This window comes from Malus sylvestris, chromosome 14, assembly GCF_916048215.2.
Source record: "Malus sylvestris chromosome 14, drMalSylv7.2, whole genome shotgun sequence".
Taxonomy (NCBI): domain Eukaryota; kingdom Viridiplantae; phylum Streptophyta; class Magnoliopsida; order Rosales; family Rosaceae; genus Malus; species Malus sylvestris.
This window is the reverse complement of record NC_062273.1, coordinates 1444028-1515644: the sequence shown is the minus strand read 5'-3', so window position 1 is coordinate 1515644 and position 71617 is coordinate 1444028. Positions and strand designations below refer to the sequence as shown.

The window sequence follows — 71617 nt, the reverse complement described above, 5'->3', positions numbered from 1 at the left end:
ATGTCACGCCCATCTTCTCTTTTGTATTTAAAAGTGCCAAATTATTTAAAAATAAAAGCATGCAAAAGAATATGGTATGACGAAATGTCTCATTAGGTTTGCACTTCGCCTCCTTATGAGACCTATGAACAAAATTCAGTTGACTCTTCTTCCATTTATTTTGACATAAGCGCAGTTATTCTTGGTTACTTCGAGCGTTCGACATGCTTTTGGAGTTGTACAACATGGTATCCATTTTACACAAATAAAAAATCCAAGTTCTAATATTCTCCCTTTCAACTTCTACGTACTTATTAGTTGATTTACTAAGTGCAAGGTGAGACTCTATCACGATTCACAGTAGTGTTATGTTTGCAATTTGATGTCGTACATCGATAGCCATCACTCTTTTGTATAAATTCTAATACAACTCATGTTTTATTTAAATTGATCTTAAATTGTAGAGAGAGAATTTCAACTAAGTACATTGAGGAGAGTACATAAACTCTAATTAGCCAATGTAACTACGTCAATGTCAACTTCCTTTTTTCAAAAGTAAATATTCAAATTATAATTTACGTCTACTTTTTTTTTTTTTTCAAAAGTTGATATTCAAATTATAATTCAGGTCGAGGTTGGAAACTTTTGTGAAAGAAGAAGAAAAAGAAGTGGTAGTTAGGATGTTGAACACTAAGTTATGGAGGCTTCACCTACCTCTCTTTTCATCTCTCATTCTCTTGTTTTCTGAAACCAATTAGCCAACTGGCCATGGCCAAGTAGGTCTTTGAAGAGGTTCCTGCAATGTCGGGTAATTTTAATTTGTTGAATAATATTTAATTAAGACAATGTTATCTACACATTCATTTTTACTTCTCACACATCTTTTTTAATTTTCGGCCGTAAAATTCAATAATTTAAGAAGATCAATAAACAAAAATTAACAAATATACGTAAAAGTAAAAAAAATGTGTATGAATAGACCTATCTTAGTATTTAAACTTCAAAAAAAAAGTTGTTGAAATATTTTAACCAGGAACATGGAATGCGTGGATCCGACGCAGATATTGGAGAACAAAATGACCGATGCTGCTTAGGCCTTGGAATATTCTTCACTTCGATCCTTCTTTATACACACACACACACACACATATATTATATTTTTCCATTAATTAATTCCCGATCTTTGATCCCATATGGCCGCTCTGCTGATAAGTGATAAGTGGTTTTTAATCTAAATTGACATGTGAGCATACCAGTATAGGTAAAAGCTTAGATGCAGACATGATTCCTAATACATTATTTATTTTCTGTTCTGCCTCCAAATATTATATTTGATATAAAAAAAGAAAATAAGAAAAAAGAAAGAGCATATTTTAAAACTTTTTTCTCAATGAAAATAATCGTTCTAATTTTGTCGGATGTCTCAGAGGGGACTAAAATAAGATGCGCAAAGAGCACAAGAGGAAACAGAGGCCTAGAAAAAGGATACCAGTCACTGCAACCTGTGACGATTGGCCTCCCAAATCGCCAAAATAGCATCAGAAAATAGCTATTGCTCACCTCTAAATCCTACACATACAACATCATAATAACAATTACAAGATTCAAAATTGGATAATTAATTAAAAGGGTAAATTTGTCCTTGAAGGGGTTTTGTGTAAGTGAACTAAAATCTCAGAGAATGTTAGCGTAATGTTTTAAACCTGAGGGGTTTTTGAGAAGGGGTGTGCTATCCACACATCTCTTTTTACTTCTCCCACACCCCTTGTTAATTTATGTCCTTTGATCTTCTTCAATTCATCCGATCCGACGGCCGAAAATTAAAAGGGTGTGAGAGAAGTAAAAATGGGTGTGTGGATATCACATCCCTTTGAGAAAACACGAAAACCTTAGGAGGTGTGTGTATTCAACCCCAAAACTTATGACTATATTGGGCCTAAAACAATTTACATGTTACAATTGTGAAAGCCCAATACAGTATTGGGCCTAAAACAATACTAACCCAATCGAAGATTTTGCTTACGCAACTAAATCAAAAGGGGTGTGATATCCACACACCCATTTTTACTTCTCTCACACCTTTTTAGTTTTCGGCCGTCGAATCGGATGAATTGAAGAAGATCAACGGACATAAATTAATAAGGGGTGTGTGAGAAGTAAAAGGGGATGTGTGGATAGCACACCCCAATCAAAAACTAAAGTTCAAATAAGTACATTCTCGATCAACCAGAATATAAACAAGAGGTTTAAATTTCTCCAAACCAAAACCAAGTTGATGAAACAAACAAAACTCTTCCATGCTTGCCATAGTTCCTCAAGCTTTTATCAAAACCTACTAGTATCCGGTAATAATCTCATCACGACCGAGATTATACGAATAAAGTTTCAACAAAAAAAAAGACCTAGACTACTGAAAGAATAAAGCAATCCAGAACGATCATCAATCAATACTTGTAGTCCTTGACGTGAAGGCTCTCCGCGGCACCTTCACCGAGCTTGGCATCACCCTTGTAGTTTCCCAATGTCGCTTCCGAGTTGGCCTTGGCCCTGGTTAGGAAAGCCTCCTGCGCCTTCTTCACGTTCCCTTCCTTTCCTGACCAAGCCTTGAGAGTGCTTTGCTGAAGGGCACGTCCGAAGGAGAAGGAAAGAGACCATGGCTTATTCGCCTTCAACTTGTTCATAGCGTTGAGGTTGATGGTAGCCTCCTCCTCGCTCTGCCCACCAGAGAGGAACACCACAGCAGGGACAGCTGCGGGCATGGTGCGCTGCAAGGCACGGACAGTGTACTCAGCAATCATCTCGGGTGGAACCTTTTTTGCATCAGATCCTGGAGTCACCATGTTAGGCTTCAATAGAGTTCCTTCAAGCAGGACATGGTGGTCGTTAAGGGCCTTGTAGCATGCTGCAAGAACACGTTCGGTCACATCAGCACACTTTTGAATGTCATGGGATCCATCAACCAGAATCTCTGGCTCAACAATGGGAACGAGGCCATTCTCCTGGCAGATGATAGCATATCGGGCCAACCCATTGGCGTTCTCGTTGATTGACAGCTGAGAAGGCTCGTTGGGGCCAATCTTCAGCACGGCACGCCATTTTGCAAATCGGGCACCAGCTTCGTAGTACTTCTTGCAACGTTCGCCAAGGCCATCAAGACCCTGAGTTGTGGTTTCACCATTGGTACCAGCAAGCTCGACAGTGCCCTTGTCAACCTTAATGCCAGGGAGGACACCACCTTCCTTCAAAACATCAACGAATGGCTTACCTGCATAGCATAAATCGAAACGTCGATATCATGGCATGGAATAATCATCCAAGTACCAAATGGAAACAGGACAAACACGTGAATATTAAAAACCATTCATCAATTTTGAATTAAACCCGCTTCTAAACATGAATTCCACAATGCAAACGGGAAAATACCAGCATCGGTCTTTTGGTAGAGGGTCTCCTCAAAGAGAATGACTCCGCTGAGGTATTGGACGGCACCGGGAGTGGTGAAGAGCAGCTCACGGAGAGCGCGCCTGTTTGTCTCAGTATTCTCAACGCCAATGCTGGAAAAACGCTTGCCAATCGTGCCAGTTGACTCATCGGCTGCAAGGATACCCTTTCCCGGGGTACCAATGTAGGTAGCATTAGCAATGAGCTCATCTGCAAGACAATGAGAATTCAATATATAACATTTCTTATAAAAATAAAAATGCAACCCCAAGCCAACAAGACTCTCGCTTTGCGAGAGTGAGGGGAACGTTTATCGTATGCACCTTTCTTATGGAAATAGAGGGAAACAAAAATCCAAAACTTAATTGTTTATAAAAAAAAAATATAGAGAAAGAATAACGAGAAACGGTCCCAATTTTCCCATTCTTCAAACTATGTGAAATTAATATTTTTTTCCATTAAAAATAAATTAAACGAATATGATCTCTTCTATGCATCCGAGTTCGAATGTCCCTCCCCACAATTTAGGTTAGGCATCAAACCACCCAGTAACACACTAATCATGCTGTAAATTTAACTAATCTTTGAATTAAATTTCAAAATTACGCACAAATCAACACATTGTATCATTTTAGCAAACAATAATTTACTTATGGCTAGTAAGAAATCACCGATACATAAATTGATCCAGATTCCATAATCCATGCTGTAAATTCAATCCATGCAAATACAGATCAAAGCAATCACTAAAAGTTTTATCGATCGGAATTTAAAAATCAAACCAAACAATAACAAAAAGGCCAGAGGATTTCAAACGAGAGAGAAAACAAAGTAACAGACTATGTAACGTCGTTAGGCGATAATTACCGTGATACTTTCCCTTGAAGGCCGACATTGTTGATCGTCAGAAGAGAGAACGGAAACTGAATGGTTTGTTTTGGATTTGAGAGATTGAGGAGGAAGATGGGAGAAAACGGTGGGAGGGAGTTATGTTTTATATCAGAGACCAAGGCCTTGCGGAACACGTTGCTCTCAGTCAGTGTATCTCGAGTGATCTTCGACTTTCTCGCCATTTTTTTGTTGGAATGTGCGAAAACCCCGAGAGCTCAGCTTACTACCACCACGTTTCTTGCATTTACCACTAATAGTGCAAATTATATAGTTTGTTCATTCAGTCTAAATTTCGATGGATTTTTTTTTTTTTAACAAATTATGATGGATTTTAAGATTAATCTAGGAAGGGAAGTATTCCAATTTCCAACCTTAAAAAACGCCAAGGCTACGTTACATGCGGGAAACAGGCTTGGATAGAATCACTTCCTTTCGCATGTTTGGTAAATCAGACTTGAAAAAACTAAGTGGAAAAACAAAACTCATGAGGAATGTATCGGAGAGTTTGCATTTTTTCCCTTCTTTTCATGCCATTTATTGCACACATTTTAACGTTACGTTCTTTTAGAACAATATTATTCTTATTAAATATTGTAAAATTAATTATGCCCATAATAATTATTGATACTCAAGTTTTAGTTTTCAATTTTACCTATGAATTTGTCTCTAAATTTCATATTTACTTGTCTATCTTTACCAAACATATTTTTCTTCAAATGTTATTTTTCATGAATTTCTTTCCACGTACCAAACGCACCCTAAAAGCAATAGCGCAAAGATTTTAAATAGATAGTTTTGTTTGTAAACTTTTTTAGTGAAAGTTTTGAAGTTATAAGCCATTTTTTATTCGAAAAATAAAATAAATTCACAAAGAAGAAACGTACTAGATCATTGTTTCAATAACTATGACTCTTCGCCCCTCCTCCTTGGTTCAAAAGATACAATATTATTGAGCCCAATTCATGTTCTAATTTTTTAAGTTAAGAGTTTGAACAACGAACAGACGTTACAGCCTTTAGGAGTCAAGCTTTTGGTCTCCTACTACAACATGAACTGTTTCCCAAAGTTATCACTAGCACAACGGTCACAATGCAGTAAAATGGTTTGTACAAAGATGAAAGGACAAATGAGATATCCGTTCTCCAAAATAATAAATATGATACATCTCACATGAGAAACCTGTAAACAAAGGCCTGAAACCGTTAAGATTTAATTTACACGCATAGCTCGATGATATTTAACTTTGTAAAAATCATGTTTAAATGATGATTAAGTAAATAAATAAAAAGCTCAAAAGAAAAGACCATTAACAAATGCCTTGAACCAGCTTTTCTCAGGTGATGGATTGATACGGTGATTAAGACTTTTCTCTTTAACCTGCGGCGTATCAGGTTCAAATTATCTCCCTTCTTTTAATGTAGATTAGTATAAAATATTGTTTGTAATAAAAAACTTCGTACAGAACATAGTAATGTAAGCACTCATCTAAGCTCAAGACCACTGCTTAGAGTTTGATTATGGCAGGCTACCGACATGAGCGTTAAGAGTGCCTTGGCCGAAACTAGACCTATGTTGTTTAGAAACTCTCTTAAGTTCAAGAAATTGTGTTCCGGTAAGTGGTTTCACCCTCAATACCCAACATTGTACAAACTACAAAAGTATAACTCACTAAATTTAATGTATATGTTAAAAAAAGAAACGAAACTTCCAAATTTTGTATAAGTTGAAAGTAAAAGATATATGAGTTCTATGTCTAGAATTGGATTGGATAACTGTTAGATTCTAGATATGTTAATTATGGAAAAAAAAAATTAAAAATTGTCTTTTCAATCTTATCTATTGATGGCGATTAAATTGAATAATTTTTTTTCATGACTAAGAATAATATTTTAAATTTAACGAATGATCTCATCCCATCCAATTCATTTCTAACATGGCCTAAATTTGATGAATGAAACAAACTCTTTGAAACTTTGACCAAAAAAAAAATATCTTAGGCAAGCTTTGGGCTATCTATTTAATTCTAACGTGGCCTAAATGAGAAATCGAATGAAACTTGTTTTCCATGAGATGGTGACTTAAATTTATTGTCACGTGTGAGGCTGGACCTAACCCACTTTGGTACTTGCAATGAAATTTAATCCGTGAAAATAATAGCTACTAGCTAACAGCTATATAGTCCTAGTCGTGGAAGTTATTCATGTACGATGTTGAACTCATATGCTCATATACATATATAATTCGATCTCAGAGAGTGAGTATCGTGTTTGAATTCTCTAGATTTAGGTGGTAATTTAAAACTCGTACAATATTATAGGGTTATGTTATAACTAACTACAGATATTGTGTTAAAATTTAACGTAACTAATATTCAACAAAGATTTAAAACGACATGACCTGAACACAAGCTAAGACAATTTGATATCACCTCTAGTTGGTGCCTGATACAAACCTAACTCAAAAGTATCAAGTGGCCCTTCAAAATATAGTCTCCTTCAATTTATTTTTTTGGCATAATAGTTTCTTTCAATTGAGTTCGAGGTACTATTTGTTACAATCAAAAGAATAAAACTGTTAGTCTGTCGTAATCCTAGCTCATTTGCTTCTCCTACCTCAAATGTTTTGAACACATATATTGTTGGTTCGAATGAGGTTGGCAAATATGCCAAAACAATAGTAGTACTAGTACCTAAAGCTTAAACCTAATCGATTGGGTAAACCCAATGCCAAGTAATAAAATTCAGCCGTTTTTTGCAAACTAATAATATCAAGTTTGTGGCTATAGGTATGCAACAAAACTTCCCAAAAGTTTCCTTGTAACTAACCTCAACAAAAAATGCATAAACAAATGTTATAATGGCAGACCAAAATATGTGCACGTTTCAATGGGTAAGTTAATTGCCAAAAAGGGCAATAGTTGCCCCTTGGTTGTAGAAAGCCAATCTATTTTGGCCATAAGACAAATATCACTAAACAAGAAACAAAAAGGAAGGCAAATTTGACCTTTTTTTTTTAACCTCAATGTGTAGCATACATCGTCTTTTAAACGAATCACATTAACTTGACGGATTTCACACTATATATCGTCTTTTAAATGAATTGCTTAACCTGATGGATTTCACAATGTCATAAATTGAAGTACTGTAGAATTTCGGAAAAAAAAAAAATATTCTCTTATAAATCTCGAAAGAAGGAAGACAAAATCGAGTATTATAGTATATAAAAATGTAGAATATACATTTGTCTGTTTAAGTGGATCACATTTATTCATTAATTTTTCTTAAATTATTGAAGCCACATTCAACCGTTAAATTCTATAATATGTGTCACGCATGAATATACTCAGCATAATAAAATTGGAATCTTTGGCTTGGAAGGGAACGAGAGAGGAAGTAGAGAGTAGACAAAGCCAGAGGACTTTTAATGCAAATATTTCTAGTATAATTGGAATCTGTACAATTTTCCTTACCATACCAATTAATAATTTCCTATCATCTTTTAAGTTTTAAAATAATAAAATAAATAAACAAAAGAATCAGTCAGAGCTCTTACATGCACAGATCAACAAAGAAAATTCATCACTATTTTCTTGCCCTTTCTTTTCCAAATTCTTGTCTTCCAACCAGAGCCTGGAATCCAATCCACTCCTTGTCCTGAACATAAACACAGCAATTCCAGATTTTGGATTGAACAACCAGTCATGAATATCCCACATAAAATCCACCAGTAAACCATCCAAAAAAATTGTTTGGTTCCCTCTGAAATTCCACCTCAACCTCTTCACCTGAAAAATCTTCTTCTTGTCAATGCAGACAGATAAAACCGGGGTTTTCGAGCCCAGTTCTTCGGGTTGATCACACTTGATCACAATGTCATGTGATACTCCAGTGTCACAGAATTGAGCTTTTGTTGCATACACAGCGTTGCCTGAGAAATGCTCACTCCTAGAAACCAATGTGAATATTTTTTGTGACATGATGGTTTTGTACTTCTCCAGGTCCAAAGCTTGTTCGACCTTGTCGCCGAGGAGGAGGCAGAGTTCCAAGTCAGCCAGAACCATGAGGAAAAACCCGGTTGCCGGTTCCGGTCCGGATTCATAATTGGCAGTGGACAAATCCCAGAAAACTTCAATCTTGGTATTGCAGGATTGGAATGCCAAGGTGCCCTTTTGGTTTTCCAACTTGTGGGTGCTGGTACTCGATTTGGACGGCTGAGATTTGTTGTCTCCAATGGTGATTGTGAGGCCTTGGAATGTGAATTTGTTGAACCAGGTGAGTGTGATCAAAATCCGGTTCTGGGTTGAGAGCTTGGCTCTGTATAAACATGTCACTTCACTTGGGATTGATGGGGTTAATTTTGGGGTCACATAAGCTTGGTTTGATGGGCCTGAGCAATATGAATCTGAGACCTTTATGGCATGCTCGCTGTAACAAGTTGCTATGCTTCTCATTGTCTATGAGAAATTCGAAGATTGATCTGTATCGTTCTAATTTTATCGGATGTCCCCCGAGGGGACGAAGACAAAGACAGGATGAGAAGAGATGGCGACTCAAAACTTGGAGAGGAAGAAGGGAGGGAGTTTGATATATATTGCCCTTGGATATGGAAGAAGGAGAAAAATATACTTGTCTTCTATATAGTTTTACCTCCATGTGGATGTCCTTTCTTATTCACAAAATTAAGTGTAAAATATAAAAAATAAAAAAATAAAAAAAAGATAATATGTGAAGAAAAATAAAGGGAAAGACAGTGAAATCCATGTGTTCTATGCCAGCCTAACCACATTTATCACGATTCCTTTAACCTTAACAATTCTTTAAAGAGAATATTGAAAGCGATTGTGCAATTGCATTCATAGAAAATGAATAAATTAGCATTACACTGATGTGTGCCTGTGTAGTTTATACCTGCAAATGCAATATTTAAAGCATAATCTCGGTTAGTTAGCCACTAACCTAACTAGACTGTGTTTTGAGTCAACCAAAGATTGACAACCGCAAAATGAGGGAAATTTTGTTAATGGCCTTCCAAAAGAATAGGTCTATAGATCTATCATGTTAGTATTTTTATTGGTTTACGTTGGAGAGAGTTTTAATAATGTTGTTTAAAGTCTTAAATGTCAAAATGGTCCATGCATTATAGCCATATGGTCAATTTAGTCTTCGTGTTTTCGATTTGGCTTGTGTTTATCTCTATTAGCCAATTAAGAAGATTTCATTCAATCTCTTTTAAAAAATTTATAAGAAAAACCATATGAGAAATAATTACCCTTTTCTCTTTACAGAAAAATGCAAATTGATGAGAAATAACACATATAAGAAATAAAACTTCCAATCTGAAAAATGATTAAGGCTGTGACATAGAAAATAGGGGATAATGTTAGGGAGGAGGTCGAAGAGTTGGGAGAAGAATAATTTTTCTTTTAATTTTTAATTTTATTTCATTTTAAATATTTTAAATCAAATAAATTATAATTTTATAAATAAGATTATAATAATATATATATATATATATATATATTTTACAAAAATTAGATGGAAATGTCCTTAATTGGCTAACGAAGATAAACACAGGGACCAGATTGGCCAAGTTGAAAACACAGGGACTAAATTGACCCAATTACTAAAACACATGGACCATTTTAACATTTAAGCCTTGTTTAAACATACAAAATCAACCCTATTTGATTATCTAATAGAGAGGATTCTACTATTATATTGGGGATCCTTCTATATTAGAAAGTGTATCAGCAAGTGCGTCAATTTTGTATATTTAAATAGCTTTACTCATTTTACGTCTACATTTGCCTTTAAATGTAGAGGATGACAAATTAATTTGGGAGCCCTCGCCTACTGGAACTTTTCCTTTTCTTCTGGTTATCATCTTATCAAAAGAAAACATAGTGATTGTGTTTAGGCTAAGGTTAGTTGGTGAAATTTTATTCTGCCACAACTATCTATTTTGGCTTGACCCTTTTTTTTCATGATAAACCTCCTACCAAGGGTGCACTACAATGACGTGGTATTTCTTTAGCATCCAATTGTTGTTTGTGTCATATTTTGAAGATTCTATTGCTCACCTTCTCTTCAGCGGTTGGATATTTGGGCAGCTTTGGCGGTGGTTAGTATGTTAGATTGGTACCTTTTGCCTATTTCATATTCTTTGGCTGCTTTTTTTGTTGTCTATGCATAAGCCATTTTCCTAACAGTTGCACAATCCTTGGGTTTTTGCGGGTCTTTTTACTATTTTAGCTATTTGGAAAGCTCAAAATAAGTTTAGTTTTTAGGGTCGACCAATTTTTTTCATCGTCTTTGCATGTCTATCTATTTTAGGATCATTCATGGTGGGAAGTTTGTTCCTAATTACTCTCATGGCTTCCTATCATTTCTTGTCTAGGGATCCCACATATCTATTGCAAAGCACCTACTATTCCCCATGTGCTTTGGTATTCTACTTGATTTCCTTGGATTAAACTTAATACATATAGTTTACCTAAAGGAAATCCTGGTTTTGCTGCTTGTGGAGGAGTTTTCAAGAATTGTCATGGTCGATTTTTTTATGGTTTTTGCAAATGGGTTCATCGCAACTTTTATTTTTATAGAATTATCAGCAACTATTATTGGTGTAGAGTTTGCATATCAATGGAGTTGACATTTTCTTTGGTTGGAAAGTGACTCTTCTAGTATTATTTATGCTCTCCAATCGACTGATTTTAATCTTCCTTTGCCTCTTTGTACATAATGGTTTATTTGTTTGGACCGCGTTCTTAAAATGACTTTCTACGCATCTGACATATATCGTGAAGAAAATTTTATTGTGGATAATTTTGCTAACATGAGCTTGTCTTCTCCAACTTTAACACGACATGTTTCCCCTCCAGCGGCAGCTAGTGCTTCGTTGTTTCGGAAGATATTGGCTTGCCTAGCTATCGCTTTGCAAATTAATGTGCATCTCGACATATAGGTTTGTCTCACTTTTTTTTCCCCCAACTGTATGGTGTTGTTGGACTTGTATTGCAGATTTAGACCTTCAGATTTGGTTTTAGAGGAGTTTGGTTTCATGACCCCCCTCTTTTCTTCATATCATTCTTGTTTTCGTTTCTAGAAGAGCAAGGTTTTCCCCCTGACAAGATGTAACTTCTTTTTTTTCATTATCAATCAAATTCATCTCGTACAATAAAAAAGAAAAAGCATTAATCATTTGCTTTTATTGGAGCATTACTCATATATCACAGAATATTACGTGTAATAATTGCAGTAACGTTTATTGTCAGACAGCGCATGTGTTTTGTCATAGTTGTCAGCGTAACGGAGAAAAACTTTAGTGTAGTTGTTCTTGCCATGTGAGGGAATGCAATGATGAGTGACAGTAAAAGCTAGATAAGTGACGTACCCGTGTTTAAGTGTTAAATTTAGTCGTCAAATTTGAATACATCTTTAACTGGGTTGTATTGTCATTCATCACTATCATATGGCAGAAACAACTCTACTACAGTTTGTTTTTTTGTTTGAATTATATATTGTTCACATCAAGATCAACTCAAATAATGATTTGAATCTAAAATCCAATTTTCTTGGCATCTAACACTATTTTATAGTGATATTCCTCTTCATTTTTACCAAAGAGATTCCAAGTTCTAATATTATAAATCGGGAATTCGAAAATCAATTATGGTTGATTCATTGTGTGATTTAATCCAAATCTTCCACCCCAATATTCTTTCCAAATAAAGTACGATGAGAACATTTTGAATGATAATTCAGAATTTAAGCTCAAAGAGAAATGGATAGCCAATGAAGATGGGGATTTTGATAAATACTTGATGGCACGTAGGTAGGGGGTAGTGAACTGACTTGCAGGATGTCATTGCCATCGGTTAACGTGGAGTTGTGCCTTTCTATGATGGTAATGAAATGGATGATGGTGATCATTTGGGTCCACGAAATAAAAGCAGCTATGAGGTTCCCCTACTCCCTACTCTAAAGGAAGACAACTTTGAAATTCATGAAATATTAGGGTCTGTCCGTAAATATTTTTTAAAACAGTTTTTCATTTTTTAGATGCAATGCGTGGTATATTGTTTTGTGAAAATAAACTCAGAAAATGAAAAACGCAAAAACCAATATTTAGCCTATGTAGAACAATAAATTGATGTTTTATCTCTTTTCCAAAAATAGTTTTCAACAAAATAAAAACAAAAGATACATTATAAAACAAAGTTAGAGTTTCATGTATCCCAACACTACCGTCACTACGCCACCGCCACTACAAACCACCACATTCTTCATCGTCTCACCATCATCGCCACCATGGCCCCCACCTTTGACACCACCACCTCCAATCATGGAAGAAAATGCCGATATTATCGGTTTTTCGGGGGATGGATATTTTAAGTGGTATCCGAATGGTTTTCGTCCAAATATCGCGATATTATTGATAATATCGATAATATCGCGATATTTTGGAAATATCGTGAAATTTTTTTGAACGGTGCAATCGAACTCCGAGCCGAACGTCGGAGAAGAACGCCGGAGATGGTGTGCCTATTCCTGAGCCGATTTCGTCCCAAAAACCTTGCAAAAACACGATTTTTAACATCAATTTCACATATAAACTTCAGATTTCACGCATGCAAGAGGTAATCAACATAGGGTTTAGTCGGATCTCACCTGAAAACTTGGGTGTGCCTGGGTGTGGGTGCGATCGGGGAAGCCGAGCTTCCTCTGCGCGTCGCCGTGCTTCCCAGAGACGAAGGAGAGGGAGGGAGAGTTCAGGAGGATGGTGGAGATGCTGCGCTGGCATCGTGGTGGACGGATTTGGGTGTGCCTGGGTGTGGGTGCGATCGGGGAAATGGAGTGAGAGAACGAGAGTTCGAGAGAGAGATAGAGTTGAGAACTCTGAGAGAGTGAAGGGTCCGAGAGGGACTCGGGAAAAGAGAGAGAGATAGGGTGAGGGTTAGTGGGCTGCCACGTGGCAGCGTGACAGAGAGTGAGAATCAAGATGGAGGGTCCAGATTAGATTAGGATAAAGGACTCAATTGCACAATTTATATAATTTCAGAAAAATAGTGAAAATATAAATTAATCTGGGGGTCTAGATTAGATTAGGATAAAGGACTCAATTTCAGGGAAAAAGTGAAAATATATAATTTCAGGGAAATAGTAGAAGTTGTATTTATTGGTTAGGCATATGGAAATGCAAAAAATTGTTTTTCTAATGATTCTAATCAATTTCAAGAAAAATAATGAATTTATAAGGGTAAGATGAGTCTATAAAAGTGATATAATGAGTCTACAAGAGTGTCGGTCAGTTAGACAATTTAGATTTTTTTAATCATTTTTGCCAATTGGCTTGTTATCGCCTTTTTTATTATCAAATTGGATTATTATTCATTAAATTGGATTATTATCAAATTGGATTATTCATTAAATTGGATTATTATTCATCACCATGTTTTATATTAGGATTATTTTTTTATGAAATTGGATTATTATTCATTAAATTGGATAACTACTCTTCACAATACACTCACTCTACACATAGAGATGATGAAGATAGTGAAAATTTTGAACCTCATAGGAACTCTATGTGGTACTAAGTCACTTATGTATCTTACCATGCAATGTATAAAGTGTAAAATATTGTACTAATTCATTATATATAAATGATTATGGTGTGTTTAGACTTCTTTCATTAATTACTACATATTTTCTACACTCACAATGTTTGTCAGCTCGCTATATAATCAACTTGATAATGTTAAATCCATCATGCAATGCATTTCTTTCCAATTTTTTGTGATAAACTAATAGATAATTGACTAAATAAACATCCTACAAAGTTTCAATAAAAATTTCTAAGTTTTTCTTACAATTTCCGTGGTTTCCATGTAATTTTTATCGATATCGATATTTTACCGATATTTCCATCGATATTTCCGTGTTTTCGGACTACCGATATTTCCGATATTACCGATATTTTCTTCCTTGCCTCCAACCACCATATCCTCCACCACCATCACCCTCACCACCATCTCCACCATCTTGCCATTACCACAACCAACATTACTGTCACCATCTCACCATGACCACCACCATTTTGCCTCCGCTGCCACCATTACCACCACCACTAACATCACCATCACCACCATATTATCCACTGTCATCCCCCTACCACCATGCCATCACCACCTCCATCGTCTCACTATTGTGACCACCATCAATGCCATCATCACCACCATCTTGCACCACAATTGTCACCACCACCACCACCATCAACACATTCTTCATCCCATTACCCTCACCATGGCCACCTCCACCATCTTCGCCACCATCATCCCCACCTCTCAACCATCATTTTCACAACTATCCCTTATAACCAATATTAACACAACCATTCTCTACCACTATTGCATTAACCACCACCACCACCACCACCACATCATTCCCTTCACCATTGCCCTCTACCTCGCTATTGCCACCACCTATATCCCACCACTACTAACACCTTTATTGTTACCACTACTATCACTACTCCAACCACTACCATTGCTACCAACACCACTCCTATCTCAACCACCATCCTTACCACCACCATCACCATCACTATGAAACACAAATTTATTTTTTTATCAAGTATTTGACATTTAGTATCAAATGCATTTTCAATGTTTTCATTCTCTAGATCATTCTCGAACTTCTCGGACTAAACTACCAGACGCATTCTAAAATCATAAAAATGCAAAATCTATTTGTCGTTCCGTTTTACAAAACAGTTTTTCTGAAATTCGTTTGTAAAACGCTACCTGACGGACCCTTATTATGCATGACATGTCTAAGGTTTGTTTCTCTCCTAACCTCTTAATTATTGTTAATGCATTTTTTTTTCTTTCAATTGTTAATGCAGTTTCAGTTACAAATGGTAAACCTTTACGTTTTAATCAGGAAACCCAAAAATAGGAAAGAACAAAAGATAGAACTGACAACAGTAATAATAGGGGAGCTCCTTGAATTTAATAAAACCATAGTAAATTAATAGAACAATTACACTTTGAAGAATATAATTTACTTTCTGCGACGAATTATTTTTTGTGTCCTTGTAAATATCGTTTCGTGTTTGTGTAGCGTCGAACTCTAAACCTAATAGTTTTAGGCCGTGTTCTAAAAACTGTCTAGGCGGCCGTCTAGGCGTTGGGCGGCAATGCTTCGCCGCGATTAACCCAAAATCGTTTCTAAGATCGGCAACGTTATTAGCTTACACCGGCTGGGCAGTCTGGGCGGACGCTAGGCGGTCTGGTTAGATGCTAGGTGGTTTGGCGGCCTGAGAAAGAACATCCGTCGCAAGACCCGATTTGTCTCCCTGAGTCTCGCCATCTCCCTCTCGATGTGCAAACAAAATCGATCTGCAATAGCGAACGAATATGTCGACAATGGTTGGAGAAATCTGAAGAGGAAGAAGAAGCGAGGAAGCCGCTGTGGGATTGGTTGGAGAAATCTGCAGAGGAAGAAGAGGGATGGAACTGGATCTACAATTGCAGAAACGGGAATGGTTGACGACGGCAATGGTTTAGACTTTTAGGACCTTTAGCAGCTTTAGACTTTAGTTACCTTTTTTATTAAGTATGTGCAAATCAACAAACACAAGGATTAAAGCCCAACCTTTCATTTTGTTAATGAGAATAAAAGGTCCAACAAAACTTATGGGCTTTAAAATATATAAATCTAACATAAATTGTTTAAAAGTTTACATATATACTTACCTATAGATATTCATTTTTAAAATAACATTTTATTCAAAGTTTATTTATATATTATAGAGTAAATTTAATTAATTTTACATGATATATAATAAATTTAACTAAATTCGCCTAGGCCGTCTAAGCACGCCGTCCGACTAGCGCTTAGCGTTTTTTTAAACCTTGGTTTTAGGTCAGAATTAGATGCTCTATGTTTTAAACAAAAAAGTCCCTAATTTCTCTACATAGTAATCCAAAACAAAACATTTTTTTTTTAATTTTAGGGACATCGATATTTCCAAAACAAAACCTTTTAAATTATGAAAACGCACAAAGAGAGGAGACCAAGATGGATGGCATATCTATTGGGATCATCATTAGTTTTTTTTTTTTTTTTTTTTTTTTTGGGTTATTAGGACTGTTTTAAAAATCTCCGTATAGCACCGTCTAGATAGCTGGTCATTGTCCCAATTAAGCATAGGCGTTTGAAAAATAAGAAAGGGCGCCTAGATCGCCTAGGCACCCCTCTAGACCACCTAACCCGCTCAAGCACCCGCCTAGGTCATGACTCACTTAGACAGAAAATAAATAATTTTTATTTTACATTTTATTTTTTTTAATAAATTATAAGAAACTTGTTGCATACTTAAATAAACACACATTATATGAATGATCCCCAAACATAATATATATGTTATTCTATTTTGTAGTTTATGATGAAACTATAAATATTTAAGTATAAACATACACTTATTTAAATGAAATATAATAGATTTACTTAAATCCACTTAGTGGCCCGCCGCCCAACTAGCATATAGCATCTTTTAGAACATTGTTTATTTGGTGATTCCCAAATTTGCGGGGTTGAATAAGGAGTGAAGTTGGTGTGTTCGTTGGTCACTAACCCATTATTTTCAAATTTTAAGTACTTGTCAGCTAAACACCCAATAATTCAACGTCAAATTGAAGAATTAACCTAAAAACAGGAAAGCCACCAATAATTCAACGTCAAATTGAAGAATTAATTAAAGAAGCCGATTAGACACCCTAGCTAATTATAAGAGAGATAGGATCCTCGTTGGATCCTTTTTGTGAGGATTTCGAGGATTTTTTAATCATGGTCGTTCATCGTACATTGTGCAATCAATTTTCATGAGTTACTGTTTGTGTTCAATTTTAAAAAAAAAATTTAAAATGATTTCTGACCGCACAATGTAAGATGAAATGACACGATTAAAGGATCTCCAGAATCCTCACAAAGAGAATTCGGAGAGGATCCTATATCATTATAGGAAACATTGAACACGATTTTAAATTAATATCCTTACTGCTTAGCGACAAAATTCACTTTAGGAAGAATATCCCTAAAGTATAGTTTAGGGGTATTCTTCCTACAAGTTAGAGGTTAGCAAATATGTTTATACGTCAGTATCACTATAGTTTAGGGATATTCTTCCTACAAGTTGGAGGTTTTAACTGTTTAAGGTTCAAGTCACTATAATAAGAAGTTTAATATCTAATTATTCAGCTGGCACATTGTGTACCCTAGCCTAAGGGTTGATACTTGGCTCTTTACATGTAAAGAGCCATATTCATATTTACATGTAATGAGGCATTCCTTCTTACATGATGATGTGACATTATTTTACCAAGCAAACATCATAATTCAAACAATTCATTCTCTTTTCATTATCTAAAAATAGCCTCTAAAATATTTAATGGATTTGGAGATCGATTAGTTATCCATATGAATTAAACAAATTGATGGTTAATCAAAAAGATATATATTACTTGTTAGCAAAACTATTGATTTTTTCAACACATAAGGATGACTAAACAGTCGTCATATTAAATGAATTCTTTTATAGACGATCTTTAGATAATGATAAAAAAAAATTTTAAAAATTAAAAACGAACGATTCAAACTAGGACATTTATAAAGTGAGATAGTGTCAAAATGTTCAGTAATGATTTAAATTAACATCATTTTACAAAAGCCATGATGAATCGTTCAAATTGTGATATTTTGTAATGTTTACACGGTACAGTAGAATAAATGGTTCATATTGTTTGCACGGTATAATGAATTGTTAGAATTATGGTATTTGTATTCTAAAGGTGTACTGTATTCATGGATTACACCTTTAGCTTGGGACTTTGCAAGAAAGTAAGTCTATCTTGCCTTCAAAGAAACCAGAAGACATGCATGTCTTCATAATATATACTCCCTGAGGGCAACTGAGATCTCATAAGGGCGAGTGGTTTGATGATTTACAGTGTGGTGTACGTGTTCTTTCTCTCGATGTTATGTAGAGGCCCAGATCTAATGAAAAAGCTGAACCAAAAATAGTAATGTCGGTAGTGAAAGTGGCTGACTGTACAAGTGTATCGAGTACTTCAGCACACAGGCAAAGCCCTTTTGGGTATCTTATTTTTTTTGTTGCCCGAAAGTGGGTAAGCGTGAGGAACTTTCTTTCATGTCATCCCTCCCAGAAACATATCTGGGATAAAATAAGGGAAATGATAAACACACACCTTTTATAGCTTCCTACACACCCCTGGCTAATCATGTCCGTTGTTTTCGTTTGATTTATTCAATCCGATGGCCTGGAACAAAGAGGGGTGTGAGAAAAGTTATAAAAGGGGTGTGAAAATCAGCTCCCTAAAATAATCACCTTCTTTGTCCCACAAATATTTGACTCAATGCACTTGGCCACTAAATACTATTCAATTAACCACTCGAAAGCATCATTTTTAAGTAAATGACGCTATGTTGGAGAATTGACCTTTTGTAATTAGTTTAGTGATTTATTTGGGTCCTTGTAATCAGGTTGTAATTAGGAAAGATTTTATTTGATGTTTCTTTCCTTGTAAATCAATCTTGTACATTATATATTTTCCTCCTTGGTGAGAAGAATGATATCAGAAAATTAAACCCCAAAATAAGCCCTAATTAGCATGGTATCAAAGCAGAGATCCTAGGATTTCTACTCTGCATGTTCCCTCAGGCAAACTCGGCCCTCCCATGGAGAACCTACCACCACTCCGCGGTATAAACAATCTCATCCTAACCGATTCTACTCCTACATTAAACACTGCAACCCTAAACACTACTACCCTAACCAACCCTACCATGAATCCTACCCTACCTCTACCACAAGTTGTTACACAGATTGTCCATCATGATTCGTCTACTGCTTCGATTGGCATCAAACTTAATGGTGCCAATTATGGAGTTTGGTCTCAAATTGTTGAGATGTTTGTTGCTAGAAAAGACAAGTTGGGATACTTGTTTGGGGGTAATCCCCAACCACCTATCGACGATCCGACCTTCACCAAATAGCGTACAGGGAATGCTACTGTGAAGGGTTGGCTCATTAACTCTATGGAACCCAATTTGATTAGGTATTTTCTTCGACTAGCAACAACAAAGGAAGTGTAGGATGCAGTTGCTCGCACATATTATGACTATTCCGATATATCTCAAGTTTATGATCTTAGCTGCAAGGCCTCTCGCATTAGGCAAGACGAACAACCGGTGGAGACATACTATAGTGATCTTCAATCTTTGTGGTAAGAGATTGATTATCGTCGACCCAAGCCGATTAAGTACGGTATTGATATTGAAATTTATAATAAAATTGTTTAAACGGATCGTGTGTACACTTTTCTTGCAAGATTGGATGAGATGTTTGATAAAATTCGTAGTGATATCCTACGAACTGAGCCTTTTCCTTCCGTCGAACAAACCTTTGCCTATGTTCGCTGGGAAGGAATGCAACATGCTGTTATGGATATTAGAGGACAGCTACTAAGTGGGACAACCATGGTGGCTCGGCTTGCAGCACGAGCCACTACTCTACCTTGTCCTCACGCCCCCAAGAAGCCACATGCATTGAGCCCAGGACTGCAACCCCAGGCTATTACCCCGAGCCCAACATAATGCTTACTCTTTGCTGCTAAGACGGCCTCACGGCTCACCATGGGTCACCGCCCTCCTCGTCCTAAACCATATGTCCCGGCTTGTGGTTGTACTTACTATGGTAGTGAGAAGCATGGCCGCGATAATTGCTTCCAGTTGCATGGTTATCTTAACTGGTAGGAACCGTTAAAGCTTCATAAACAACGGGAACGAGACTTGCAAGCCAAGCATGGGCAAGCCAATCTCGCCACCTCTGTTTCCCAACTATCTTCAATATCTCAGGATGATCCTCCTCTTATTTCAAGTTCTTCCGACATGTCTCTAGAGTCCTCAGGTAACTGTGGTTATGCTTTTAATATGAATAGTGATGATACTCCACCCGGATGGATCATTGACTCCAGTGCCACAAACCATATGACTTATGATCCCATCGATTTAGCTTGTGATACCGTTCCATTTTGACATAATATTACTAATGCTAATGGAGTCACCTCACCGGTAACTGGCGATGACACCATGCTCCTCATGCCCGCTCTCTTTTTGCCTCATACATTACTTGTACCTTCACTAAAGCATAAATTGATGTCTCATCACCAAGCAACTAAACAATTGAACTGTTGTGTGCTAATGTATCCAAAGTTTTATCTTATACAAGATATTCTCACGAATAAGATAATTAGTCGTGGTACTAAGAGGGGGGATCTATATTTTGTAGATGATGTCAATACAGGGCATGTCAATCTCATCCAAGGAGACATTGATCACAAGTGGCGTCAAATATGGTTATGGCATCACCGTTTGGGTCATCCATCGTTCAGTTTTTTGCAACATATGTTTCCAGATTTATTTGTTGGTTGTTTGGTTTCAAACTTTAAATGTGACACTTGCATACTTACCAAAAGTCATTGTGTTTCTTATCCACAAAATTCTAATAAAAGTGTTATTCCTTTTGGTCTCGTTCATTCGGATGTTTGGGTATCATCTCTAATTACTACTTCATCTGGTATTTAGTGGTGTGTAACTTTCATAGATGATTGCACACATATGACATGGTTATATCTTTTTAAGCATAAAATTGATGTATTTTTTACTTTTAAGACCTTCCACACCATGGTTCAGACATAGTTTTCTATTAAAATCTGGATTTTGAGTTTTGATAATGGTAGTGAATATGTTAATAATGATTTTTCACATTATTTAACTAATCACAGAATTCTTCACGAAACTACCTGTCTTCATACTTCTCAACAGAATGGGGTGGCTGAGCGTAAAAATCGTCATCTCTTAGAAACAGCTCGCTCACTCTTGATTGGGGCACATGTTCCTCACTCCTATTGGGATGTTTCTCTTCAGATTGCCACTTATCTTATCAACCGCCTGCCATCCAAAGTCCTGGATTTTCTTACCCCCTTACAAGTTCTTGTTACATTCATGCATCTACCATCGGTTTTGGTACTCCCACCTCGAGTTTACGGATGTGTTTCATTTGTTCATCTTCATAAAAATCAATAGACGAAACTTGACTCGTGTCTTCTCCGTTGTATTTTTATGGGGTACGGACTTCATCAGAAAGGGTACCATTGCTACCATTATTCTTCACGTCGAATGTATGTTACTATGGATGTTACTTTTTTATGAGTGTGAGATGTATTACCCTTCGGCTTTTGCCAATCCTCATCCTCAGGGGGAGACACGACATGACAAGAAGGTTTGGACCATGGATGCTATTATTGATCTTCCACTGTCATTAGCCGTACCTATAATGGCTGCGCTGCCAGGCTAGCCAACAGCAGCTATAGTGCTGCCCACAGAACCAACAACAGGCACGGCAATGTCGTTCTTACCCACGATAATAGTGCTGCCATTTGTCAATTTTGAGACTTCTACTGATACTCATCCCTCCTCATCTCCAAATATAGTACCACCAGATGACCATACTCCTGAGAATATTCCTGAGGTAAGCTTTACTATCCTTGTTGATATATCTGTTGTTCCAAATTATCAATTACCTTTTAGGCACAATCGAGGAAAGCCACCCAATCGATATTCATCGGAAACAACGAAAGGCTTTAAATGCCTCATTGCCAACTATGTGTCATCACAAAAATTATCAGAACCCGGTAAAGCTTTTGTACAATAATTATCCAATGATGGCACACCAAGTTCATTGAAGGAAGCATTATTTGACAATCGATAGACCAAGGCAATGAAGGAAGAAATGGCTGCATTTCAAAAAAATCAAACATGGAATTTAGTTCCACTACCCCGAGGAAAGAAAAGAGTTGGATGTTGATGGGTGTACACCATAAAGTACAAAGCTGATGGGTCCGTTGAACGATACAAAGCACGATTGGTGGCCAAAGGATACACTCAGATGATTTGCCCTAGTAGCAAAGATTAATACGGTAATCTTAAAGAAGAAATGTATATGGATATTCCACCTAGTTATGCATCGGTTTTACAACTCGAAGTAGTGTGCAAGTTGAATAAAGCGTTGTATGTGTTAAAACAATCACCTCGAGCATGGTTTGGTAGGTTTCAGACATCTATGATTAAATATGGGTTCAGGCAGAGCAATTTCGATCATACACTTTTCTTGAAACTTCGAATGGGGAAATTGATGACACTAATTATTTATGTGGATGATATGATTGTTACGGCTAATGACAAAAAGGAAATCTCAAGGCTAAAAGATTACCTAACAACCGAGTTCAAGATGAAAGATCTTGGTGGGTTGAAATATTTCTTGGGGATAGAAGTAGCTCAATCTAAACATGGTATATTTCTATCTCAAAGAAAATATGTTCTAAACTTGTTAGCTGAAACTGGAATGCTTGATTGTAAACCGGCTGACACCCCCATAATCCAAAATCACCATCTTGTCATGCACCTTGATCAAGTTCCCACTAACAGAAATCGGTATCAAAGGTTAGTTGGGAGGTTAATTTATTTATCTCACAGCAGGTTTGATATTGCATATGCAGTAAGTGTTGTTAGTCAGTTTATGCATTCTCCGAGTAATACACATATGGGTGCCGTTGAATGCATGTTATGATACCTAAAGTCCTCCTCGGGTAGAGGCATCATGTTTTCCAAGAATGATCATTGCTGGATATAAGGTTACACCGATACAGATTGGGCAGGAAACATTACTGATCAACGGTCCACATATGGTTACTTTACATTTGTGGGAGGAAATTTAGTGACTTGGCGGAGTAAGAAACAGAAAGTGGTTGCTTTATCAAGTGAAGAGGCGGAATATAAGGGTATGGCACAAGGAGTATTGAACTATTATGGCTTTGGAGGTTACTTGCTGAGCTCAAGTATCCTTCAAATTCAGCCTCAGATTTGTTTTGTGATAATAAAGTAGCTAATGATATCTCACACAACCCAATCCAACATGATCTCACGAAACATGTGGAAGTTGACAAACACTTCATTAAGGAGAAGTTGGATGGGAATATTATTCAATTCCCGTTCGTAAAGTCAGAGGATCAATTAGTGGATATCTTAACTAAAATTGTTGCAAGTCAAGCACTCTACAACTCTCTTGTCAAGTTGGGCATGAACGACATGTATGCACCAACTTGAGTGGGAGTGTTGGAGAGTTGACCTATTGTAATTAGTTTAGTTACCTATTTGGGTCCTTGTAATCGGATTGTAATTAGGAAAGATGTTATTTGATTTTTCTTTGTAAATTAATCTTGTACATTATATATTTTCCTCATTGGTAAGAAGAATGATATCAGAAAATTAAACCCCAAAATAAGCCCTAATTAGCAAATTCTACTTGGTTTTGGTTGAACCAACCAGCATGATATCTGACATATTTGAATTTGTTAATTTATAGAACCAACCTTAATATAAAAAAATAAAAAAAGGGACATGATTAATAGTTAATTTATATTCATAGTTTAGCAACATATATATAAGCAAATTATGGTTACAATTAAAATCTTCAGAGCAGTACAATTAACCTGAGGTTTTTAAAGATCATGCTAGCTAGGGTTTGCGTTTAGTAGCTTACTTGTCTTAACAATAAAGTAAAAAATCTTTGGATTACAATTAAGTCTATATTTATTCATATTTAATATTTTGATTTGTTGTTGGTCATATATATGCAATCAAGGAATTAACATATACATATGCGCTATCGTTCATGCAGAAACAAAAAGATAAAAAAACCATATGTTCTAATCACAGGCTCACAGCCACATATATATCCGTTGTGTACAATATCTATGGACGGAATGAAGGACGCACAAGCCAAGTAAGACTGCCCCTTTTATTTCTTTTTATGGAAATGCTAACGTACCCAAAAAGCAATCATTATTTACACTCTCTTTATATATATACATGTGTGTGTGTGTGTGTGTGTGTGTGTGTGGCATTCACCTACGCGTAGGCTATAAGATTGTATACATTGATCGAAGAAAACCAGTTAATCATTGGAGGTTGAAACAGATCAGACACCTACGCGTAGGCTATAAGATTGTATACATTGATCGAAAACAACCAGTTAATCATTGGAGGTTGAAACAGATCAGATTATCTGAGAAGAGAATGCTTGAAAGATATATGTATTCTTCTCAATGAGAGGTATTTATATGTATACAAGCCTAACGTAAATAGAAAGAAGAAACTAATTACACGGGATTACGTGTGATTACATGGGATTGATATCAATCAAGGATCCTACCTAAAACACAAAGTCAACACTCCCCTCAAGTTATGTCATATATGCCCCAACTTGTGTAAGAAACCTGAAAACTTATGACTCGAAAAAGCCTTTGTGAGAATATCTGCCAACTGATCTTCCGTTCTTATTGTCGGTAACTCAATTATTTTTCCTTCCGATTTTTCTTTGATGAAGAATTGATCAACTTCAAAATGCTTTGTTCTATCATGTTGTACTGGATTATGTGTAATATCATGGGCAGCTTTATTATCACAAAATAATTTCATGGGAGGATCATGCTTTATACCCAAATCACTTAACAAAAGCTTAAGCCACAAAAATTCATAAATCCCCAATGCCATACCTCTACATTCAGCTTTTGCACTAGAATGAGCAACCACATTCTGTTTTTTACTCCTCCACGTAACCAAGTTACCCCCTATGAATGTAAAGTAACCTAATGTTGAGTGCCTATCGCCAACCAAACCTGTCCAATTTGCATCAGTATAACCTTCAACTCTAAGATGGTTATTCCTTTTAAACAAAATTCCTTAGGTAGGACTTTCCTTCAAATATCGCAAAATCCTCATTATTGCATTCGTATGCTGCTATTCAGGGTCATGCATATATTGACTTACTACACTCAAGGCATAAGCAAGGTCTGGTCTTGTGTGTGCCGAATACATTAAATGACCTACTAACATTTGGTATCTCCCTTTGTCAATTGTTACTTGATTAGGATCAACACTGAGTTTTAATCTTTCCTCTAATGGTGTAGCTACTGGCTGACAAGCTGACATGCCTGTTTCGTGCAGTAAATCAATAATATACTTCCTCTAAGACAAGAAAATTCAAGAACTGCTTCTTGATACCTATATCCGTGGAAAATATTTCAAGTATCCAAGGTCCTTCATCTCAAATTCTGTAGACAGGTAACTTTGCAAGGCCGCACGCTCTTCTGGATCATTCCCTATCACCACCATATCATCTACGTACACAATTAGTGCAGTAAGCTTCCCATTTTGTCTTTTCAAGAATAGAGTATGATCAGAATTACTTTGTCTGTAACCAAATGCTTTCATAGATTTTGTGAATCTTATAAACCATGTTCAAGGGGACTGCTTCAAACCATACAAGGATTTCTTCAATATGCACACCTTTCTCTTGTATTTATCTAAAGCATTACATTATGGTAGAAGATCCATATAAATCTCTTTTGTCAAATCTCCATGCAAGAATGTGTTCTTCACATCGAACTGTTGTAACAGCTAATTAAGGTTTGCCACCAACGACAACAAAACACGGACTGTGTTGATCTTGGCTATTGGGGCAAATGTATTTGTATAGTCGATTCCATACTTTTAAGTGTACCCTTTCACTACTAGTCTTTCCTTGAAGCGGTCCACCGTCCTATCAACTTTGTACTTCACAGTGTAGACCCATTTACATCCCACATGTTTCTTGCCAGCTGGCAAGTCTGTGATCTCCCATGTAGCATTCTTCTTCAAAGATTTCAATTCTTCATTCAGTACAGTTTGCTAACGTGGTTCAGCTAAAGCCTCTTGCACACTGTTAAGAATAGATACAATAGATAATTGATGCAAAAATGACTTATTTGATTATGACATGTGACCGGTAGACACATGATTGCTTAATAGATACACAACACATTAGACTCGAGGTTGGGTTTATTAACTGGATATCTATTTTTGCATTTAAGGTCAACTTAGTAAGTAATTTTAGGAATACCTTGATTAACACGATCAGGAAGACGACGTGGTGGTACATCCGAGATCGAAGATGATTGATTATGGTAATTGGGGCTCAAGGGTGGTGAGACTGATTGTGAAATGGCTGGCGGCACTAAGTTGTATGGCGGTGTTGATAGTGAGTTGGCTGGTGTTCGCTTATCTCATTCAAGGTTTTCAACATTGTTTTCTTGCAAATGATCACCACTTGTCTCCAAGATATTACCACTTAACTCCAAGTCATTCACAACATTATTTTCTTGTGAATGATCACCACTTCTCTCCAAGATATCACCACTTAAATCCATATCATTCACAATATCTGTATTGGGAATAATATAATCAAGAGTTTGAACTTTTATTTGATTCTCCTCCTGAAGTGAAGACTCTGGATTAGTAAAGTACATATCATTCTCATGAAATGCAACATCCATAGTGACAAACAATTTTTTCGTCGGAGGGTGATAACATCGATATCCTTTTTTATTTGAAGCATACCCTACAAACACACATCATAAGGCTCGAGGTTTGAGCTTGCTCCTCTACTATTTGTGGATATAAACGAATGCCACACAGCCAAACAAGTGAGGTGGAAGATTGGGGACTGCAGGGGCATCAATATGCGAAGACAGAGCTTGAAGTGGTGTTTGAAAGTTAACTGATTGAGATGGAACACGATTAATGAGATATGCTGTTGAGGTGAGAGCTTTTCCCTAATAAGATAAGGAAAGACGCGCCTCAAGTAAGGAAGCACGAACAACCTTCAGAAGCTGACGATTCTTGCGTTCTACAACTCCATTTTGTTATGAAGTAGACGAACATGTAGTTTGATGAGCAATACCATGATGATGAAGAAAGGCACGAAGTTCAGAGTTCACATACTCACTGTCATTTTCACTCCTAAGAACCTATATTTGTGACTTATACTGTACTTGCACCATTTTGTGAAATCGCTGAAACAAAGAAGGAACTTCACTTTTGGACTTCATCAAACAAACCCAAATCATACGTATGCAATCATCAATAAAGTAATAAACCAATGAGCACCACCAAATGTAGCAGTTTTAGAGGGTCCCAAACATCAAAATGGATTACCATAAACAGAGTTAAACTTTTATTCAAACTCGATGGAAACGAAGTATGATGACTTTTAGCCAGTTCACAGACACCACATTTAAAGTTAGAAACATCATGCTTAACAAATAGGCTAGGAAACAACCTTCGTAAATACCTGAAAGAAGCATGTCCAAGGCGGCGAAGCCACAACCAAACCCCCGAATCTTTATTCCTCTCCTCACGAGACCCTTCCATGACAAGAGCTTGAGTCAAAATTCGGGTACTGTTAAATGCCAACTCTAAGTAGTAGAGCTTTCCCTTTTTAATACCATAACCAATCGTCTTGCGAGTTCAAATGTCCTTAAAGACACAAAAGGAAGGCCAAAAAATCACAAGACAATGAGGGGCGAACAAATTATAATCAAGGGTAGGGACAACAAGTATAGTATTAAGATTAAGGGTATCAGAAAGGGAGACAGTGCCTTCCCCAATAATAAGGGCAGCATTACTATTGGCAACATTTACAAAAGTTTTGGTGGACGGTTTTAAGGTCTGTATTTGTCTAGAATCACAAGTCATATGTTCAGTAGCACCAAAATCAATTATCCATGCATTATTCGTAGCAGATGCAAAAACCTGTAAATCTTTACCATCGTTACCCGTATCAGTAAGCAAAGCAGACAATTTCTCGGCCATAAGTTCATAATCGACCTTAGCTCCGACAATCGAGGCCATAACGTGAGTCCGTGAGTGATGAAGCCTAAACTCCAAGCAAACTGAGCTAAGCAAATAATCAGTATAGGCCTAACAAAGTAGCCCAACGACAAAACAAAAAGGCCAAGTGAAAAACAAAGCTGATTGTTTTTTTTTTCCTTTTTTTCTTTTTTCCCCTTTTTCTTCTTTTTTTTTTCTTTTTTTTTTTTCATTTTTATAAAACAAAACACAATTAAAAAAGAGATAGTAACTTTGAAGCAGCAACAGGGGCTGGTCTAGATTGCTAATTGCAGGGGTGATATCACATCCTAAACTCGACTCCACCGTAGCACGATATTGTCCATTCTAGACTTACCATTACCTCACGGTTTTATTTCTGGGAACTCCGACGAGAACTTCCCAGTCGGCCACCCAGCATAGGATTGCTCTCGTCCGAACTTGCTTAACTTCGGAGTTCCGATGGAATCCGAAGCCAATGAATTCCCAAAAGGCCTCGTGCTATAGGGAAGGGAGCATGTACATATAAGGCACGTCACCCCCTTTCCGTTAGTCAATATGGGATGTTACAGGTGAGCTGAGACGAGTTCGCATATCTGGCTCTCCGGCGTGATGCGGACGACTCAGAGATGCGGGTATGGTTTGATCAGGTGTGGCCGTTTGCAGTGGTAGGTTAGCAGTCGAGGTGATTCGAGATCCTGGTCTGCTATAAGATCATGTAATTTGGTATTCAGCCTGCAAGTCAGGCAGCCAGAGTGAATGGAGATCGGGGTTCGCAAGAAACGGAATGGAGCGAACAAAACGAGACGAACATAATGGAATAGGTTCAGTCCAGCAACTATGGGGTCGCTTGCTGGTCGGACGACGCGCAACACAATTTGTGGTGCGATTAGCGGTCGGACAACGCGCTGCACAACTAACGGCACGGCTAGTAATTCTAGTGCTGGGTTATGCACACAGCAAAGCGATTTTTCTAATTTTTTTTCTAAACCTGGCTCTGGTGCCAAAAAGAGAATGCTTGAAAAATATTCTCAACGAGAGACATTTATATGTATACAACCCTAACGTAAATAGAAAGGAAAAACTAATTACACAGGATTACGTGTGATTACATGGGATTGATATCAATCAAGGATCCTACCTAAAATACAAAGTCAACAATCTAGACTATGGAGTAGGAATATATTCCAATTCCATGACAGCAACATTCATCATATATACTTCTGCAGCAAGGTGCTGCAAATGCAGTATGTTTTTGCATGTCAATGTCACATCGAAGTATATGTACGAAGTACAGTTCCAAATGTTTTGTATGACAGAAGAAACATACAGTTTTGGGCAACAGAATTAAGCGGAATAAGATGCAATTGCAAGATGAGAAACCCTAATTTCTCTTGTATATCAGGTAGTAGCTAGGCGCAAATTCTTTTGGTTTTTGCCATCTCGTGCGCGCGCGCATATATACATTCAGTTTAATAATTAGATTCCATTGATATTAATCAATAATATATTGTAGGAGATGACTACCTGCTTTCCTTCGTTTACAAAATAACAAGTAATGTTAGGTAGATTAAATTTATAAATTAAATTTACAACTAAATGATGCATCACCAATAAGAAATAAGCACGTTAATCAATATTTAAGTAATAATTCAATCATTAACTTTCATATCATTTAGTTTACAAAATTTAATCTCTCTAGCATTACATCTAAAATGTTCATGCAATTGCAAAGCTGTCTGTCTCCATTTAGTGAGTAGTAACAAGTAGGATTTTGAAGTATAGTCCTTTTCAGAAGCAAGCACACAACCGTTTGACTTACCATTTGAAATTTTTGAAGAAGACATGGTGATGAGAACATCCTTGTAGCATTCTCCACCCGATGGGACTCATCATGAACCACCTCTGTTCCAAAATATGTAGCATCACTGCTACTTCACTTTTCAAAAGCACTCCCATCAGTTCCTTTTTCCTTTGATTGATGAACCTAGAAACTATTGACGAAGAGTACGTATAAACACTAACTATTATATTTTGCACTCAGTCTCTAATTTGTCGAAGGATTCTATCTGGAATTAAGTCTCATAAGTGATGGGAACATCACAGCACCTCCTTGAATTTGGGTCTCAACCAGAGCCAATTAAGCAAAACTTGGATCTCATGGATTATAGAATAAGCTAACCCTAGATTAGATAATTAAGATGGTTCTTGTTATGGTCCAACTTCAAGACAATATGACATCAACCGTCTCTAATTGGGCCTTTTCTGTATTAAGGTGGACACTGCGCTGCCTCAGATCAGTATGACCTTTTTGAGAGAAGTAATTGCCCATCTTGTCATGTAATAGATTAGTTGGGCCTAACCACATTACAACTTCACAACAAATGAAGGCTGAACTTTGATATGAAATAAGATGAGAACCTTACCGTATCCATTTTAGGGGAATACTTTTTGTAGAAACATTTGTTCAAAAGCACTTCTAGTCGAAGAACATCAAAAGTTTTATGCAAGTACCTCCTATAATTCAAAAGTACTTTCAAACAGTCGAGTCAAACTAAACATAACATTAAAGTAATTGGTTGTATAGATGATAAATCAAATAAATGAGAGATTCATCATCACTTCTTGTTGAGCTCAAATTCAACGCGTCTTAAAACCTAAAGTTAGTAGGGAGGATTCCACCCCAACAGCCAAGTAGAAGAAGAAAGAAACACTTCCCATACAAGCCATTTAATGTACAGTGAGAAGATTCAAGTTAAATTCAAAACCAACCATGTTTAGTTAATCATCACATAATTAAGAATAGTAACATGGACATGTGCGTATGTGATAGTCAATGTGTAATGAGATAAATTATATACACTAGAATTTGATTTGTTTATAGGTACTTCATGTGCATTAAACAAATAAAAGAGACACTTTCCGACATGTAGAAAACCAAGGCCTAGTTGGTGTCAAGGAAAACGAATATGAGTTAAAAATTAAAATTATTTTATATGTGTACGCATTTAAAAATTAACAAAATTAAATATGATTTATATTGAGCAATTTTATTTTTAATTCTACCGAAGTATTTTATTATGAAACTCTCATAAAATGAGAAAATTCATCATAATGTTGGATCATAATATATAAATAATGGATCCAACACAAACTTTTCTCAAGTCGAGTATATTAGTTTCACAAGGATGTTTCCAAAAAAGGACTTCGTGTGGGGTTGACACTTGAGAGTTTAAATAATTTACCTACATAAAGGACTTCCTCTGGAATTTGCAATTAAGATATGTTTATGCTACCTAACTAATTGCTTCCAAATATATGGATTTTTAATGTTGGATCACAATCTATAAAATGTCATCCATTGCGTCATTTGGAGGCATAGTGCCAAAGAAATCCACATTTTTACAATAAGTTCTAGAACCTCAATTATTACAAACTTCTGATGTCCATAGTTTTACAATAAGTTAGAACCTCAAATATTAAAAACTTCTGAAATCCATATTTTTACATTAAGTTCTAGAACCTCAGATATTAAAATTTTCTGAATTTTTTTTTAAAACTCTTCATCACCTCATGTTTTCAGCAAAATTTTTGTGGCAGCATCATAGAATCTTGTGTCAAAAATATGAAGTGACAAAGAGTTCATAGAGAGTCTCACTTTAAGAGAGTCTCCTTAACATTTTTCTTTCGAATATAAAGGATTATAATCGTAGTCTTATACTCACTTATTAAATATGAAAATACAAAGAAAAATGCTCAAGAGATCCTCGCAAAAGTCAGACTTTCCATCGACTCTAAAAAATGAGACCCTTCTTAGACTCTCTGCCACTTCATCCTTTTGACACAATCCACGTACCAACATTATCAAATATTGTACAAAAAATATGAGGTGGCGAATAGCACTTTAAGAGAGTTTTCTTATCATTTCTCAAACACAAATTGCATACTCATTTCCATGAAAATAAAACTTTTTTTTGCTCACCACCCTATTTATTACCACATAATGAGTTTAAACTTGAGATTTGAGTCCATCAACTATACAAATTTCAAAATTTAAACTCATATAACGGTAATAAATAGGCTAATGAACATCACTACCATGTGAGGGTGGTGAACAAAAATATTCTCTTATTTCCACAATGTGCGCAGGAACAAGGACAAAAATGCATGTAATATCTCATATTTCAAAGTTTCATTCAAAACTTATAGGTTTCTAATTATATTTATTTTACTGCAGAGATGGCGAATACAAGAAGGTGGAGATCGAATCGGATGCCTAGTCGCTAATCCGAATGATCAATTGGGAGATTGATGTCGATGCTACTATGAAAGGTTTTCTCTTTGATACTGAATCGTTGGCTACGCAAATAGGAGAAGTAAAGTTTGGGTTTGTGCGCGGGGTGGCAAATTGGCAATGTTGCTGCCCACGTAGTTGCCTCGTTTGTTACCTTGCATGGTGGTTCATTCATTTGGAACGAGATTGGCCCGAAATTTTTCTTTAATATTCTTACCGTAGATGTAAACATTGCAATTAGATTATAATTGTCCATCTTTTCGAAGAAAAAAAAATTATATTTTCTATCGACAGTTAATTTTATTGAATTACTTGTCAATATAACTACTATCAATATCTTCATACTTTTATCAGAACTTAAGAATAACGACATTGAATTATCTGTCGATATAACTACTATCAATATCTTCTATATTCTACCATTACTCAATGTTAATGTATGATCATGCTCATATATTATCCATATATAAAATGATTGTACAACTTGCAGAGATACAAAGTCGTTGAAGGCGCACTAAGCTCTATACAATGTCACTATGAAATACTAATACATTAACAATGAGATTTGGCAGGGTCCACCGATCATATATCATACAAATTTAAATACAAAGATTAGGGCTTGGAACCCCACCACCGCAAACACAGAAAGAGTTGGCCATCAACATCACTGTCGGTCAAAACTCCCATGCTCCAAAGGCCCCACACAAAAACATGTCATTCCGTACGTCATTGCCTAATAGCTCGTTTGGAAATGTACTACTTTTGTTCCTCAGTTGAAGTTACGAACATTTTTTAGTCAGACATACTTTTAATTGTCAAATAATCGCTCTAAGAGACAGACCCAAACAAACCTTAACTATTTTGCCCGACAATCTCAATGGACTTAAAGCTTGCGGACCCGAGATCCTTATACGGGCCGGGGGAAACACCGCCATCTTGACCCATGAACCTCTTCCCTGCTCCTCCTCTCTTCCTCCTCCAAACCCTAAACCTCCAAACCCCCACCACCCCAATAAATATCAAAAGTGCCACACAAACCACCCCAATCCCAACTCCCACACCCACATTTATTTTCTTCCTTCCTGCACCCTCCCGCACCTTAAAATAACCCATCTTACTCTCATCCCCAACGCCCACCAAACTCTGGATCGGGTAATCAATCAAGTAACAAAACCCGGACCCGTTGTTGTACACCGCGCCCCAACAGCTACAGTTGCTTTCACAGGTTCGTTCGCATTCCCCATAAGACGACATCGTTTTATACCGCATCAACTCCTTGTACGGCAGCTCCACGCCGCTCCTCCTTAAAACCCAGAAGCTATTAATTTCCCCCCATCCGGAACCGCAGAAGTCGCCGCTCTGAACCGGAAAACACTCGCCGGACCGGAACTCCGTCTGGTTATCCAAACACGAACACGAACTGTTCCCGGCCTCGCACAAACCGAACGAACCGCATGGACTGGGAAGCTCGCACGTGGTGTCAATCGCCTGGAAATCCAAAGCCCAGTTCGAACCGCCCCAGTAATACGCCTTGAGGTTTCCGTCCGGTTCCAAACGGACTTTACGGAGGCCGTTGATTAGCCTCGGATAGGTCATGAACGGTTGGATGTCGACCGGAGCTGGGTTCCCGGTTTGGTACATTCCAATGAACCCGTCCGGCTCTACTCGGGCGTAAATGGGTCCTTTTCCTTCGACGACTTGGGCCTTGACTTCCATGGCTTTGTGTTTCCAGTACATTTGGTCTGCGTTTGAACCTGGTTTGAACTTCGCGTACAGACCCATGAAATCGTTGCCCAATTGCATCGAATATAGGCCGTTGGATGAGACAAGCTTCATGGTCGATGTGAAATTCTGGTTCTCGACGAGGGTATTTGTGGGAACGTCAAAACTCTGCCATAGAACGTTGTCCTGAGGTGTTTGGATTTGGACGTTGGAGGTGTCGAGGATTGCAACCCGATCGCCGGTTTCGGTGTGAGTTGACCAGAATACTCTCGACTGGGAATCTAAGAGGACGAGGCTGCCGTTGAAGAGGAGGGTGGTGCGGTCGGACCAGCGGGCGAGTTGGGTCGGGTTGGCGAGCCAAAACGGGTCGGAGGAAGGCACGTGGAGGAGAGCCAGAGCTAGTTGGGTTTTGTTGACTCGGAGGAAACCCAGTGAGAAGTTGCCGGTTGGGTCCGTGAGCAGAGGTTGGAAGGTTTGGATTGAAGGGTCCGGAGCGGCTTTGAAGCCTCTGGGAAGCTCCGCTTGGGCGGCGGCGACGTAAGGTGGCGATGTGACGTAGAGTAATACAGTGAGTGTTATTAGAAGAAGCTGAGCTGAGCTCAGACGAGTCACTGATTTGGTAAACGTTTCCATAGTGGAAATGAATATCAGAGAGAGAGAGGGAGAGGGAGAGAGAGAGTGATGACTACAGAACAAAAGCAGCCATGGGAGGGAAACAAAAGGGCAGCCGCAGCTCATATCTAACAATATTCTTCAGCAGCAGCTCATATATAACAATGTTCTAAGAATTAACAATTTTTTAATGAATTGTTAAAAGAGGTAGTGGTAGCTAAGGGATCAGGATCCTCTCCTGAGCTAAGGATGAGGATCCTCCTGACCAATGAGTGTGGGCCGTTGGATGACAATCTAACGGCTATAATTATTATAACTTTAAAGGGATCCTTTTATTTGTAATCGTTGGATTATCATCCAACGACCCACATTTATTGATCAGAAGGATCCTCATCCTTAGCTCAGGAAAGGATCCTGATCCGTAGCTAAGGAGGTTTACAAAAAGCAACATGTGGATTACTACTGAAAGCAAATAAATACTTACAAAATAAGTGCTTCCATATTTGACCGTTTGCAACTTGCAAATATTGTTTGGAATTGCAAATCTTCAACGCAAATTCTGCTTTGGTTCTTAAAGTTTGTGTGTTTAAAATGGATGAGCAGCAGGGGGAGACAGAGACTTGTAGTTTTATTTAATTCAGGACATTTAATATCGTAGTATTTCATTTTTTTATTACAAGTAGTATTCTATGTCAAGCGAGGGAGAAAGTTTATGTTAACGCATAATCCTTTTAGATTCATTAAAATAATGTATAGTTGTTTAGACTTAATGGATGAGCTTTGAGTTAGCCCACAAAAAGATAAGAAGACTAAGATCGAGCTACAAGCCAGCCCAAGAAATCTGGCAAACAAAAGCGCTATCCTAACAACAAAAGACCACCGCTTCTAGTCCTAGGTCGTCTATGAAGAAGAAAAGACAAGCGCAGAACCTAAAGCTTTTTCTGACTGCTTAGGCCAATGACAGACCTGACAAATTTCTATCAATGAGCTTTAAGGACAAGTCTGTTCAGACGTCAACTCCGAGCCACGCGTTGGCCATCAACTAGAAAAGAAGTCTTTGAAGTGACATAAATGGTGGCAAGCCTAGCGCTTGGGTAAAGTACTTTCCAACCACTCATGGACGAGCGTTGCGTTTGAGACGCGTCGACCCGGGAAATCATGCAAGTAGACCTGTCTAAATGTCACTTCCTCCCCCCATGTCGAACGAACAATGGAAAAGTAGCTTATAAACCGCGCCTACATATTCAACCCATTTATTGGTAGGACAATGAGAGAACTAAAGGCCCATGACTTTTAGAGCTTACTAAGGACTTATATAAAAGGGTCGAGTACCCTTTTAAAGGAGATCAAATTCAGAAGAGTAGAATGCATTACATTGTATTGAGAACTATTATAATCCACATCAAATATACTACAATGGACATAATCCATTTTTAAGGGTGAACCGCTTAAATTCCGTCTTCCATAATCTAGTTTTATATCTCGAACCCACCAAGGGTTGATTGTACTAGTCTTGTGTTGACCTCCAAATTTTAAATTTGACAATTTGAACTCAAAAAACAGTAGATTGAAGAGAAAAACCTTGGTCATCAAGCCCTTCCACCACTTCACTTCTAGTATTTCTTTATATATACCTTAATAGTGGGCAACAATTAGAATGTTAATAATTAGTCAACTATTTTGGTGTTAATTAGTGAAAACGACATATTGTTTTTTCCATGTTTGGTTTCTTCGCTATTCCGATACAACTGTTTTATGACTTGGGTGCGCGTTGGAGATAACCATTCCAAAATAGGAGAAAGTTGGCATTTACAAGAAAATCGTTGAGATTCTAGAAATGTTTGTTGAGGTTGGCTACTTGCTATCGGCAGCACTTTGAATAAGCTATACATATGCATATGAAGGCAGCCTAATATATATATATATGCCATCCTCATCCAATGCCAACATCACTAAATTAAAATCAAACCAAAGATCGAACTTATTCAAGTGAGATCTATCTACAAAATTTAGTCAACCACCTTTTACATTTATTCCATTTCAACGTTTTCATATTTCATGTACGAAATGCTAGGTCACATAACAAGCTGAATGACAAATTCTATCAAGTATAAGCTTTCGGATCAATCATGTCAAGAATTGGATTCTTTTCCATTATAACCAAAAAGGATACACATATAAATGTGTGTATTTTAGGTTCTTGAATGTTTCTCCATTTTTTACAAATGGTGGTGTTAGTGAGTTTAATTGTTAGTTGTTTTGGGGGATGGAAATCAATGGAGATTGAACTTGCACCATGGTGCATAAGCATAATTGATTTCTGCCACTATGATAAAACGTCATTTGCTTAGGTTTTTTAATGTTCAATGTCAAAAAAAATTCATGTTATATTTTAGAATTTTCAGTCTTTTTTTATTTTTTAGAAACATAGCGCTTGTGTTAAATTGTTAAAGGTTAAAGGAGAGGGAAATGTGTGGGGAACAAACCCGCACTAAGGTGCATAAACATTATTATTTTTTGTCACTACTTTAATCGTTAGATCTAAATCATTATATCTTTGACCAAATTTAACGATTAAAACCTCTAAACTAAAACTATAGAATGCTCTGAAGTATACCAGAAAATCTATTTCCTTCATAAGATGTCAATGAATTTGATTCATCTAATAAAGGTGCGCATCTAGAAGATATCTTCGTCGGGTGGGCGCTGGGTTGACATTTACAAAAGCGCATTGAATCAAGGGTTGACTTGTATGCAAAAAGTAGTGGGTAAACTTCAATCTCGATCCAATAATATCAACATTACCATTAATAGCCAGTTGCTTGTTGTTTGACCTAAACATGCAGAATACATATTGATTCAACCGACAAAAAGATACCCTAGCATGCATATCTCTCCAATTCAAGATATGCCTGTATCATTCTCTCTCTATTCCAGTATTTCGATCACTCGTTCGACATTTTACCCTACGAATATTTACGCCATTTTCCTCCTCTCTCTACTCTGATCTGCATTTCTTTCTTAAGGTCTTGACCTTTACACGTCTCAGCCGTTTCTCAAAGAATCAAAGCCTTGCTTTTCTAGAGAGCTTGCTAGCTAGAACTTGACTTTTGCCCATATATGATATATCTATTAGTTATCTCTGTCCCCCTCATCACACAGACACGGATGGAGGTAGTGGCCTCACGTTTTCGCTATTTAAATGAGTTTTTGTAGAAATAATATTTAAATGATACTTAAAGAATAATTGGTTCAGATTATGAAAAATATTATGATGTGGATTCAAACGAGTGATTAATGTCTTATCAATTTATTTATTGATTAGCACTCGAGAGGTGTTGTACTGTGTATATATGTACATATAGGCAATCGTATATATGTATATCTCTGTATATAAGCATATGAACAAATTAGGTCAAAGATGAAAACGTGTGAAGATATAAGGCCAAATCGGATAAATGATCCCTGTGGTCCATAAAGTATTCGGAAAATAGTCCATGTGCTAAAAAAACTTGGATTTAAACCCCTGTGGTGTATTCCGTTAGCAAATTTTGTCCAAAAGTAATTTTTCTATTAACTATATGTTAATACATGGGTAAAATTGTACTTTGACATTTTTACTGGGATTGGGGTTTAACTACTATCTGAGTTTTCAATTTCTGATCGGTTAGAATTCTATTAGAGTTGCAGGCAACATGAATGGATTCTTGTTGTGTGGCTTTGAAAAACACCCATTTGAGAAGACCAAGTGGTTTCTGCAATGGTGGTTTTGGGTTTTGGGGGCAGAGGGTTAGAGGGAGTTTCAATAACAGGCTTTGGGCTAATTAGTTGAGAACTGACAAGAGGAAGGTGATACCTGGAGCTGTCATTGCTGTTCTTACCTCAAAAGATGCCGAGGCTGTCGTAAGTTAATCCTTTCTTACGTTCGATTGCCCATTTGATAATTTTTTAGATGAATAAGTAATTTGTATGATCACTGCCATTTGTGTATGTTAATATTTGTTATTTCATTAACTTTATATGTATGATAAATTATGAAAAATGTTTTCTTAATCATGGGTTCGGTCTCAGACTCTGCAAATGCCATCGTTACCTAGGCGGAGAGTAGACCCGAAAAATGTAGCTTCGATTATATTAAGACAAGGAAGAAGAAGGTGAACACGTCAAAGTACAATTTTACCCATGTATTAACGGAAAAATCACTTTTGGACTAAATTTACTAACGGAGTACACCACAAGGGTTTAAATCTGAGTTTTTTTAGCACATGGATTATCTTCCGAATACCTTATGACCACATAGATCATTTATCCAATTTGGCTAAAATGTAATGGGTATTTACTTGTGTCGATTGGAGAAAACATGAACCAGGAATATTATATTGGAAAAAGCAATTAAGATTTTATTCTGCAGTGTCTCAGATTTTTTTGGTAAGAAGACAAGAACATTGATAATTTAGAGTTTCAAACATATATATCATTGGACTAATAAATCATGATGTTTAGAAGTTTCTGTGAAGCAACTGTTTGTATATTATCCAATGTATCTGGGCAAGGCCAACAGCTGCTGCACTGAAAGTATATGCACACTTTCTTTTTTCTATTTTTCTTTTTTTATTTTTTATTTTTGTTGAAGGAAACGATAGTGTATTTCATTCATCTCAATGGAAACAGTACATCAAAGGGTTACACAGAAGGGGAGCAGTCTGCAACTAATATATCAATGATAATACTAGGGGGATGCTCCACCCATTCAACACACTAATTGATTGAGAGGCCGAGACGAGCTAGTCTATGTGTCGCGCCATTGGTTTAACGACGAATGTGGGTGATAGGAACTTCAGTGACTACCGGGCCAGCGACTTGATGTCTTCGATTAGTTGTCCAAGAGGTGACAGGTCAAAGGAAGGCTGCCGCAAAGCTTCGACAATCTGAAGTGAATCTGACTCACAAAGGATATTGGATAACCCCTTTCGAACGCCCAGATCAAGCCAATTCTCACCGCCATAGCTTCAGATTGAAAGAGGGGGGGGGGAATAAACCTCAGGGAAGCTTCCACACTTAGCAGCCAAGAAACCTCATGTTTCATTCCTCACAAATAAGTCGTAGCCCCCTGAACATTTCTCTCAGTTCCAAGAGGCACCAATGTTAAGTTTAAGACGTCCCAAAGATGAGCAATACCATTTTGTCTGAGTTGGCATGGGAGGGCTAAAGGTCGGTTTTTCATTGGCCAATACAGAGGCTAGCCACCACTGAGTTGCTCGGGTCACAATGACGTCTGAAGGATCACAATTGGAATTCCAAAGCTTCTCATTTCTAGCTCCCCATAGCGCCCATCATATCATCATAAAGGATTCGAATGGGTTAGGTTTGAGCAGCTCTGCAATGTCCATGACCCAAGAGATGAAGGATGAAGGGGAGAAGTTCCGAAGCAGACAACCAAAGTGGGACGATAACCAAGCACATTTAGCAAAGGGGCATTCCTTCAGTAAGTGAAAGATTATATCCTTGAGGTGGTTGCACATCACGCATGGCAAATTAGTCGTGATTTGGAGCTTGAACAGGTTCACTTTGGTGGGGATGATGTCATTACAGAGGCGCCACATGCAAATTCTAACCTTATGAGGGACATTTGCACGCCAGATCTTAGACCAAAAGATGGATCTTCCATTAGGATTTAAGGATAAGGCCCCCGAGTTGCTTGGATATAGCCACTCCCAAGCTAGGTGAAGGCACTCCTTACCGAAAATATCTCATCCTTCTCATAGTGCCATGTTAGCAAATCAGTGAAAGTGCAGATACTCAATGGAATGGTCCAGATGGCATTGGTTTTTGACTCAGAGAACAGGGAAGAAACCAGATCGAGTTTCCACGAATTAAAAGTGGGATCAATCAACTCACTTACCAATCGAATGGACGAATCAACCGGCTTGGGAGTGAAAATTCGAAATCGACCTAGCAATGGGATCCATGGAACCTCCCAAAATTTTAATGAGGTACTGCTGCCCACTTGCCACCTGGATCCCAGGGATAGAATGTTCCGAGCTGCACAAATACTCTTCCAGAAGTATGAGGCATCAGTCGTCACCTCAACCTCAAGGAAGGTGTCGTTGAGAAAATACTTGGCCTTAAGAACCCTCGACACCAGCGAGTTGGGATTTACAGGAATTCTCCATCCTTGTTTGGCTAGAAGGCTGAGGTTGAAAGCATACAAGTTCTGCAATCCCAAGCCATCGTCAGATTTCGAGATACAAAACTTTTCCCAAGAAAGCCAGTGAGTTCTTTTCTCTCCCTCAATATCATTCCACCAGAAGGAAGCAATTAGTTTGTTTAAGTCATCGCAGTAGTACCTAGGCGGAAGATAGCAGTTCATAGTGTATAGAGGGATGGCAAGAGCAACAGACTTGATGAGAAGTTTTTTACCAGTAGCAATGAGTTTCTTCTAAAGTCGTTCTTTAATGTATGCAAAGCACCGACTTTTATTCCTTCCAACAAATGTCGGCATACCCAGGTACTTAGAGTGTCGGTCGACCACCTGAACGCCCAACAAGGCAGTCATCTTGCATTGCATAGAGCTTTTGATATTGCGACTGAAGCTGACCTCACTCTTCTGAAGATTAACTTTTTGGCTCGAAGCACGTTCGTAGAACGAGAGGATCTCATTAATCTAATGGCATTCTGACTCAGTGGCCCTGCAAAATAGCAGGCTATCATCTGCGAACAGTAAGTAGTTCACACTTGGGACGCTGGAACTAATCGTAACCCCCTGAATTTTTCCTTCCGCCTCCTTTTTGGAAATAAGGCCAGATAGACCTTCCACACACAGCAAGAATAGGTAGGGAGAGATGGGGTCATCCTGTCGAATTCCACGGGAAGGGCGGAAATAGCCTTTTGGGATCCCGTTGACAATAAAGGATAATGAGACCGAGCACACTAATTTCATCACCAGGTTGGTCCATTTCAGTGAAAAACCCATGCGAGTTAAGATACACCGAAGGTAATCCCACTCAATCCTGTCGTATGCCTTGCTAATGTCCAACTTTAGGGATAAAAACCATTTTTTTCCCCGACGGCGCTTAGTGAGAGAGTGGGAGATCTCCAAAGCCAACAGAGAATTATCCGATATCGATCTGTCTGGAACGAATGCGCTCTGAGCGGGTGATATGATCACTTGCTCATCTGATCACTGCTCGTCCAAATAAAGATAGGTAAGTTTGTCCGGAGTTAATAATATAGAATTGACGAGTTGGAGGTCAATATATGAACAGTCAGAACATGATCGGGATGAGCTTCAGTCGATCGAGCTCAGTTAGATTAAATAGTTGATCATTATATGAAACGATCACACTGTAACGTGATATTATTAATCTATTTGTTGTAATAATAGTGTGTATAGTAATGCATCATTCATAATTCACGGACTTGTTGATGTAATATTTAAGGGGCTGCTTTCTTAAGCAGCAAGCAATATAATCTATGAAAAATATACAATACAATTCGTTTCGACTATTTTTTATGTCTGTTCGATTCTATATCTACATTTCTTATTGTAGAAGGTGTATTTTTTCTCTGTACGCCACTGCAAATATTTCACAGAACCCGTGAATGTTGCCGTTTATGCATAAATACATATAGCCAGCATGGTCACGGTTTCACTGTGTTCTTTCAATTCTGTGTCTCATTCGGACTCGATCGATCGGTATTTTATTATTAATGAGAGAAGAGTCACCAATTGGTATATGAAGCTAATGCTTTATCAAACTACCTGCTTAGTCAAAGCCTGGAAATTTAACATGATAAATTAGGAGTGGAAAGTTTATTAAGCCACCAAATAGATACGATGCTAATTGCTTAAAAGACCAAAAAGTTTGTAGACAATACCCAGGCACCTAGTTGACTACCAAATGACGGATTGAGATCCTATTCGGATCTCACACTAAACTCCGGAGTAAAGGGATTGAGCAATTCGGGCTGTTCAATTAAATTATGCGGTTCTTTTTAACTCATTTCACTGGTCTATTCCACAGCCAAAATTTCTCTCCAACACTTTGGTATCTCTCTCTTTCAATGGTCCGAATTGCTTGATTAGGGGGCTCCGGAGTGTGTGATCAATCACAATCTCCAAATAAATTAGTGACTTAATTTCAAAAATTAATTAAACTCCTTGCTTGTAAAGAATCGTTTCTCCTTAGTCCAAAGCCAAGAACTGTACCCAACTTTAGACAAATAAAAGCCCAAGATGAAATATAATTGGATTAAAGAACAGAAAACTACAAGATGATCGAGAGTTCCCGAGCTCCTTTCTTTTCTTTTCAATTTCCTACCCACACAAACTGCAAATTGTACTGGGCCTTTTATATTTAAAATCCGTAATGCGTTGGGCCCAAAACAGTTACAAACTTTTTTGAAAAAAACAAAAAATGAAATGTTGAGAGTGGGATTTGAACCCACGCCCTTTCGGACCAGAACCTTAATCTGGCGCCTTAGACCAACTCGGCCATCTCAACTTTGTTGTTAAACGTCAAAAACAATAGCAAAATAAAAGCTTTGAATCAATTATCTCTTAGGCAAATCATCCTAATAAAAATGGTGGATGTATTTTATTTACAATACCAAAATTTTATTCGCGATTTTTTTTTCGAAAATCTGGAAATAAATATTTTTCTTCAAACTCTAGTGTTGTACGTACTACGTAGACATCATCCAAATATCAAAGCACATTTGTTTTGAAGTTAAATCTCAATATAATCTCTCTTTGTACCAATTCGATGTATGGTAATTGGTATATGTAGCTTTCACTGACCTTAAAGAAAAAAAGGAGATTAGACGTGGGTGTTATCATATTAATTACAGTAACTGAGTTCAAATCCCACATTTTAGAAATCACCTGGGAAAATAAAAAATTATCTCGAAATTACGAAAATGAGATTCACTTCAAATTTCACTTCCCACATTATAGCTAATATCTTAACCTTCAAGCAAATGGTGGATTGCTTTTACAAATATGATCTTCATCCTAAACTCATTACGTTTTAAGTTCAAAACCTTCTTCTTTCTTATTTTAATATAACTTAGATTAATAATACGACAAAAGATAAAATAAAATAAATAATAAATAAAAAATAAAAAAAATAAAAAAATAAAAAACTTGGCCATCAATTCAAAAACAGTATACATGTCGGGCTAGGGCATCTTTCTTGTTTTTATGTCAAATTGTAGGGCATGGTCTAGCATATACATTTCCCAATTTGATAAGGACCTGGCTTCTCTATCCTTCAACTTCTCATACATTTTCATCTTTTTTTATTTTGTGCGGTTACGGTTAAACCACGTCAATATTTTATATTTATTTTTTTATAGAGATAATAAGATAAAAAATAATAATAATATAAAATATTAACGTGACTTAATCGTAACCATACAAATATAAAGGGATGAGAGTGTATGAAGTGGGAGGGCAGAGAAGACAGGTACATTTGATAAAGACTCACCACTAATCATCTTAAAAGTGGATCCGATGATGACAAGGATATGACACCGACCATATCTTCAATCATCGTGGGAAGTTGTTGGATTCATATCATCGGACCAGATCCTTTCCACTATAGTCAGATGATTTTCAATGTTTTCAATTTTTTGTGATAAAATTTTCAAATCATTATATGACATTCATAGTTTACCTAATTTGTCAATTGAATCCCTTTCGTAGCAAGGAGATCCCTCTTAGTAAAAGGGAGAGAAGCATATCTAGGTAGCTAGTCAAAAAGTTAATTTGTCTAAACTAATTAGAACGAGACTGAGAGGCTGATTGAAAGTGAAATTTAAAAATAGGACAACTTAGGAACTGATCAAAGAATCCAGTCCCCCCAATAATTTGTTGAAATTTTGTTAACTTAAATAGTTTATAAGTGCAAAAGGTTTAGAAAAGTGATCATATTTTAACAGATTATTGCCTAGATTTTTTAATTATGTCACGCTGAAGACAAAGTGATAAAGATATATACAGATTAACAGTTCCAGCATTAATTTTTGTTCTTTAGTTTTGATCTCACAATTTAAATTTGAGGTATTCATTAATTTACCTCCTGAACTTGTAAAGATTGGCCAATTTTCCCCCCTTAACTCTCATAATTAGCCAATTTCCCCCTCAACTCTCATAATTAATCAATTTGCACCCTACTGTCAATTTTTCAATTTGAACCCTACTGTCATTTTCCGTTAAGTAGGTTTCCCTACACCTTACCAGAGGTAGACGAGGGCGAGGGAGGAGGCAACAGGGTGTGGGCAACTGCAATCAACAAAAGCAGCATATCCAATGGACTGGGCTACAAACAACGGAGGAGGGAGGTGTTGGTGGCAGTCACGGGCTCGGCTTGGAGAAAAAGGAAGAAGAAGAGAATGTTCGAAGAAAAGGAAGAAGATAGAAGGTGTAGGGAAAATGACTTTTTTGCCCTGTAAAGGTAGTCATGCAGATACTTATTTAACGGAAGAATAGATGGAAAATTTAAAAAATTAGGATTTTTATCACAAATATTCCCTGAAATTGACCCATCCCATCAAGATAGTTCCTGAAATTGAAAATCAATCAATGTAGTTCCAGAAATTGAATGCTGCAAATCAATATGATCATTCTATCATAATTATGTCAAAAATTCATTTAAGTGTTGATGTGTCAAGTAATTAGGTTCCACAAGTTTAATTAAATATTATTATATAAATTAAAAATATTTAAATAATAAAAAATAGTTTTTATTTCTATATAATTATAAACTTAAAAAAAAAAAACAAAAGAAGATGACTGTTTATCTTCTTCCCCACCCCATCCGAGCAACACCCAGCCCCTACCCCATCTCTCCGTTATCGTATCCAACATCGGCTTCCACAAACGACGCGACGATCTCTGAGAGCCATAATCCACCATCATACCCAAATTCTCCTACTCCACAAACCTCCTCGGACTCCTCACTGGACTCCTCCCTGGCGACGACGAAGAGCTCCACATAGGGCTTGGGCAAAACTGGCCGCTCATGCTTGAAGAATAAGCCGCAGGAGACTGAGGGGCAGACGGAGACTACTTCCTGCAGCTCTTTGCTGCTGCAGAAGTGAGCTTTCTGGCTATGGAAGCCAGGAGAAATATCACTCCGCAATGCAGAGTAGGGGAGGAGGAAGTAGACTACTGTTTTAATTTAGTTGAATGCTGCAGATGGGGTGGGGGTGGGGGCTGGGTGTTGCTCGGAGGGGGTGAGGAGAATAAACAGTAACCTTCTTTTGTTTTTTTTTTAAGTTCATAATTATATAGAAATAAAAAAATATTTTTATTATTTAAATATTTTTAATTTATATAATAATATTTAATTAGATTTATAGGATCCAATTACTTGACACATCAATACTTAATAGAATTTTTGACGGAATAATTACATTGATTTGCGACATTTAATTTCAGGAACCACATTGATCGATTTTCAATCTCAATAAATATTTGTGATAAAAACCCAAAAAATTAACAATAGAGTGTAAATTGACTAATTATGAGAGTTGAGGGGGGAAATTGACCAAAATTAAAGTTAAAGGGGGAGATTAACTAATTATGAGAGTTGAAAAGAGAAATTAGTCAAAATTAACATTGAGAAAGAAAATTGGCAAATCTTTACCAGTTTAGAGGGTAAATTGATAAATTCCTCTTTAAATTTTTGTAAACATCTTGAGATGCGGACTGGTCAATAATCTATATAATATGTGAATAGGTATTGAGACCAACTCACATGTCTGGGTATACCGACATGTGGCTAGTAGCGGGTCCTAAAAATACTATTGGAAAGTCAGTAAGAATAGTGCACGTAGGGTAAATTTTTTGGACCGAATAACATGCAAATTGATATTTCATTTTTTGGACCGAATAACATGCAAATTGGTATTTCATCAAATTTTAGTAGACATGAGGTTAATTGCCAAGTCATATTGCATGCATGTGAATAAAGGCCAACAACTTCCTAACGAGCATATCGACTGATGTTAATAATTTTTTAACGAGCATCATGATAGATGTCTGCATATGTTGAGTAAGCCTATTGACATATATATGCCATAACAACACATACAAAGGCACGAGGCTAGCAACTACCTTATCTAATGCCCACAGAGGCAATTCATTGAGCGGTTATCAAGGACATGCATGTGGACAAAATTTCTCTCTCTCAGGTTTCTTCGCTCAGATATCCAGATGCAGGTAAACGGCGGGACTGGAGACGCAGGGTAGGAGGTAGAGGAGGGTTTCAGGGAAATTTTCAACTTTCCGATGTGTTATGAACCCATCAACATTTAACCAAATCTCAAATGGAACTTTGGTATGAGAGGCAGGAGAAGGGCTTCACTGAAATTATATTAATTTTCAGTTTCACAAACTATTGTAATTAGTTTATCTCTCTAGTAATAAAAGTCACCATCTTCAATCTCTCTGTATTTGGATCTGAACAATTAAAGTTTGGATTTTTATATACAAAAGTGGTTAAATTCCACTGTTTCTTCACAAGTACGTGTGACTAAGTAAAAATATCTGACTCGAAGAGAAATAGAAGTGTGAGAGATGAAGGGAGGCTTGTCAAGGTTTTTAACATTTTCTCTCCATGTCAGCTTTTTCTTATAGCTCTTATGGATAGAAAATGAAAGGAAAGGGTACGAATCATGATATTTAAACAGATGAATGAAGGGCATCATTTACAATGAGACACAAGGAAACGCAAAGATTGCTCGAGTTATGATGAAACATAAAGATTTAACGCGCCGGAGTGAAAAACGAAGAAATTTAATTAAAAATTGCAAACATTATATAGATTCTATCAATTTAAAAAATAATGAGAAAAAACACTCAGTTTGACTCATCTACAAGGAATGTGTTATAAATATATCCTCAAATATTAGAAAGGACACTTAATCACGTACGTGTTTGGAGTTTGTAGAAATTGGGACAAAGTTCATAAGTTGGGTAGCAAATTGTCAAATGGAAAAAAGCTGCGTAGGGCTGCAGGTCAAGGAAGGCAGTCCAGAAGTTGACTTGGTTGACGATTTTTGTCTTTGTGGGAGAAATATGCTATCCCTTTCTTTCTGTGCATCTAAAGAGAAAGCAGAAGCATCAGCAATGACCATAACAATGACAAACACGTAGTAAACAACGAAATGCTTTCTCACACACTATGCCACATTGTGGTTTGATGCTTAGTACCTGTAATGTCTATTTTATATTTGTTTTGTTCAGTTGTATGAATATTAAAATGTTACTGTCTTTAATTCTACATCATATTGTACGCATGTCAACAAATGTCAACAACTTTCGAGCGAGCATCGTGACAGATGCCTACATATGCTGAGTAAGCCTATTGACATATGTCCATAGCAACACATACAAAAGGCATGAGGCTAGCAGCTACCCTACCCCAGGCTCCGAGAGGTAATTCGTTGAGCAGTTAGATGACAGCTTTCAAGGACATGTGGACAAAAATTTACACTTGTCTTTATCTCCCTCTCTCTGGTTTCCTCCTTCAGATATCCGGATGCAGGTAAAACCGTAAAGGGCGGGGCTGGAGACGCAGGTAGGAGATAGAGGAGGGTTTCATGGAAATTTTCAATTTCCCGATATGAGATCAACCCATCAACATTTAACCAAATCTCAAATGGAACTTTGGTATGAGAGGCAGGAGGAGGGCTTCACTGAAATTTTATTAATTTTCAGTTTCACAGACTAAAGTAATTAGTTTCTCTCTCTAATTGTTACTACATTTAATAAAAGTCACCATCTTCAATCTTTGTGTATTTGAATCTGAACAATTAAAGTTTGGATTTTTATATACAAAGTTGTGAAATTCCATTGGATTTCCACAAGCACATGTGACTCTGTAAAAATCTGACTCGAAGATAAATAAAAGTGTGAGAGATATGAAGGGAGGCTTGTCAATGTTGTAACATTTCTCTCCATGTTAGCTTTCTCTTATAGCTCTTGTAGACAGAAAAATGAAAGTAAAAAAACTGCTCTGCAACGAGACACAAGGAAACGCAAAGATTTGACGAATGACGAGTTATGAAGAAACAATGAGATTTAATGCGTCAGGGTGAAACGTAGAGATTTAACTGGAGACATTGTGAACATCATAAATTCTATCAATTTCTAAAATATGATGAACGTCTTATAATTAAGGAGTTGAATATGTCCTCCAATGTTAGAAAGGATAGTATATCACGTACGTGTTTGGAGAGTTTGTAGAAATTTGGGACAAAGTTAATAAGTTAGGTTGCAAATTTTCAAATGGAAAACAGCTTGTCGGGCATGCGTACATGTCAGGGACGGCAGTCCAAAAGTTGACTTGGTTGACGATTTTTGTCTTTGTGGAAAGACATGCGGTTCTCTTTCTTTCTGTGCATCTAAAGAGAAAGCACAGAAGCATCAGCAATGACCATAACAATGACGAACACGTAGTAAACACGAAATTCTTTATCTCACACACTATACCACACTGTGGTTTACCTGTACTGTGTATATTATATTTGTTTTGTTCAGGCGGTATAAATCTGAAAATGTTACTGCTTTCTGTTTTACGTCAAATTTTCCGTTAACTCTATATACTCTTAAGTTTTCTATTTGGTTCAATAATTATCTTTTATAAGTACTTTAGATATGAAAAACGAAAAAACACTTAAATAAAACAGGTGTATATAATCTCATTACAAATGCGAATTTAAAAAGTACGTAATACAATAATTGAAAGAAAAAAAGTCAAGAGAACTAATGAAATTTACTTTTGAAATTATAGAAATCATGAATTAGTAAAGTGGGATTTAGAGGACAGAAGAAAAGGGATATCAACTCATCACGGATTGTAATATGCGAGCCATATATTTTTTTTGTTTTGTACACGTTAGTAAACTCATTCTTGATTGAAGTAATATTTTAGAAAACACATGAGAAGTGAAGAATCAGAATAATTTCGTACCGTTCCAAATAAATAAACATGTCAAAAATTAATTAGAAAAAAAATAGTTAATCACATTCTCAATCCCTCTCTTCCATATTTCTTATATTTTGTGTTCATAATTTCCTTGTTCCAAGTGAGTCCGGCATCAATTATGATTATTATAACTTACTCTTTCTCTAGTTTCCTTGCATTTGTCTTTTTAAAGAAACCAATTGACGATGAAGCCACGACAATCTACTCTTTCAAGACTCGAAAAAATTTACGGAAGTATTTGAATATTTGAACATAAGCCTCCCGTATGAAGAAGAATTACCATAACATGAAAATTCCTAAATTTTATTTCTTGTCATAAACAAACAAAGGGAAGAAAGTGGGTAGACCCCACAAACTGTACTGCTTGAAACTGCTTGCTTGGTCTTCCATGTGACTGAAACCCTTGCTTAGTTTTATTCATCTTATTTATACACTGCTTTGCTTCTCCTTCCCTTTTTTCTCAGAACACACACACTCACCACCCAAAAGCCAAAAGCCAAAAGCCAAATAGAGAAGAGAAACCATGAAGCAGATGAAGAATAACCAAAACTTTATCATATTTTCTCTCTTTGTTTTTCTTCTTCTCTCCAACTCATCATCTGCACGTGCTCGTCTTCTGCAACAAAACAAAGCTTCACTAACTGGAGCCGATGATCTTGTAAATGTAAGATAATAAATAAATATATATATAATATATATATCCCTCCCTGCCCCGTTTTAATTTATCTATGATTTTTATGCGTTTTCGTTAGTTAATTATTATATTTTGATGTTCATCTTTGATTAATTGTTTGTTGGGTTCGTGGTAATTTTCTTTTTTAATTTTCCACAGTTGATGGGAGCAGAAGAATGTGATGGAAATGATGAAGAGTGTCTGCAGAGAAGGATGATTGCTGAAGCTCACTTGGATTATATTTACACCCAAAACCATAAGCCATAGACTTTAGATTTTCGCATAAAAGTTGTGTAAGAAATAAGATGGATTTTCGCATAAAAGTTGTGTATAAGAAATAATTGTTTATTTTTTTTGTGTAAGAAAATATGGGCTGGATGTACTTTTAAAATGACTGAAAGTGTTTTTAGAGAAAATTATTTTAGGTTCCAAAAGCACTTCACTTGAAGTGCTTTCTGCAAGAAACATCAGTTATCTGCTTCTTCCAGGAAGCACTTTAAGTGTTTTTTCATGATTCACGTGCATTTTTACCAAATATTGGTTCTAAAAATATTTTCACCAAAAGCACTTTCAGTCATTATAAAAGCACATCCAAACAAGCTTTATAGTATCAATGTTGCCATTTACTATTTCTTCCTTCATTATTGTAATAATTTTTGCGTCAATAAGTGATTTCTGTGCTCTATTTTTTTCATATACACTTTTTTTTTATATATATTTTAAGCATAGAAGATGAAAACCGAAGTACGAAAATGTTAACGAAAGATCATAATTCGAAGTAGAAACCATTTTGGGAGCAAAATCCTGGCCATTGAAATTTTTTTATAATTAATTTAGGAACATATTCTCATAAAAAGGAGGAATTCATGAAGTTAAATAATTGAGCAAAGAATAATACTGAATTATTGAGAGAGAGAGAGAGAATCATTCAAAGTATGATGAGGGATGTAAGAAAGTGCATGTGGAATAAGAAAATCGAGAGAGAGAGAGAATCATTCAAAGTATGATGAGGGATGTTAGAAAGTGCATGTGGAATAAGAAAAACGTTTTCATCATTCATGCATGTGGTGGCACTTGTAGGCTCCACACACGAGCCATGTCACCACCGTAACAAAATTTCTTGCAGAAACTAGTCGGCATGAAAGAGATTGATGTACGAAACATAACGTGATACATGACGCTAACTTCTTATGCGGTGATATCTACACCCGTTTTTACTTTTTATAATTATTATAATTTCTTATCGTCAGATCAAATAAATTAAAGATTATTAAAGGATAAAAATTAACAAAAAGTACTTGGATAATACCACCCTAACTTGTTTTCTAACACCCAAGACCATTTGTGATCAAAACTACTTTGGTATTGACATGAACCCTTTTACGGGTGCAATTATGCCTCGTTTGCTGTCTAGAATTGAATTGTAAAGGATCACTTTATATTCAAGGTAGTCTTGAGATAAGAGAATAATAATTTTTTACTTTGAGAGAAATTAGAACATGATTAGACATGAAAAAATATCCAATCCCTTCTAATCAACCGACTTTGAGGAGCATTGGAATAGATAAACTTTTTTAACGAATATTCCATCTTCTACCTTCAAGTTGGATACAATTTTTTTCATTACTTCTTTCGAAATATCTTCAATATAGTAGTTTATCCATTCCAATTCAACACAAGACGAGTCAAAAGCAAACACAACACAAAAGGCAAAAAAATGGCACACTAAATTATATGATGAAAATATATCCTACAAAGTTTGGAAAGGTAAAGTAACATTTATCCATTATTTTTCCACAAACATCGAAAGTAGACAGTATTCAACTCCAAATGCTATAAACTACACCCACAAGAAAAAGGTAAAAATTGAAAACATAAATTTTAAAAACATTGCTCCACTAATGGTACCATGATACAGAGGCGTCCCTCAAGGGCCACAAACACATGCCGATTGTGAAGCTGGAATGGTTTCGTTCGGAGAATCGTTAAGTGTTTTCGTTGTTGCACTAAGACCGGACGACGACTATGGTATCAAGCGCAAATCGCTTCACAGAAGTCAAAAACAAGAACAAATATAGCAAAACATCTAGCACATAAGAGAAATCATTGAGATGGAAACTATGGAAACTATCTGGCAAAGGGATGCATTTCTTTTCCTCGAAAACTTTGAATTAAACAAGAAGAAAATTGTAGAGGAGGAGCTAGTTGAAAGCTCTCACCACTATTTTGTGGCGCACGAAAAATAGGCATCGAAGATTCACATCTAAAAAACACATTAATCTAAAACCTGGAATTCCCTCAAAAGTTCAGAATGCATGGAGTTTTGTCTCTTCAGCTTCCAACGCTAAATTTCCGGTTCCTGCCAAAAAGTAAGAGGTAACATCTTAACATCTCAAATCGATAGTTTATGGTAGAAGACTAATAAAAGAAGGGCCAAAACATTGACAACTATTTTGCCCATACTTAACTAACAAGAGCTTACCAATTTAACATGGCCCGGCAATCCCAAATCAGAGAGTGAACTTTCCACTGTACAATTTACATGCACAATGGGACCTTTCAAAACACTCTCCTCTGTGGTTTCCATCTCACCGGGCCCAGATGGAATACTCATGTACGAAGCTCCTTTGAACATCCATTCATCCCTTTCTTGACAATAAAAATCTTCAAAAATATCGCCACATCTAACACATGCACATTGACTTTCGTCTGCGGGAACCATGGGCTCATCAATGTCAATCGTCTCATTAGGCTCGTCTATTGAATTGTTGGCCTCAGGTACCAAAGGGGGTCCTGCTTTTCCAGCAACCCAGCTGGTTAAATTTGGATACCACTTCCTTGATGCCATGGCTGAACCATTGGCTTCAGGATTTTTCGAAGCATGCCATTCCAAGTGTCTCTCAAGCCGTTCTCTAAGTTTGAGGTTAAGGCCACATATGCTACACTTATGTGGAAGGTCATTAAAAAGTTCCTCAATCACGGCTGGATGGAATTCTCGGATTTTATCTGGCTTAAACTCAACGCCAATGAGGTTTCTTATTTCTGTCTTGGTAATTTGAGGTAAGGCAGCAGATGTTTTAGCTACAGGTTCTGGGAGAGATGCATCATCAGTTCGAGATGAAACAGGAAGACTTGCTGAAACTGAAACTGGAGACACTGACACTAAACTTGTGGCAGGTCCACCAAGGCTCTTGTTTTGCAGTTCAGTTGGCTTTTGGGATGGCACAGGAGTGAGCGACTCTGACTTTGATGCAGATATCAAACCCTTTGCAACTAAGGAGCTTAAAAGGCTAGAAATTGGATCCGAGGAATTATTCACCACAGTTGAAGAACTTGCTGACGCACTGCCCTCGAGAGATGAAGGAGGTTGGCTATGTGGAAGTGGCAGATGGCCTACCTTCTTCTGTGATACATTTGAGGAAGCTGGTGAGTTATCACCAGAAAGGTGACCTGATGTAAATGCTGAGGCAACCTTGGACCCTGGGAGTGCAACCTGAGTAGGGGGAGGTCCACTTGGAAAGGGAGATTGAACACCTGGCTGTGATGGAATATGTCCCATGTCCCGAATATTCAAATTTGGTAGGCCACCAGTAATTGATTTGTCAGATAAAATTCCAGTCTTCATAACGGCAGCCAACAAACTACTAGTGCTCAACTGTCCTGAGGTTTCTGCAGCAATGACATTTGAATGATCTGGTATAGAATCTCCAACAGTTGACGGAGTTGAAAAAGTGGAGACCGGTAGCACAGGGGGCTTCTTAGTGTGACCGAAAGATTCAGACTCTATACTGTACGGTTGTTGTCGAGAGGCATATTTGTGCCTTGATTGGATGGCAGGAATTGACAAAGATAAATCTTGAGGCTGTGATTTTGCTTTGCTACCCAGTCGAGCATTGGGAGTTGGGATTGGCAAAGGGTCCTCAGTAAGGTCTTGCTCAGCTAAACTTTGCAAATGATGACGAGGGTGTTGTACTGTTGATGTAGGTGAGGGAGAATACTGGTGCATCAGTGACTGCCCAGATGGTGATGCAGCTCTCACAGACTGAAGTTGCTGCTGTTTCCCTAAAGCTCCAGTGGGCCCTGATGCTGCACTAAACCCGAGACTTGACGCTCCAATGCGAGAAGATGCTACTTGTGCTCTACTTCCCATCCTGGCCACAGAATAATCTCCACTTGTTGATAGCCCACTTAAACTTGAAGCATAACGATCTGAGTGAACCGAACTAATGACAGGAATACCAGAAGGGGTCAGCCTGTCAACACCGATAGAGTCCTGCAATGTCCAAGGTGATGACATCAGGTGACCAAGAGCAGATAGGTCCTTCTGTTCAGTAAGGTCAGCAGAGGTATCCAGATCAGCTGTTGATGCATAATCATTTACACTTTTTGGTTTACGAAAATGACCTCCAAACCCCTGAGAATATGAGCAATTTCAAATAATAAGATTTTCTTCTTTTTTTTCAAAAAAAATTATCCTTAAATGTAAGAGGCAGTTTGTGCATCCTAGAGGTTAAGATAAGTGTGAAAGTAAAAGCATTGTATTGATCCCAACAGGGATCTGCCCAGTAACAATCTAAAAAAACTAAAGCACAAAAAAACTTGTCCTTGTATCTGCCTCCACACTTCGTGGCTGAGAAATTAACATGTGAACCGGTAGGTAATCAACCTTCAGGTCCCAATTTTTCAATCAGTACAAGCAATTGGAGCTTACCAATCTCTCTGAATCATCAGAGGCCCAGTGATCTTTTCTTGAGTTACTAGAAATATCTGATGGGCCATGATCTGTTAATCTTGAGTTCATATCATCCCACATGAACTCCTCTTCCTCAGAATTCTTCCAGCTACTAGAAAGCCCACCACCGTTTCTAGTTGCAATGCCTGGTGCTGCCTTTAAGCGAGGATCAGCATTAGCAGATTTAGGTGCCGAGTAATTTGCAAGTCCATGCCTGATATTAACACCATTTCTTTGGGTGGGTGGTGTTTCTGTAATCTTCCCACCAATTCTTCCAATTCCTGGGTTTGAATTCCTGGGAAGATCAGAACCATATTCATATTCTCCATATTCAGCACCAATGTTCTTCTCATGAACACGCTCGCTTAGTGCATCTGCATTGGACTGCTGCAAATTTTGCAAATGTTACCTATCATGAGCTGTGAAAAAAAAGGACAATAATACGCACATAATATCAAATTTTACTTAACATTCATGCATTTTAACAGCAGGATCATCATCAATTGAGTTTGCCATAGCCCTAGAAAAGTCACTAGCCATTCCTTTTGCCTTCATACCAAAAACCAGCATAAACGAAATATGTAAAAGCACTAATCTTTTCATAAGGAGCATGTGGGTAAATCAAGGTTGTACGAAGAAAACGACTCAAGGAAAGAAAATATATATTCTCAGGTAGTCGACAGCCGGCACTCCTCAGTTACGTCGAATCCTTATGAAAATGAATCAAGTCATCTGGTAAAGGATCAAGATACTTCTGGAAAATATAACATAACTCCAAACTATAAGAGCAATATTCTATGAATAAACTCCCTGAATAAATAAAAAGAGCAACATAGAAGTTTTACAACCTACTATAAGAGTTCTAGTTTCCAGTGTTAAAAAAGCTCATCAGAGTATAGTTTTCTGATGATATTATTTATTTGTGATTAACTTTTAACAATCCACCACTAAATCGTGGAACATCAATAGTTGGTGGTCAAAAGTCAAAACTCAAGAGATGTGAATCCACATCCGTAATTGACTTCAGAACTCCACTTACCCTAGTTGGCTGCTGAAGACGTTGCCTTTCCAAATATTTGGGATTCACATGAATGCTATGTGCTTGTCGCTGTGACTGCGAATCTGGTCTTGATGTTGCTGCTCCAGACGATGAACCATTTGCCGTAGAAGAAAATCCAAGTTCTTTCTCAATCATCTGAAGTGTCTGAGCAGGAAACACTCCTTTCCATGTTCCAAAAAGATGCCGCATACTTTGATGTATAGGAGGTTCAACCTGCCTATATGCCTTGCAGAACACCTATAAGTTCAAGAGAAAGGCAAAGAATTGGCAAAGTAACTAACAAAGAATCAAGTCTACTGTGAGTTGTGACAAATACGGGTAGCAAGGACGTAGTGTGCAAACAAACATCTTTTCTATTTGAAAGATACCAGGTAATGGGTTAGCGGTGAAGATCAGGAACAATACATGTTAAAAGAAAAAAAGAAAAAAAACATGCTTTCCATCAACTAGACAAAGCATGCTGAGAATCAAGAAAGAAATCTAACCTCAGGGAGTCTGACAGCAAAATATTTAATATAATCCCTTCCGATATTCTTTACAATACTGTCCAAAAGATAAAGTGATGGTAACTTCTGCTCGCTAGGAACCTGCAAATTACTTTCTAGAATTAGATATTATACACTAGATGCAGCCAGTATTGTTTAAACAAATAAGCAATTAATAAACCAATGGCCTAGAACCGATGTTTCCCAAGAGAGTGTGGAAGGGGAAGGAGAATTTGTGTCAGTTTAGACTCTTCAAACACATTTATAAGATATCAAAAGCAACATAAACTGCACGTATAATCACTTCTAAACTATCCCATTGGGGGGCAAAACTTAGGCTCATAGGAGAAAATACAGTAACTAGAATAATGCGAGTGATATTTATTCATTTATTTTTACGGTCGTATTTTATGACTTGTTTTCTCGTGTGTCCTCTAAAAACTTGGCTCTCTCACTCTAGTTTCTGTCTCACAAGGATTTGAGTCATTTCCTTATGGGAACAGTGAAAACTAACAAGACATCTTTCACTCTGCCACTCCTAGATAATATAACATCTATAGAAACATCTCCAGGCACCTAATAATCAGAAGATACGCTCAGCTAGAAATGGAATGAGTGCTATCAGAAGCCTAAAGGAGAGCAATTCCAAACTAAGTGCAATAACAGACTGAACATCTAAATCTATTTGACGTATATAAGTGTATATAAATGTACTGTACATCGTATATTTTGGAGGTTATCACACTGATAAATCAAATATGCCCTCCATCTTTCAAATGTAAGGATGTCAATGAAATTGGCACCACCACTTTAGTGCTCTAACAAAACCTGAGGTTTGTATGTATTCTCTGTTTTGTCAATCTGACAGTCTTTAATTACCACCAGAAGATCAGTATAGCAAGATAATTACCACTGAGTAAAACCATATGAGATCATGCACCTTATCGAAGTCTTGCAGGGCATTATCATCAGGTCTAAAAACTCCCCAAAACTCTATCTGAATAAGGTTCTTACATACAACCACAACATATAATGCTGATTTTCTAAACATAGCGGCATCTGTTAGGCTATGAAAGTGGTTTTCCTCCCCTTTCAAATGCTGCAGCGTTGTTGTAACAAGAATAAAACAGCTATATGCAGAGATTTTCTGTGAAACCAATAGGCCATAGCCATAAGGATGTGATTTATTCATTTGGTTTTGAAACCTGCTACAGCTCATTCCACAAAACCCATTTAATCACAGAATGTCAAAACTATTCTCATGTAGCTACATACAGCCTCATTTGCGTGCAATGGATTAAACAAATTCGCACAGGCAACCAGAAAATGATGAAGTGGAACTTGTCAAACCTGGGGGAATGTCAGGAAAACATACTGATTACACGTACAAAGCCTGACCAATGTTAACTGCAGCCAAACCCTCAACTCAATATCATACGGGAAAAATAAGAATGAAATTGGATGTTCATTACTTCGATAGGCTCACTGGCGAATACAAACATTCCCATTCAGTCAAAACTAGACCACCACACATATCACAAACCTTTATTATTTGCATCAAGAAAGTAAACAAATATTTAACTGGGGGCAAGCTTTCGGAACAAAACTTTTTCACTAAAGTATCAGCATAACATAAAACATGCGAGCGAGCACTAACACATTTTAGTTCTCCTTTTGCACCTCCATCCCTTTCTTTTTCATTTTACAAGTCGAATTCAAACAACCGGTGCCATAACCAAAAATATAAAACACAAATACAGCTATATACACAGTGTAAAGCTGAGTTTCACCTCAATAATGTGGCTGCATACAGTTGCCGCCACCGCCTTTGCTGCGTGGACGTTCTCGCCGGCAATTATCGTCAGATTGGTAATAATTGGCTTTGAATTGAAGGTGAGCTCCGCCAACGCCGTCTTGTACTGGCTCACAAGCTCCTGATGCTGCAGTGGCTGCGGCACATAGCCCCCACCCCCGCGATTCGGGTCGTCGCTCCCGGTGTCTCTATCACTCACTCTGAATCTTGACAGCACTGGATTAGCTCCCCCACCAGGTCTCTGCCCAAAAGCTCGTCCATTCGGGTTTTCGGCCAATCGGGGTTTCTTCAAGCCTGGTTCATTCGATCCGCTAAACGGCCTACGCGAGCTCTCCATTTCCATCAGATTCTCAGAAATCAAAACCCTAAACCTAAATCCCTAATCTTCGATTACAAGTCAGCCATCTATAAAAAATTCAATCCAAAATTGTATACTACCAACAGCGAAAGGCCTAGTTATCGACACGATAATCACGAAAATCAAAAATCCCTAAGTACATGGATAATTATCAACATAAACCCTGATTCTTATTACAGGTATACAAATTAAATTGAAATAAAATAAAAGCAAAAACAAAATCGAAAAATTGGAGCGGAAATTGGAGGGTTATTGGTGGAATAAGAAGATTGGGGAATTGGGAATTAGGATTAGATCAAGAACAAGGCGATGGGGAGGAAAAGTGTACGCATCTGTGTGTGAGGAAGATATATTATATAGCGGGGAAGGTCATTTAAAGACAATTAAAAAATTAAAAATAAAAAAAAAAGGAAAATGAGCTTTCATGAATCCAGAAATGAAAGAAGGGTTATTTTCTTTTTCCTTTTTTTTTTATAGTTAAAATACGAAAGGTTATTTTGAATCTTCTTTTCAAACAAAAGCTCCGGATCTCTCCCACCAAAACCCACCAATTAATTAATTTGGAATATTGAAATTTGATTTAACGGTTAAAATTATTATAATTTTTAAAATGATTCCTTATTCATAACTGTTGGATCAAATTTTAAATATCCGAATTATTTAATTGATGGGTTTTGGTTGAAGAGATCTGGAGGGACCTCTTCCCCAAAAGTTGGCCCTCATGATAAGATAAAGTTAACTATCATACATGTAAGTACAAACATATTTTTAAAAAATACTTATATTTTTTTGTACATATCTCAATGATTTGTTAAATTGGGATTTGGATCCTCTCCTGAGCTAATGGAGAGGATCCTCCTGATCCATAATCGTGGGCCGTTGAATTTTTATCTAACGGTTATAATTATTATAACATTAAAGAGACCTCCTGCTTGTAGCCGTTGGATAAAAATCCAACGGCCCAAGATGATGGGTCAGGAGGATCCTCTCCATTAGCTCATGAGAGGATCCAAGTCCGTTAAATTGCACGGTTTTTAATACTCCAAGTACTTATATATTTTTCACGTCTAATACATGTTATTTATACATATTTTCAATAATGCACATAAAATTTGTATATTATATACATATTTTTAGAATACTATTGAAAAATAAATATTATAATATTAAAATAAATATTAAAATTTTTAAAATGACGAATTTTTCAAACTTTCTTTCTAGGGTAAATTGTAGTTATGGTCCATTAACTTTAACTCAATTGAAGCAATGGTCCTTCAATTAAAAATTCATTATCATTGATCCTTCAACTCATCAAAACGTGCAGCTATGGTCCCTCAACTAAAAATTCATTACATTTGGTCCCTCAACTTTAATTCAACTGGATAAATTGTCTCTTAACTTAACCTAATTGTAGCAAAGGTCCTTCAAACATAACTCATTTTGACAAAAATTTTGACATAGTTGACGAAAAAGACCATAATTACACACTTTGATGAATTGAGGGACCCTAATTATAAATGGTTATTCCAAAATAACTTATTTTGACAAAATTTTGAAGAAACTGATGAAAATGACTATAGCTACACATTTTGATAAGTTGAGGGACCAATGATAATGGATTTTTAGTTGATGGACCATTGCTCCAATTTGATTACAGTTCATGAACCATTGCTATAATTTACTCTTCTTTCTAATGTCGAATAATATGCACACGTATTTTTCACGTATTTTTTGTATTTTACCAACTATGATATTCAAATGAAAGTTTAAAGGATTGTGAGCAAGTTATAAACTTATTGAAATTCATGGATTTTGTGAGGACTTTATTTTGAATTTTAAGGGGGTGTATTCAATTGAGAAATTGAGAGATATTAATGGATTTATAAATCGATAGATTTTTATGGAATTTAATTGATTTGTAGAGATTCCATATAAAATTTTGATTCAATTCCCTCGAAATCTCATGGTGAGATGTGAGATTTGTTGATGCTTAAAATACACTACAAAATCTCTCCAAATCCATCTAATTCCTCAACTTTCTCAAATTCTTTAAAATCAATTTCTAGTTGAATATACCTGAAATATTATAAACTTCTTTAAAATCCGGATTTCTAAGGGGGGGTGTGTTCAATTGAGAATTTGAGAGACTTTAGTGGATTTATAAATCCATGAATTTTTATGAAGTTTAATTGATTTGTAGAGATTTCGGGGGTGTATTCAATTGAGATTTTGAGGGATTTTAATTCTTTTAATGAATCCAGGTGTATTCAATCAGGATTTTAAGTGATTATCTGAAATTCAATATGTATTCAATCAAGATTTTAAGATAGTTTATTAAAATTCTTATAAATCTGGATGTATTCAATTAGAATTTTAAAGAAGTTTATAACATTTCAGGTGTATTCAATTAGAATTAGAATTTAAAGAATTTAGAAAAGTTGAGGGATTAGAGGGAATTTGAGAGATTTTGTAGTATATTTTAAGTATCCACAAATCTCACATCTTCCTATGAGATTTTGAGGGAATTGAATCAAAATTGTATGAAATATCTACAAATCAGTTAAACTCCATAAAAATTCATGGATTTATAAATCCAATAAAATCTCTCAAATTCCCAATTGAATACACTCCCCATTCATATAAAATTTTGATTCAATTCACTCGAAATTTTATGGGAAGATGTGAGATTTTTGGATGATTAAAATACACTACAAAATATCTTCATTTCCCTCTAATTCCTCAACTTTCTCCAATTATTTAAAATCAATTTCTAATTGAAAACACCTGGAATGTTATAAACTTATTTAAAATCCTAATTGAAAACACCCGGATTTATAAGGATTTTAATAAACTATCTTAAAATTCTAATTAAATACACCTTGAATTTCAGAAAATCACTTAAAATTTTGATTGAATACCCATAAATTCATTAAAAACATTAAATCCCTCAAAATCCCAATTGAATACACCCCCCTAAGTATTTTAATAAACCATCTTAAAATTATAATTGAATACACCTTGAATTTTAGATAATCACTTAAAATCTTGATTGAATACCCCTAGATTTATTAAAAGAATTAAAATCCCTCAAAATCCCAATTGAATACACCCCTTAGTGTATTCTCATGAATTCTCATGAACTTTTCAACATTCAAAATAATGAATAATGAACTTTTTAATGGCTTATTTAATGGCCATTTCAACTAGTTTTAAATTTCTAATATTCAAATAATGAACTTTTTAATGGCTTATTTAATAGGCATTTCCACTAGTTTTAAATATTCAATAATCCAAATAATGATGGGTCATTATGTGTGACGTTAGTGGTGGTGGTGATGGTCATGATAAGGGGCAACAGTGGTGGAGACAACGGTGGTTTCAATGGCCGTGAAGGCATGGTGGCAATGGCGGTGGGGTATTAACAGATGTAAAAATTTTGGGGTAAACATTTAGGCAGCTTATAACCATATTATTTGGTAATCAAGGGTCACTCTCATGTGTAAGTATGTGTCACTTGTATAAGTGAAGAAATTATATTGTGTAATGGGTTTTTTTTATATACCTGGTTACACTTAATATTTGCTACTAAGATGACATACGTCAAATTGTACATAATATCTTTAGTATAATTTCAATATTTTAAATGCTTGAGTTATTTTTTTTTTTGGTCAATTTTAAATGCTTGAGTTATATTGAAATAGAAAAGACAACACTTACTACCTTACCTATATGTTGGATAACAGAAAATTTGAATTTAGAACCTCAGGCTCATATGCAAAAAATAAATACTTTTAATCAACATAACGACAATTTCTTTATGTAACACCTACGAGGCTACAAAGGAAATTCTCGCCCTCACATTTTATTTTTTCATGAGTGAACGGTTGAGACTCGACAGAAAGAGAAAGAGAAAAAAAAAAGATTGGGCTTAAGCTGGGTTACAAATGATGGGCCCAAGAAGGCAGAGTAAAGCAGCTTATTTTCCGAGTCCATACGAGCCCACAAAACCCTAATGACATCATATCACAGTCCACAGTCGTCACCGTCGTTTTGGAATAAAACCCTAGCTTCCCTTCCAAAGTCCTGCAACTGTACTTCTCAGAGGGTTTTACATTTTGCAGTCAACCATGTTGCCTGTGAAAACTGCCCAGAAAGGAAAGGCCACAAGAGAGCCAGAGGGTTCGCAGCCAACCTTGTTGCAAGTGAGAACTCCCAAGAGTGGAAAGGCCAGAAGAGAGCTAGAGAAACGTGCCCCCAAGATCGTAAGTTCCTCACATCTGTTTGTTTCTCGGGAAAATTTGTACTTTTCCTGTGTCCAAAAGCAAAAGTTCAGATTTTTCAACTTGGGTATTGGTTTCTTCGAATTTTGTATTGATTTTTCAATCGGGTTTTGTATGATTTTAAAGGTTGAGACGGGGAAGAAGACGTTGATTCTTCACGGTAGGAAGACGAGCAGTGTGATTAATTCTGTGTTATCGGACCTTTACCATTTGAAGAAGGACAGTGCTGTGAAATTCAGCCGCAGGAATGAAGATATTAGCCCTTTTGAAAGTGGGGGTGATACTTCCCTTGAGTTCTTCTCTCACAAAACCGATTGCAGTATTTTCGTCGTAAGTATAAAACTACCTCAGCATTTTGCTCCTTCAATAATTTGATTTCATGTGAGCTTGGTATAAATAAATAAATGGGAAAATTTGAAAGAGGTCCAATTTTATAGCTCATCTTTTGAAATAGGTCCATCTTTTAGTGACTTTTGATTTTTGAAATAGGTCCAATTGGACCCATATCAAAAGACCCATAAATAAATAAATAAATATATATATATGCGCGCGCGCATTATGCAACTGTTTTCTGTTTGGGATTTGAAAGGTTATTTGGATTTTGATAGTGTTGCAGCATTTGCTTAGTTTTACAGGATTTATTGCTAGCATTGATGAACATTTTGGAAGATGTTTGGTTGTTTTCTGTTATTTCTTTGAGCTGCTCATTAGAACGAATGTGTTTCTGGTAGAAATCTTTGGTTTCAATTTGTTTATATTCTTTCAATGTTCTGGAAATCTTTGATTTTTTCAATTTATGTTTCTATGATGAACCTGCCTCTTTGATCTTGTTGTGGCATTTGCAATGGATTTGGTAGGTGACAAACTATTTTAGTTATATGTTTGGACATTGCAGACGCAGAATTCATAACACAGAATAACTAAAAGCAGCTCACAACCAATGAAAGTATTTGTATTTATTTCTACCTATCATCCTTCATTTTGGAATGCCAAGGATGCTCGTTTCCCGCTTGTTAGTCCCATTTTACCTTTTTAGTTTTGATGTGGACTTTATCTTGAACGCTTCAGCCTAAATCTTGAATTTTATATATTCCAACTACATCTACTCATTTTTCAAAATGTATGCATGATGATCGATGTTTATCCCATTTTCTGAACTGAGTTCTTGACTCGCCCTATTTAGAATGCTGAGCCCCTGTGTTGCCTAAATAAGATCAGGCACTGTATCTTATGCTTGTGTTTATTTCCCGATTTCTCAAATGTAATTTTGAAATTGTTAATTGCTCTTATATTGCAGTTTGGCTCTCACTCAAAGAAGCGGCCTGACAATCTTGTCATAGGGAGAACTTATGATCACCATATATATGATCTTGTAGAGGTTGGGGTTGAAAACTATAAACCATTGGAATCGTTTACATATGACAAGAAACTAGCACCGCGGGTGGGGACGAAACCATTTGTTTGCTTTATTGGAGAAGGATTTGAAAGCGCAGGAGAGCTGCAACATTTGAAGGAAGTTTTGCTTGATCTGTTGCGAGGAGAGGTTTATCTCTGCTGCCATTTTGTTGCACGTTACTCGTTTTTTAATTTTGTGAGGGATATTAATATATACATAAAAATGATATGTGCAGGTTGTAGAGAAATTAAATCTTGCTGGTTTAGATCGTGTATATGTATGTACAGCTATATCTTCTAAGAAAGTGGTTCTTACTCAATGTGCACTGCGACTTAAAAAATCTGGCACAGTAGTTCCACGGATGGAGCTAGTTGAAGTTGGCCCCTCCATGGATTTAGTAGTTCGTCGGCATCGCCTTCCTAACGAAAGCCTAAGGAAAGAAGCAATGAGAGAAGGCAAAAATCAGCCTAAGAAGGTTGAAATACTAAATCTCCTTCTGATTTCTCTGGTTTCTTTTGCATGTAACATGTCTGTAACGCAATTCCTCTTATTACTTCCAGGACAAGAATATTAAACAGGACCTACTGCGGGGCAAGGTTGGGAAAATCAACATCCCAGATCAAAAGGTAAACGGCGAACATAGATTATTTCATATAGCGGTTGTTCTGTGGTCTAGAGGGCGGGTGTTAGTTTACATGACCTGAACCATTTCTTCTCTACTTGCGTCTTTTTCTACTGTACATTTTGTCCAGTACGCTGATGTTAAGCATGTCTAACTAATATTTCTGTATCGTTTTTGTTGACAAACTCTGTTTAGATTGGAGATACGGTGTATTATCACACAAAGGTTGGTGATACATTTGTGCCTAGCAAAACGAAGGGAGTTAAAAGGGAGCGACGCGAAGCTAGAATGAAACACGAGGGTAATGAGCGTACACCAAAGGTTCAAGACATGCTAGAGCCCAAGAAAGCAAAAAAACTTAAAAGGGAGCGCCATGATCCTACAACAACCAGGGATGCCGAGTGAGTCTCTTCAAACAAACGGACTTTGCAGCGGGTTAAGTTGAGTTACTCTCTGCTACTACCAGACTTTGGCTTTTCGGCCAGCTTGCAAGGATTAGAGTCAGCGGGTGTAGTGGATCTCCGCTGAGCTTGGGATTTTTGTTCTTCCCATATTTCACAGATCTAGCTTATATAATTAGTTGCATTCCCAGCATGAGTTATATCTGTTGTTTTCCTTCTGCTTCCATAGCCTCTTCCGTCTCCGCGAGTTAAAATTAGTTACTGCGTCACCAATTTGTTGCCTGAAAGGCTCTGTTATTCGACCTTCCAATGTCAAGATTGGCGCTATGTTATGTACTGTTTTCCCTTTCTTTAGTTATATTTCTGAAAGTTTGCTTGCCACATTTAACTAAATACGACTTAATACAATTGTTCAAGTAATAGTAGATACAATTTAGATCAACTTTTACCCTCTCTGATGCTAATGAAAACTAAATAAGAGCACAAAATATACAACTGTTCTAAAATAGTCTAGTAGGGGTGCAATTCGGATGGGTTGGGTGGTTTAGATGGTCAACCCACCAAATTCGTATTTCAAGTTTGGGTTGTCTTCGAGTTCATGTTGGTTTATCCGGGTTCGGGCTTACAAGAGTTTGGTTCAAGTTTGCCTAACTTTATCAATTCTAATATTGTACCACATTATTAAAATATCCAAAGTTGAAATTAATTATAAGACAATACCAAAGTTTTAACCAAAAGAAACGTAAAAGCAATACTATCATTCATTGTTCAAGCAAAAATCAAATTTCAAGTATAGCCCTCCCAATATAATATGAAGTGTGATAAGGTAATATTTGCCCGAGCAATTTAAGATAAAAATCGAGTTGAATTTGACATGGTCGGGCAAAGCACCAACCCGACCCGATACAATAAATGATAGGGTAAAAGTTGGGTTGGATTTGAGCAGGTTATTACTTCATTCTAACCAGCCCGATCAAGTTTAAAATCGGGTTGGGCATGGGCTGATTCGGACGCTATCCAATTGTATGAAAAATTGATGGTCAAGATTGAACTACGCGGTTGTCCGGACTACCAAAGATGAACCCAAAAATATAAAGTACCTTATGGTGACAGTGGACATCTGAATCTTTGATTTAGCCTAATCTTAACCCATTTCGCCGGCTTCAAATTTGAACGTTCGGTAATCTTCTTCTCCCTGTTTTTGAGAAGGCTGGCAGTTCTTCAAAGCAACTCTTCACTAATGTAATGCACCTCAATGCTTCTTCGGTGTTTGTATTCGTACACCAACTGGAGAAATCAAGTCCAAAAAATTGTAAACGTTAAAGGTTGGGAGACCAGCGTGAAGAAGAATGATCTCAACAGATTGGCCTACTAATTTCTGTACCTGTTAAACTCAAACAGTTCACCTTTCTGGAATTTCACGAGCTCAGAAGGGCAAAATCCAAGACCCCGTTTCCCGGTGGAAGCGAGCTACCTTTCCAGAGGATAAAGACCTGCAGTTTCATAGCTCTAGTATTTGTTAGCAACAGAACTTTGAGATTAATGCAGCCTACAACTAGAAGGAAATTGGAATGCAACCTACAAAATAGGTGAGAAGCGAGTTGGGAAAAGAACAAATACCAGGGCGGAAATCGAAGATCTAAGGAATAAAAGCGGATGATTAAGAAAGAGTAAGACTTTGCTATCAAATTAATATATTCATTAATAAATCGTCCATATAATAGACCCCTGCAACTTAAAATGACTAGGATCCGAAAGGGCAGCAAATGCAGCCCTACGGATCAGTAGTTTTAGATGCACACTGGACACCTTGACTCTGAGGCTCATCAAATGCAGATTCATGGGCTGGCCACTTATTGATTCCCAACCCTCCTGCCTCTTGCAGAGGATCGATATCCCAGACATCTAACAATCCACCCGTCAATCCCACCTCTGGCACATCATAGTTGATTGGATTACCCCATAACTCATTCATAGAAGTTGACATACCGGCACTGACATCAAAATTCATGCTCCATATGTCTTCTTGTTTAATCATGCTCTCCATCCCTGGAGAAAACAGTTCTGGAAAAGTCCTGTCCTTCACCAAATCCTCCTCGAAAGAGACATAATGCTCGGGATTAGCCTCTTGTTGTGGGCTTAGAACACTCTTCCCTTTGAAAAAAGGATCTTCAGTTACCATGCTTGATGCCCCTTCGCCTTCTTGCTCTGGTGTTTCAAGAAATCCTTGTGTGATTGCTAATTCATCTAGTGCAGCGTCCACAAATTGGAATGCCGTGCTTTCAGCATCCAAACCCAGTTTTCCTGTCGTAACTTGTGAAGGATAATGAGGAGATTGTTCAAAAGGAACTGGATATGAATCCGGCGCTGTAGAGGATATGGTTTGGTTTCTCCAGGCAGGCTGGTACTTCACAATCTGGCCTTCCATATATGAATCTGACTTACTGAGTTCATGCTGCTGATGCTTAACAAATTTCCTCCTCACCCTTGAAGAGCCTATGTCTTTCTGTCCAGTCTTTTGTTGAAGTCGGGCCACGAATGCCGGGTTCTGAAGCATCTTGGTCAAGAAAGAAACCATCTGCTTCTGTCTCTGCTCCGCAGACTGAAGCCTCTGATTCACTACCTTCATATGGTCAACTGTGCCCCGCTGCTGCTGCTGCAATTCAACAACCTCCTGCATTAACGTACTCCTCTCTTTCCGCAATGTCTCTATCTCACCTTCGACTCCAGACTTCCCTGCTTCCGCAGAAGGCCCAGTAAAGCTCCCAACTTGCAGAGATTGAGGTGACTTGCGCCTCTGGATCCTCTTCAACAAATGTCTTTTGCCCTTCTGAAAAGCTTCATTCGCAAACTCCCACTTATCTGTGTCAACCTTGCGAAAACCCTGAATGCAAGACCCAAAATAATTAAAAAAAATGAATGGGAAAGCGATATAACAGAAATAAAAAGATATATACAATCATTCAAGTAGCAATCTAATCATCACAGAAGACAATGTGAGGCCATCAACTTTCATGCATATGAAGAACTGAACCTTGCTTACAATCTGTAAATCACATAAAAAACATTAAGAGAAATTTTATTGGGGTAATATATACTTGTATAATAACAGATTTCGAAGGGAGTCCGAATTCTACCTGACGGACTCCCCTCTCCAGTACATACTCAGAGGGGAAGATGTTCTTCTCGTAGAAGCCTCCGATCCTAACTACTAAATCAATAAAAGAACAACCTCTACCATTTCCATTTAGATTCACTATTCTAAGCTTCATGATTAAAGACAATCCTAAAAAACATGTTATATTATCCAGAGAGAGGAGATGATTACATGCCCATTAAAGTAGAACCACATCATCATCATATCATCAACAACATCAATCATCATCAGCATCAACAACATCATAAACATCATCATCATCATCAAGAACAACAAAAGCAGCAATTCATTTCTCCTGTCACTTCACCTGCGTAAACTATTGGAAACCGGAAAACAAATCGCCAAGCTTTTCATCGAAGAAACCTTTTGCTCACAAAAGAATCCTTTTATTACTTTATTTTGGTCAATTACATATGAATCTCCACACATACAACAAATTGGGAGTTAAGAATACAACACCAGCTCCTACAGAATCTTACATCGCGAGCTTAATACAAATACTAATCGCCTCGGCTACATCTATACAGAATTAACCTCATCAAACTCAATTCAGACAACAAACAACAAATCTAAAACACAGAAAGAAAAACAAATTAAAGAATTAAAGGACAAGAAAAAAAAATTACATACAGATCACAGCAGCTAATACAGGCTGTGTTACTGCAAAATACCCACATAAGTATTAAGCTGCCGCACAAAACTTGAGAAATTGTTGTGCTTGAAGTTCCTCGGTAAGATGAATCTGGAAAACTCCAATGGGTCCCACACCACGAAGCTGCGGCCACCGGAGCCCCACGATATGATCGAATCCAGCGAGGGGTCCTCGACCAAATCGAAAGTCTTGGACAGAAACGGAGGCACCGGAGTGTCCTGCAGACATTCCAGTGGCTGCGGCGGAACAACCACGTCCTCCGCACCACCGCCGCCCATAGACGACGTTGGAATTGAAACTTTTTCAGCGAAGTCAAAAGCACCCAATGGGTTTACAGAAGAGAAGGCTTCGAATTCCATTACAGGAGAAGTGAACGAAGGAATCGGCTGAGAACCCAGTAACGGTGCCGACACTTGGGGTCGAAATTCGGACAACCCAATTGATTCTGGGTCGAATTCAGCTGAAGTGGGTGGAGACTTTGGGTGGCTTTCGTCTTTTGGGCTCATAGAACGCAATTCTCACTCTTTGTTAATGGCGGTGAACTGGGTAAGACAGAGAGAGAGAGAGGGGAAAGGGAAGGTGGGTGTGGTGGGTGGAAAAATGGCAGTTTGGGGAGCTTGGGAGTGGGTATATAAGGGGTTCGAATAGTTACGCCGACTAGGTGTTCGATAAAAATCCAGAAAGATCGGTCAAAGGCGGTGGAGGTTTTTCTACCGTACCAGTCGCCTTCTTGGTCATCCCAGCTCCGATCCATGTGGGGCTCCCTGAAATTTGAGAGCGTTTCAGCACCGACCTAGTGAGAGGGAGAGGGAGGGAGTTTCCAGGGAGCGACGCTTGTTTTGAAAAACAGTTATGGTGGTTGTATTTTGAAAGGGGCCCACTGGGCTGGAGATATTTTTGTCTCTTGATATTCCATCTGGACCCCGTGCGATTTTGAAAGTGATATGGTGGATCGCCGTGTAACAACACTTGGGGATGAAGGTAGCGGGGAGGACCAATCAGGACACGCCCTTTGGTCAGGTGTTAGATTTGGGGACGCGGGTTCGACGCGGGATTAGCGTGTCTATGTCCTACTGGCTGATTTAAGAAGTGGATACTCATTATCTTCGTCACCTAATGTTGGGCGAGAAAACAAATAATTAATAGGTTTGTTTTTTGTCAAAAAGGTCTTTGAAGCAAATAGAACTAATATTTGAGTTCGTACATTATCAATCATTTTGATCATTTCATAAAAAAATCTTTATTAAATAAAGCTAAAATGACAAAAATACTCTAATTTTTGTCAAATCATTTAGTGTCACATCCCGGCCCGATCCCTCACCACATCCCCAGCTTGACTTCGCCGTAGCACGATATTGTCCGCTTTGGGTCCCAACCACGCCATCACGGTTTTGTTTCTGGGAACTCACACGAAAACTTTTCAGTGGATCACCCATCCTAGGATTGCTCTTGCGCGAACTCGCTTAACTTCAGAGTTCCCAAAAAGCCTCGTGCTAGGTAGAGATCAGAATATACATATAAGGCTTACATGATCCACTCCCCTGGGGATGTGAGATGTTACATTTAGCCCATTGTTTATTAAATTGAGGGTATTTTTGTCATTTTGGTCCTTATTTAATATAATTTTTCATGCAAGTACTAAAATAATTTATAGTTGACAAACTCATGGATTACTTCTATTGATTTCAAATCTCAGGGACCAAAGTAATGAGTTATGTCAATCTCAGCGATCATTTTGGCTAAAAAGTCTAAATATTAATAAAATATTTGTAGCTTGATTGATTATGCATGATAATCAAGTACTTGACTAATTAATGGGTGTAAATTACTTAATTGAATTATCATTTTTGCAAAGATCATTTTGGCTACTTAACGATAAGTAGGAACAATGATTATGATAACTGTGCATATTTTAAATTACTTTGTAAAGATCATCTTTGCAAAAAAATAATAATTAAAATTATGGTCGTTTAATCAATCAATTGTAGCAAATAGATAGACGATTATGAGTTTTGTAGTATTCTTTTTCACTTATAAGTGAGAGGTCTTAAGTTCGATTCTCGTCAAATGCGAATTGTTATGTCTGGTCCATTGTGAGGCTCCTAGTCCCCCACTTCTTTAGTTAGATAATATCGTTTGTTCAAAAAAAAAAAAATTGTAATAGTTTCAAAGTAATACTTAATAAAACTAATAATTAAAAAAAA

General features: G+C 37.1%; 7 protein-coding genes and 1 non-coding gene across 13 annotated transcripts; 1 reads left to right on the top strand and 7 right to left on the bottom strand.

Annotated features, from left to right (window-relative positions):
- Window positions 1-2211: 2211 nt before the first annotated feature.
- LOC126599535 (fructose-bisphosphate aldolase 6, cytosolic-like) lies at window positions 2212-4400 on the bottom strand. The gene is made up of 3 exons (XM_050265926.1): window positions 4288-4400; window positions 3403-3630; window positions 2212-3244 (listed from the first exon to the last, which is right to left on the bottom strand). Exons 1-3 carry the CDS (start codon window positions 4313-4315, stop codon window positions 2424-2426), a joined length of 1077 nt encoding a protein of 358 aa, XP_050121883.1. The 5' UTR covers window positions 4316-4400; the 3' UTR covers window positions 2212-2423.
- Window positions 4401-7827: 3427 nt separating this feature from the next.
- LOC126600289 (uncharacterized) lies at window positions 7828-8933 on the bottom strand. The gene has a single exon (XM_050266873.1). It carries the CDS (start codon window positions 8759-8761, stop codon window positions 7847-7849), a length of 915 nt encoding a protein of 304 aa, XP_050122830.1. The 5' UTR covers window positions 8762-8933; the 3' UTR covers window positions 7828-7846.
- A 23959-nt stretch (window positions 8934-32892) lies between these two features.
- LOC126600174 (PAN domain-containing protein At5g03700) lies at window positions 32893-35034 on the bottom strand. The gene has a single exon (XM_050266731.1). It carries the CDS (start codon window positions 34912-34914, stop codon window positions 33307-33309), a length of 1608 nt encoding a protein of 535 aa, XP_050122688.1. The 5' UTR covers window positions 34915-35034; the 3' UTR covers window positions 32893-33306.
- A 5473-nt stretch (window positions 35035-40507) lies between these two features.
- On the bottom strand, window positions 40508-41158 carry LOC126600363 (uncharacterized mitochondrial protein AtMg00310-like). The gene has a single exon (XM_050266949.1). It carries the CDS (start codon window positions 41156-41158, stop codon window positions 40508-40510), a length of 651 nt encoding a protein of 216 aa, XP_050122906.1.
- A 2053-nt stretch (window positions 41159-43211) lies between these two features.
- TRNAL-AAG (transfer RNA leucine (anticodon AAG)) lies at window positions 43212-43292 on the bottom strand. The gene has a single exon. It is a non-coding gene; the product is annotated as a tRNA-Leu (tRNA).
- Window positions 43293-52165: 8873 nt separating this feature from the next.
- LOC126600172 (polyadenylation and cleavage factor homolog 4-like) lies at window positions 52166-59272 on the bottom strand. 4 transcript variants are annotated; one of them, XM_050266727.1, is made up of 7 exons: window positions 58525-59272; window positions 58085-58141; window positions 56735-56836; window positions 56229-56486; window positions 55169-55585; window positions 52940-54871; window positions 52166-52816 (listed from the first exon to the last, which is right to left on the bottom strand). In XM_050266727.1, the coding sequence occupies exons 1-7, from the start codon at window positions 58888-58890 to the stop codon at window positions 52802-52804; spliced, it is 3147 nt and encodes a 1048-aa protein (XP_050122684.1). In that variant the 5' UTR covers window positions 58891-59272; the 3' UTR covers window positions 52166-52801. The 4 variants fall into 4 exon arrangements, with proteins under 4 accessions (XP_050122684.1, XP_050122685.1, XP_050122686.1 ...); XM_050266728.1 differs by having other exon boundaries at window positions 55169-55576; XM_050266729.1 differs by having other exon boundaries at window positions 55169-55573.
- A 3585-nt stretch (window positions 59273-62857) lies between these two features.
- On the top strand, window positions 62858-65973 carry LOC126600171 (ribosome production factor 2 homolog). The gene is made up of 6 exons (XM_050266726.1): window positions 62858-63167; window positions 63312-63515; window positions 64483-64728; window positions 64817-65056; window positions 65142-65207; window positions 65399-65973. The coding sequence occupies exons 1-6, from the start codon at window positions 63033-63035 to the stop codon at window positions 65606-65608; spliced, it is 1101 nt and encodes a 366-aa protein (XP_050122683.1). The 5' UTR covers window positions 62858-63032; the 3' UTR covers window positions 65609-65973.
- Window positions 65974-66329: 356 nt separating this feature from the next.
- On the bottom strand, window positions 66330-70225 carry LOC126600170 (heat stress transcription factor A-3-like). 3 transcript variants are annotated; one of them, XM_050266723.1, is made up of 4 exons: window positions 69437-70225; window positions 67225-68488; window positions 66989-67097; window positions 66330-66891 (listed from the first exon to the last, which is right to left on the bottom strand). In XM_050266723.1, exons 1-2 carry the CDS (start codon window positions 69917-69919, stop codon window positions 67379-67381), a joined length of 1593 nt encoding a protein of 530 aa, XP_050122680.1. In that variant the 5' UTR covers window positions 69920-70225; the 3' UTR covers window positions 66330-66891; window positions 66989-67097; window positions 67225-67378. The 3 variants fall into 3 exon arrangements, with proteins under 3 accessions (XP_050122680.1, XP_050122681.1, XP_050122682.1); XM_050266724.1 differs by having other exon boundaries at window positions 67594-68488; XM_050266725.1 differs by having other exon boundaries at window positions 66330-66907; window positions 66990-67097; window positions 67594-68488.
- Between the last annotated feature and the right edge of the window lie 1392 nt (window positions 70226-71617).

Coding starts and splice junctions, on each gene's coding strand:
- LOC126599535 (XM_050265926.1), bottom strand. CDS start 4,315: ATGTCGGCCTTCAAGGGAAAGTATCACG. Junction 3,631..4,287: donor CTTCAAGGGAAAGTATCACG/GTAATTATCGCC, acceptor ATTGTCTTGCAG/ATGAGCTCATTGCTAATGCT. Junction 3,245..3,402: donor CTACCAAAAGACCGATGCTG/GTATTTTCCCGT, acceptor TATGCTATGCAG/GTAAGCCATTCGTTGATGTT.
- LOC126600289 (XM_050266873.1), bottom strand. CDS start 8,761: ATGAGAAGCATAGCAACTTGTTACAGCGAGCATGCCATAAAGGTCTCA.
- LOC126600174 (XM_050266731.1), bottom strand. CDS start 34,914: ATGAGCTGCGGCTGCCCTTTTGTTTCCCTCCCATGGCTGCTTTTGTTC.
- LOC126600363 (XM_050266949.1), bottom strand. CDS start 41,158: ATGAACTGCTATCTTCCGCCTAGGTACTACTGCGATGACTTAAACAAA.
- LOC126600172 (XM_050266727.1), bottom strand. CDS start 58,890: ATGGAAATGGAGAGCTCGCGTAGGCCGTTTAGCGGATCGAATGAACCA. Junction 56,487..56,734: donor TTGCTGTCAGACTCCCTGAG/GTTAGATTTCTT, acceptor TTGAACTTATAG/GTGTTCTGCAAGGCATATAG. Junction 55,586..56,228: donor GTCTTCAGCAGCCAACTAGG/GTAAGTGGAGTT, acceptor TAACATTTGCAA/AATTTGCAGCAGTCCAATGC.
- LOC126600171 (XM_050266726.1), top strand. CDS start 63,033: ATGTTGCCTGTGAAAACTGCCCAGAAAGGAAAGGCCACAAGAGAGCCA. Junction 63,516..64,482: donor CCGATTGCAGTATTTTCGTC/GTAAGTATAAAA, acceptor CTTATATTGCAG/TTTGGCTCTCACTCAAAGAA. Junction 65,057..65,141: donor GCAAAAATCAGCCTAAGAAG/GTTGAAATACTA, acceptor TATTACTTCCAG/GACAAGAATATTAAACAGGA.
- LOC126600170 (XM_050266723.1), bottom strand. CDS start 69,919: ATGAGCCCAAAAGACGAAAGCCACCCAAAGTCTCCACCCACTTCAGCT. Junction 68,489..69,436: donor TGCGGCAGCTTAATACTTAT/GTGGGTATTTTG, acceptor TCTTGCATTCAG/GGTTTTCGCAAGGTTGACAC.